The 70,558-nt window shown below is 44.2% G+C and overlaps 4 protein-coding genes across 7 annotated transcripts; 2 read left to right on the top strand and 2 right to left on the bottom strand.

The window, feature by feature from the left end:
* Positions 1-27,171: 27,171 nt before the first annotated feature.
* LOC136701898 (hepatocyte nuclear factor 3-beta-like) lies at positions 27,172-42,473 on the bottom strand. 2 transcript variants are annotated; one of them, XM_066676679.1, is made up of 3 exons: positions 42,292-42,473; positions 31,956-32,963; positions 27,172-28,423 (listed from the first exon to the last, which is right to left on the bottom strand). In XM_066676679.1, the coding sequence occupies exons 2-3, from the start codon at positions 32,028-32,030 to the stop codon at positions 27,278-27,280; spliced, it is 1,221 nt and encodes a 406-aa protein (XP_066532776.1). In that variant the 5' UTR covers positions 32,031-32,963; positions 42,292-42,473; the 3' UTR covers positions 27,172-27,277. The 2 variants fall into 2 exon arrangements, with proteins under 2 accessions (XP_066532776.1, XP_066532777.1); XM_066676680.1 differs by lacking the exon at positions 31,956-32,963.
* Positions 41,799-44,771, top strand: LOC136701899 (protein CEBPZOS-like). 2 transcript variants are annotated; one of them, XM_066676682.1, is made up of 4 exons: positions 41,799-41,830; positions 44,063-44,180; positions 44,267-44,311; positions 44,633-44,771. In XM_066676682.1, the coding sequence occupies exons 2-4, from the start codon at positions 44,063-44,065 to the stop codon at positions 44,710-44,712; spliced, it is 243 nt and encodes an 80-aa protein (XP_066532779.1). In that variant the 5' UTR covers positions 41,799-41,830; the 3' UTR covers positions 44,713-44,771. The 2 variants fall into 2 exon arrangements, with proteins under 2 accessions (XP_066532779.1, XP_066532778.1); XM_066676681.1 differs by lacking the exon at positions 41,799-41,830 and adding an exon at positions 42,672-42,789.
* Positions 44,738-55,732, bottom strand: cebpz (CCAAT enhancer binding protein zeta). The gene is made up of 17 exons (XM_066676678.1): positions 55,572-55,732; positions 53,617-55,115; positions 52,479-52,710; positions 52,060-52,216; positions 51,494-51,582; positions 51,340-51,393; positions 50,132-50,234; positions 49,364-49,432; positions 49,206-49,272; positions 48,811-48,914; positions 48,658-48,718; positions 46,993-47,171; positions 46,856-46,891; positions 46,636-46,743; positions 45,554-45,612; positions 45,392-45,473; positions 44,738-44,889 (listed from the first exon to the last, which is right to left on the bottom strand). The coding sequence occupies exons 1-17, from the start codon at positions 55,713-55,715 to the stop codon at positions 44,738-44,740; spliced, it is 3,195 nt and encodes a 1,064-aa protein (XP_066532775.1). The 5' UTR covers positions 55,716-55,732.
* Positions 55,733-56,242: 510 nt separating this feature from the next.
* ndufaf7 (NADH:ubiquinone oxidoreductase complex assembly factor 7) lies at positions 56,243-65,583 on the top strand. Of its 2 annotated transcripts, XM_066677347.1 has the most exons (11): positions 56,271-56,298; positions 56,417-56,562; positions 58,405-58,559; positions 58,741-58,821; positions 59,461-59,571; positions 60,132-60,345; positions 60,432-60,490; positions 60,675-60,788; positions 63,597-63,740; positions 64,887-65,060; positions 65,175-65,583. In XM_066677347.1, the coding sequence occupies exons 2-11, from the start codon at positions 56,439-56,441 to the stop codon at positions 65,397-65,399; spliced, it is 1,401 nt and encodes a 466-aa protein (XP_066533444.1). In that variant the 5' UTR covers positions 56,271-56,298; positions 56,417-56,438; the 3' UTR covers positions 65,400-65,583. The 2 variants fall into 2 exon arrangements, with proteins under 2 accessions (XP_066533442.1, XP_066533444.1); XM_066677345.1 differs by having other exon boundaries at positions 56,243-56,562.
* Positions 65,584-70,558: the final 4,975 nt, after the last annotated feature.

Below are 70,558 nucleotides of genomic sequence, written 5' to 3'. Positions count from 1 at the left end.
GCACTTAAAATGTACATTATGTGTCAGATAATAAAACATCTATAATGGGCTTTATTCCACCCTCCCTGTTTAACATTTCATGCAATGTCTGAGTTCAGTTGTATTACATTTGTAATCTGTTCTCTCTGTGTCTGCGTGGGTTTCCTCCGGGTGACTGTCTGTGAGGAGTGTGGTGTATTCTCCCTGTGTCTGTGTGGGTTTCCTCCCGGTGACTGTCTGTGAGGGGTGTGGTGTGTTCTCTCTGTGTCTGTGTGGGTTTCCTCCAGGTGACTGTCTGTGAGGAGTGTGGTGTGTTCTCCCTGTGTCTAAATGGGTTTCCTCCGGGTGCTCTGGTTTCCTCCCACAGTCCAAAAAACACATGTTGGTAGGTGGATTGGCGACTCGAAAATGTCCATAGGTGTGAGTGTGTGAGTGAATGTGTGTGTGTGTGTGTGTGTGTGTGTGTGTGTGTGTGTGTGTGTGTGTGTGTGAGAGAGGACTGGCGCCCCCTCCAGGGTGTATTCTCGCCTTGCGCCCAATGATTCGGCTGTGGACCCACTGTGACCCTGAACTGGATAAGCGGTTACAGATCATGAATGAATGAATGTGTTACATGTAACAATTTTGTGCATGTATTTGTTATCTTGTTTTGTTTCCTGGTTCTTTCTTTTTCTCTCTCTCTCCTTTTCATGGGTAGATTGGACTGTCACTTCATGGACCTGGCAACCCTTCCAGCTCCAGCCAATCCCAACCAGCCACATCAGCTTACTGCTCCTAAAAGGGTGGGGCTTAAAGGTTTTAAGCTGCACCAGGAAATCAGAAAGGCAGCCATCTTTGGGCTCACTTGTTCTGTTTGGAAATTGTTTGACTCTGTCTGGTTGTATGGTCTTGTGTGCTGGTGTGTGTCTTAGAAAACTAGTTTAATAATGTCTACCTTATGTTAGTGTTGTTTTGCCTTTGGAGTATTTATATTTTTGTGTTTGAAACCGTGTCCTAGTCCTGTCAGGTTGTCTTTTGTTTGTTTCTGTCTCCCTAGGAGGATGAGAGCAAGTTAGATGTGCGCGCACTTACATGGTGCACACGTAGGCTCTGTATTGTATAGACACACCAGAGTAGAGGGCAGGTACCACCCCTTGTATTTTCTTTATAGAATATAGTTAGAGTATCTTGACATAGCTTAGGTGTTAGTCATGTTTTGTTATTTTCTTTTCTTTGGTACTGTCCATGTTCCTCCCTCCTAAGGTTTGTCCACCTGTCGTGTGTTATTGTGGTATGGTCGTTTATATTAAAGTAAGGTTTATAGTCCTGAACCACGTGGTCTCTAGCTTTTTGGCTGGCTTTTCTTTTCACCTACACATATTGTTACGTTTCCCTTACTATTACCACCCTAGACCCTGGAGCCCAATAGTAGGGGCGTAACAGAATGAATGAATGAATGTATATTAGAGGCCACAGCTGCCACAATGACAGTGGGCCCCAGTACAATTGCCACCCAGTAGTTAAGCCACTATCTGGAATCAGTGTGGTCACTCTCTAAGAAAGTGGTGCTGCCGTTCTTCTAAAGTCCATAAATGAACTCTAATGGCCTTCACAACATTCCCCAACCATTGTCTCAATGACCACGTCCAGCACTGGGCATTTTACAGCTTCAGTTCATTATCTATCATAGAAATCCTTTAATGTTCCCAGTCAATTGCCTTTGTGGGTCAGTGGGAGTCCAACTCTGTCAATCACACACTTCACATGTCTCTCTTATCTGATTCCATAACGTTATCTGCTGGAGTCTGATTCCTCAGCTCTGCACACAGTCTGTGATTTAGCTCAGAAGTGTGCTCATGTGGTCAGTGTGATATTGCTGGTCATTTCTGTTGAAAGACACTTCTGTGGCACTAGACAGAAAACCGCAGGTTTAATGGAACTGAGAAAGTTGGACCAAACGTGTTGGATCCAATTTAACAACGTCAAAACCTAAAGTTACAAAACTGTCGAAGTGCTGGAGCACCAGGAAAATGGCTGATCAATGACCTGCTGTCACTGCAGCATTGGAAAATGTGCTGTTGTTGTTGTTGTTGTTGTAGTAATTGCTTCAATACAAACCCAATCATCTGACCACTGATAGCAAAGTGAACTGAGGTCAGCAGAGATGACACAACCCAGACTTTGTTTACTAACAAGAACAGATCCGACTGAACCCTTTTCACTGATATACATTTAGGACTGGGAGGGGTTTCACAAAGCAGGATTTTCCAAGTTAGCTGAATAACTTAAGCCTCGTTTCAAGCAAATGCAAAAGAGCTGAGGTAAAACATGCTCTGAACCAACCATTCATTCACCTCCTGTAACCACTTATTCTTAGCAATGGTAGCTCATCCTGATACTGAAAGAAAAAATGAATGAGAGGGAAACACAGTAAATTTCACAGTTTTGGACTAGGATTTGGACTGTGACTAGGTTCTACAGGTTATTTCTTGGAGACTTGTTCTCCAGGCCCTGGTGAAAAGGCTCTGAGTTGTGTGCGGAGTTTGCTTCATGCTGATGAAGAAGCTCAGGGATGTGTTTGCCCTTCAGGTGATGTGTGTCAGGCTAAGGCTGGCTCTGTATCCTGAGCTCTGGAGCACGCGTCCAGCTGTGTGTGCTGAGCTCTGCAGCTGCTGAGGAGCTGAAGTGTTGAAGTGTTTACTGAGAGACAGGTGAGAGGGAGAGACAGGTGATCCAGTGCAGCTGCCACCTACACACAGCTCACACACACCTCACGTCGGCTCGCACAACAGCTGGCTTTATCACAGAACATTTAGCTCCAACCGGATCCTGATAATAAACGGTAGTTACAATTTCCATTTAAACCTCTTATTTCCAAAACGCTACCTCTGCGGGAGAAGAAGGCCTAGTCAACTCTGCCGCACCCGTCTATGGATGACGTGCTAACTCATGCGCCTGTGATGCAGAATGCAAAAACAAGATGGTGCCCTAGAGTTCATAGTGCTACATTTTTAACATAATGAAAGTCATGCTAAAGCATAACCAGGGCACATACATTGTGTCCACATTCAAAACAACCAACTGCACTCTAGAAAGTCATTCTGGTGGCCTTTAGCCAATACTTAAATATATGCACTGCTTTAAGATAAAAAATGTAATTGAATGATTTTTGTATTGTTTTTATATTCATGTGGTGTTTTGTTGAGTTTTGATAACATAAATAACACAATTTCAACACAATTTCCTGACTAACAACAACTCAATATATTCCATTAAACCCTAAAAAGCAAAAATCATTTTCTGGCAACTCAAATATTTGTGTTGGACCACGCCATTTTCTCATTCATTTGCTTTCTCCCGCCCACTCGGACAAGATGGGTTTTACCCAAGAAGGCTGCTTCAGTTTGCTCCAGGCACATCTTATTGTGAATAAGGCACAAAAAAAGCTACCAGGGTGAGGGTTATAACCATTTTCATGACCCAAAGTGGTTTATTTTGTTGGTGTGTTTAGGTTTGCCCGTTTTTCTGTTGTGTTGATGGACTGTGTTTGGTGGATATAAGCAGAATTAGCGAGCTAGCCAGCTAGCTTTCCTTAACTCTGTAAGAGGGTGTTACAACCGTCAAGAACACTTTTATGACCCTCCGGTTTTTCTTTTTTTAATTTAATTATTTAATTTGCTTTGAGACTTAAGGCACAACAAGTTAAACAGAGGGAGAGGGAAACAGAGGAGAGAGAAGTTAAGTTTCTATTACTGTTTTTATGAATGTTCTCATGTTCTTGCATCATTTTTTAAATGGTCTCTCACACAATTGACTGAAATCAAGCCTTATAACTGTGACATTTATACAGTAAACATAATACATAGTTTTTACTGTTTCATGTATGTGAAAGATGTGAGATATGATCACAGTACGGAATTAAAGTAATCATACTTTTGAATATCTTTTGATGGTGACATTTATTAAGTTAATGTTATATAAAAGTGCTTTTTACTATCTGTCAAAGTAACTCACTGAACTCAAAACACATTGTTGGATCACTGTAATTTTACCAGAAGTTGACACAACTCAAAAAGACTGTCGCAAAACGTTGCGTTGATTTTTTTTGTTGACCCAATCTTTTATTTTTTAGAGTGAGTCCACAATTCAAAAAACAAATGCGTTATTTGGAGCTACACGGCTAACGATGCTAACAAACAATTGAATCCAATAGTCATCAAAATCTTTTCTGTAAGTAAAACTCAGTCCACTCATATATATTATCTTACATATAGCTGGGTCAATGTAAAAAAAAAAGTAATTTTGGAGCATTTCTATTGGTCCATTCATCATGAAATGTTCACAAGGACAACTGCTGTGATCAAATGATGTAGTAAACAAAAATACAAAAAAAACAGCAATGCTATATTATAATATAACTTAATATTCTGACAGGTTAAGCTTGAAGCAATGAGCCTAATTCACACATTTTAATCCTCCAGCGGATTTTTAATGATGCGTCATGTTTTTATTGAAACACACCCACTGGAACCTCTTGCTTCCAGGAGAGGTTTAACTAATTGCTGTGTGTTGACTGTTGAGGGCAGCTGCTGAGCTGAATGGAGTTAACCCTTTATCTCTCCTCCATCTCCTCCCTGCAGGACCATGGTCTCAGTGAAACACAATGGGGGGCAGCAAGCCTGGATCTAAACGCTGCACTTGAACCATGACCAGGCTCCTGCCCAAGGTTAATGCAGATTCAGATTCCTTACAGGGGACCACACACAGAGGCTAGCGAGAGGAAGTGGCAGAATTTATTTATTTGGAACAGTCATAGAGGTTATATGGGACTGACTGGGTTTGGATCTGTCCATTGAGATATCAGTGTTATTACTGCAGAGTTTTTAAAAGGGATAATCCTAAAGACAACTTTCACGACTGTAAACACAATAAAACATTTTATAAAATTCAGAAGATGTCTCCTCACCATTTGCTGCACTCCAGTCATCGGTTTGTGCTCAAAATGTGTCTAATGTGTTTACAAAGGCCCAAACGAGTAAAAAAAAAAAACAAACTGTCTCGGTCCGGTATGCTAGGCTTTCTCTTCCTCTCTCTGCTCATGGCAGAGGCTCCTGGAGTGTTTTACACAACAGAGAACATCAAAAAGTATGAACCGAGGCAAGATTATTGCTCTGTTCCTGCTCCATAGGCAGATAGCATTGATTTATTTTGCTGTTTCCTATCACTTAAGGTGGACATGTCTCCAAACTCTGAAGATGGCTAACTGCATTAACAAAAGTGCTACGAAACTAAAAAACTCGAGGAACAAATGAGTTTCTGTGGTAATTTAAAACCATACAAACAAGTTAAACTTCAGCCGCGTACAAACCACAGTCGTTTTTTTTTCCAAACACGTCATTCCACCTTAAAAGACATGGCGCTTCTGAATGTAAGCAAACCAGAAAGAACTGCAGTTGCCCACAATCATGGACGTTACTTTTAAACAGTTTCTCCCTTACCATGAGAGCAGTCAGTCTAATGACTGACGTATGGTGTGAAATATATGCTTCCTTAGATTTAACCGAAGACCTTTATGGCTAAAATAACTGGAAGCTTATACTCCCCAGTTTATTTTATGTTGATCTGAAAATAAAACAGGAAATTAACTATGTTTTCCTAGGAACCAATATATAACTGAAAATGTGATCACCTTTGAGAAAATGAACCTTGTACTAATAAAGGGAGAATAATTTGTAATGTTGTGAATACAAATTGTATTTAAACATACATTAAGCGTCATTTTCCTAGTTTGTATTAAATAATGTTTCAGAAACAGTAGCTTTACAGATGTGTGCGATTTTGGGGTAATTTCCTCAAGCACAGAGAAGTGAAATAATGTGGCTTTAGTGGAACATACTCATCCAATTGTTTCTGATTTGTTTCTTACAAAACAAACCTACTGACTCTAATTGACCAGCAGTGCTAAAAATAATTGTGCCTCTGCATTTGATCCCATACGTGGTGGTGAATACACACAGACACACACACACATCAACCATGAATATTGAGGGGTGGCACGGTGGCGCAGCACGTAGTGTCGCAGTCACACAGCTCCAGGTTCGTTTCCCGCTCCGGGTGACTGTCTGTGAGGAGTGTGGTGTGTTCTCCCTGTGTCTGTGTGGGTTTCCTCCAGGTGACTGTCTGTGAGGAGTGTGGTGTGTTCTCCCTGTGTCTGTGTGGGTTTCCTCCGGGTGACTGTCTGTGAGGAGTGTGGTGTGTTCTCCCTGTGTCTGTGTGGGTTTCCTCCAGGTGACTGTCTGTGAGGAGTGTGGTGTGTTCTCCCTGTGTCTGTGTGGGTTTCCTCCGGGTGACTGTCTGTGAGGAGTGTGGTGTGTTCTCCCTGTGTCTGTGTGGGTTTCCTCCAGGTGACTGTCTGTGAGGAGTGTGGTGTGTTCTCCCTGTGTCTGTGTGGGTTTCCTCCGGGTGACTGTCTGTGAGGAGTGTGGTGTGTTCTCCCTGTGTCCGCGTGGGTTTCCTCCAGGTGACTGTCTGTGAGGAGTGTGGTGTGTTCTCCCTGTGTCTGTGTGGGTTTCCTCCAGGTGACTGTCTGTGAGGAGTGTGGTGTGTTCTCCCTGTGTCTGTGTGGGTTTCCTCCGGGTGACTGTCTGTGAGGAGTGTGGTGTGTTCTCCCTGTGTCTGTGTGGGTTTCCTCCAGGTGACTGTCTGTGAGGAGTGTGGTGTGTTCTCCCTGTGTCTGTGTGGGTTTCCTCCGGGTGACTGTCTGTGAGGAGTGTGGTGTGTTCTCCCTGTGTCCGCGTGGGTTTCCTTCAGGTGACTGTCTGTGAGGAGTGTGGTGTGTTCTCCCTGTGTCTGTGTGGGTTTCCTCCGGGTGACTGTCTGTGAGGAGTGTGGTGTGTTCTCCCTGTGTCCGCGTGGGTTTCCTTCGGGTGACTGTCTGTGAGGAGTGTGGTGTGTTCTCCCTGTGTCTGTGTGGGTTTCCTCCGGGTGACTGTCTGTGAGGAGTGTGGTGTGTTCTCTCTGTGTCTGCGTGTGTTTCCTCCGGGTGACTGTCTGTGAGGAGTGTGGTGTGTTCTCCCTGTGTCTGCGTGGGTTTCCTCCGGGTGACTGTCTGTGAGGAGTGTGGTGTGTTCTCCCTGTGTCTGTGTGGGTTTCCTCCGGGTGACTGTCTGTGAGGAGTGTGGTGTGTTCTCCCTGTGTCTGCGTGGGTTTCCTCCAGGTGACTGTCTGTGAGGAGTGTGGTGTGTTCTCCCTGTGTCTGCGTGGGTTTCCTCCGGGTGACTGTCTGTGAGGAGTGTGGTGTGTTCTCCCTGTGTCTGCGTGGGTTTCCTCCGGGTGCTCCGGTTTCCTCCCACAGTCCAAAAACACACGTTGGTAGGTGGATTGGTGACTCAAAAGTGCCGTAGGTGTGAGTGTGTGAGTGAATGTGTGTCGGTGTTGCCCTGTGAAAGACTGGCGCCCCCTCCAGGGTGTATTCCTGCCTTGCGCCCAATGATTCCAGGTAGGCTCTGGACCCACCACGACCCTGAACTGGATACGGGTTACATATAATGAATGAATGAATATTGAGGGAGCAGGAAGTGCTGCTCCTTCACTCTCACCACCTTTTTTGTGCCAGTTCAGGGGATCGCTGCCCTCAAATAACTTTTCATGTCCTGTTTTTGGATAAATACAAATCCATACCATTCATTCATTCATTCATTCATTGTCTGTAACCCTTATCCAGTTCAGGGTCGCGGTGGGTTCAGAGCCTACCTGGAATCATTGGGCGCAAGGCGGGAATTCACCCTGGAGGGTCCAAATCCTTACCATAATTTTTTATAATCTTTTTCAATAAAGCTTATAAATAACATTTAATGTGGCTGTGTATTTTAGTGATTTTATTATTATCATTTTGTCCATTAATGAATAACAACATTATTGTCCATTAATTTGTTTTCTGAGTGCTGTTACCATATCAGCCTTAGCCCTTTTCAAATTGTCAATGGCTTTAAATCCAGGCAAAGAGAGAGAGGCAGAACCCGTGATGGACAGATGACTTAGTGGATACAATAAATTGAAAGTAGCTTTGATCTAAATATAAATGCATGAGTGCTGTATTCTCTACGACTTCAAAGCGTTTGGATGCCGGGTTGTTTTTATAGCAAGGTGATGTCATGTCTTTACCAGGAACCTGGTTTCCTTCGCGCTCTGTGGGCAGCGTCTTCAGCAGGCGACACAGTGGGTTAATAACAAAGCCTTTATCTCCAGAGCATCTGAGTTAAGGGATGTTAAGCCTCAGGTTATTGGAGTCTACAAAGACTTTAGTGCTGATGCACCACAAAGCAGAGAATTGCCCGCCTTCAGCAATTACTCCTATGAAGCCTGGCAGTAAAACACCTGACAGGATCGGACTGCTTAAATGGCCAGGACCTGCAGGTGGGTCCAAACTTTTATTACACACTTCTACAGCTGTGCATACGGCCGGCATTGTCTTCCATGTAGTTACTGAAATATACAGAGGTTCCAAAACTTTTTCAAGGCAGATGACCCCAGATGGACATTATAAATGTTCTGTGACCACATGCTATTTATATATTTAATGCCATATTAATTTTTATAATTTATAATAATCAACACAGATGCTTTAATAAATTTGTTATTTTTTGTGTCTATCAGTGTCATATGTGTTAAGATATGTGTATTAGGTATTAGATGGAGCTCCATCACTCCTGAGACGCCCAATGCTGTGTCTGCGTGGGTTTCCTCCAGGTGACTGTCTGTGAGGAGTGCGGTGTGTTCTCCCTGTGTCTGCGTGGGTTTCCTCCAGGTGACTGTCTGTGAGGAGTGTGGTGTGTTCTCCCTGTGTCTGCGTGGGTTTCCTCCAGGTGACTGTCTGTGAGGAGTGTGGTGTGTTCTCCCTGTTTCTGCGTGGGTTTCCTCCAGGTGACTGTCTGTGAGGAGTGTAGTGTGTTCTCTCTGTGTCTGCGTGGGTTTCCTCCGGGTGACTGTCTGTGAGGAGTGTAGTGTGTTCTCTCTGTGTCTGCGTGGGTTTCCTCCGGGTGATTGTCTCTGAGGAGTGTGGTGTGTTCTCCGTGTCTGTGTGGGTTTCCTCCGGGTGACTGTCTGTGAGGAGTGTGGTGTGTTCTCCCTGTTTCTGCGTGGGTTTCCTCCGGGTGACTGTCTGTGAGGAGTGTAGTGTGTTCTCTCTGTGTCTGCGTGGGTTTCCTCCGGGTGATTGTCTCTGAGGAGTGTGGTGTGTTCTCCCTGTGTCTGCTTGGGTTTCCTCCAGGTGACTGTCTGTGAGGAGTGTGGTGTGTTCTCCGTGTCTGTGTGGGTTTCCTCCGGGTGACTGTCTGTGAGGAGTGTGGTGTGTTCTCCCTGTTTCTGCGTGGGTTTCCTCCGGGTGACTGTCTGTGAGGAGTGTAGTGTGTTCTCTCTGTGTCTGCGTGGGTTTCCTCCGGGTGATTGTCTCTGAGGAGTGTGGTGTGTTCTCCCTGTGTCTGCTTGGGTTTCCTCCAGATGACTGTCTGTGAGGAGTGTGGTGTGTTCTCCCTGTGTCTGCGTGGGTTTTCTCCGGGTGACTGTCTGTGAGGAGTGTGGTGTGTTCTCCCTGTGTCTGCGTGGGTTTCCTCCGGGTGACTGTCTGTGAGGAGTGTGGTGTGTTCTCCCTGTGTCTGCGTGAGTTTCCTCCGGGTGACTGTCTGTGAGGAGTGTGGTGTGTTCTCCCTGTGTCTGCGTGGGTTTCCTCCGGGTGACTGTCTGTGAGGAGTGTGATGTGTTCTTCCTGTGTCTGCGTGGGTTTCCTCCGGGTGACTGTCTGTGAGGAGTGTGGTGTGTTCTCCCTGTGTCTGCGTGGGTTTCCTCCGGGTGACTGTCTGTGAGGAGTGTGGTGTGTTCTCCCTGTGTCTGCGTGGGTTTCCTCCGGGTGACTGTCTGTGAGGAGTGTGGTGTGTTCTCCCTGTGTCTGCGTGGGTTTCCTCCGGGTGACTGTCTGTGAGGAGTGTGGTGTGTTCTCCCTGTGTCTGCGTGGGTTTCCTCCGGGTGACTGTCTGTGAGGAGTGTGGTGTGTTCTCCCTGTGTCTGCGTGGGTTTCCTCCGGGTTCATTTTTTTAAATATTTCTTTATAAACCCATTATTAGCATGTAAACAATGTGATGGCAATAGGCACTGCTACAATTTCCATTTTCTTTATTCTCCACCACTGCAAGAGGACCTATGTGCTTTTAGAGGGTCTTTAGAGAAAGAAAAACAAACATCTGCAACCTTTAAAGGATGTGGAATAGAACAGGACATTTTTGCACATAATTCTGGACCATTTCTTTTGGTCTGTTTTGTTTGTTCTCACTCCTTCTATTGGTCACTCTTGTGGTGGAGCACAAACAAATGCCCACTTCACAGTAAAGTCAGAGGAACTTCAGCCTCGGTGTTGACTTCCCCTGTGACAAGAGGTCGAGGAAATAGCCCCACTTGAGGAAAATAAATTTGTTTTGTCTTGGAAAGTGAGGGTTTGGACACCATTAATTAGTTTGCTTTGCCGCTCACACTTCACCATCTACTGCTACAGCTTGAAAAGAGTTAGCATGCCTGCTCTCTCCCCCCACCCACCCACCCCACCTATACACCCTCTCTCTGTTCTTTCTCTGTGCTGTGAGCTGTGGGCTGTGAATGGCTGCTGTCAGTGAGAGAAAAGCGGCAGGGTTTAAACGGGGAAGGGGTGGTAAACAGAGTCTATCAGTGGGTCAGACATTTCTGGCCGTGTTTGCGGTTGTCCCTGACATCGCTGCTCACTGCAAAACACCTGTGTTTGCTCTCTGGCTTTCCCCAATCTGCAAGAAAAAAGCCCCCAACATGTCACATGGCCGGACAGATAGTGGAGGCTCCATGGGACTACAAAAGACCCTGGCTTTTAGCGCTGTGTTGCACTGTTAATGATTAATACACACCGTTCTGATGCTTTGTTCAGCGATGCTTTAATATTAAACACTATCTACATGCGATACATGGCATTTCTTAATGCATTTCATTAAAACACATCCTTTAAAATGATTCCATCCAGTAAAACAAAGTTGGACTCTGTTCATATCTCAATAGAAAAGCACTGCTAATAGAACAGGAGGCTCTGAGGCGCCTTAGAACACCAACACCAAACATCAACCACAGACCAACACCCCAACACTGGAACTCTATTCTCTTAATGGACAGAGAACCATGTTTTACTTTGGGATAAATTAGTGTGGCATTTATTTTGAAAAAAAGATTCCTCCATTAAAATAGCTCTCGGGGCTCCAAGCAGTAAAACACTCACAGCAATGTTCTGACATGTAAAGAATACATTACATTAAAGCTACAAGTAATGAAAACTTTAAGCTGAAACTGTTAAGCCTCTGTTCTAGTGCAATACATCCATTAATATTCACACTGATTTGCGAACACTGAATGATATATAGGTGTAGTGTGAATATTGATTGATATATCAGTGTTATACATCAGCATATTCCCCTTAGGAACCACAGCCCTGTCCATTCATAACACACTCTGACAGGAGAAGGAAAGAGGGGCTGAGATGTGATGAAACTGCTGTGTAAATACTCTGCACTACACAGCCTTGCAGGTAGGTGTGGCTGGTCAATCATTTACCTGAGCCCCGGTTGTGGACAGGTGTCCTTTTCCACTGACCTGGAGCCAGCGTCTCAAATCACGATAGTGGACGTCAGCCATGAAACCTCCAGTGTGACTGACCACAAATGTGTTTTGCATTACGTATTTAAATCTTAAGTTAAGTATCTCTTGGATCACTGCTCATGTACAAAAAGGCTGTTCAAGGGAAAGGGGCATCATGGCTCCACAGGGCTTCATTGCAGCCACTTGGAAAAGGCTCTTCATTTATAGTCTATTTACAATCAGGTCATATCTAATATCCTCAGAAATACAGAGCCAAAATACAGCACAGTTCCAGTTCTGACCGTTCTTAAAGCACTCATTTCAAGGACTATGTCACCTGCAGTAAACCAGAGCAGTGCTGTGTTGTATTGTGTATTGTGAATAACAATTAATTTTCTCAATTTTCTCCAGTTCAACCAAACCTCTGCAGCTAGAGTTCTTACGTCTACCAAGTGCACTTCACATATTTCACCTGTCCTCCAGCAACTACACTGGCTCCCTGTCATTTCTCTGATAAAATATAAAAATATTTTTCTAACCTTTAAAGCTTTACATCCCAGTAAACGTTTAGCCGTTGATTCGACGTTGAAATAACGTAATGACTGCCGTCTAATCAACGTTCTCTTAAGGTTGAAAATGAAAGTTGAAAAGACGTCCAAACACAGACATTGAAAATACGACTTTTAGACGTATTTTGGACGTCCATTGACGTTTAAAATATTAGATCGACCAACACTGGACGTCTTACTGTCCCTCAACCACGGGCGGCAGATCCTTTAGTGCAGCTGCTCCCAGTCTTTGGAACACTTTTCCTCAATCTCTCCATCTCTGTTCTTCACTGTCTTCCTTTAAATCTCTGCTTATAATTTCCTTTTCTCTTCTCTTTATCCTTGTTAATTTTTTTCTCTCTCTCCCACTAACAGTCTGTAAAGCGTCCTTGGGTTTGTGAAAGGAATATAAATTTAATTTATTATTATTATTATTATTGTTATTATTATTATTATAGAATTCTCAGGATTCAGTGACAGGGCAGAGAACAACGTCCAGTCTAGTGATCATTTTTGTTTACTGCAGGGAAATTATTTAAAACAACAGCATTCATTTTACCGCAGTGAAAAACTGCATCGACCTAGAGTTCTGTTAATAGGCACAACGCTGACTACACTGCAAAATCTCCAAAAACTAGTACAGTAAACTAGCCTTGTTTTACTAAAATAGTGTGACTAGACGTCCTCTTTTACCCGGACATGTCCTCTTTTTTAGACTTAAAAAAAAGTCCGGGCGGAATTTCACAAACGTCCGGGATTTTGTTTTTCTAGAGCTTACATAGAACTTCGAGAAGTTTCGTTCACAAACTAGTCCCGCCCTCCCCTACTCCGATTGGTTCGCTTAAGTGAGAAGGGGGCGTGGTGAAGTAGCCTAAAATTTTCTGATTGGACGGTCTGACTGTAGAGCTACCGTTATTGGTCGATAACCTTCTCTGTAAACATTTAATTGGTCAGTCTGCACGTCAGTAGTCGTCCACTTTGTCAGTTCTTTTACAGTCACTTAGCAAACTCCCATCCTCCTGGTGGAGCTGTTCCATTAAATCTATTCAAATTTGTTGTGTGTACCCAAAGAACAGCTAAAACAGTGTTGTTATCTGTTAGCGATAGCATTACACTAACCCCAAATACAGCCCTTTATAAACTTTTAGAGCTTAAAGATAGATTTACAATTACGTTTAGGGTTAGGGGAAGTTTTAAGGCTGATGGTATCACACTGGGTTTCCAAAAATTCAAGTGATTATACACAGATGTACTCTGTAAACATTTTAGGAGTGCCAGGTTATGTTTAAGAGTGTCCACGTGGATTGGTAACTCAAAAGTGTCCACAGGTGTAGGTGAATGTGTGAGTGTGTGTGTCGCCATGTGAAGGACCCCCTCCAGGGTGTATTCCCGCCTTGCGCCCAATGATTCCAGGTAGCCTCCGGACCCACTGCGACCCTGAATAAGGGTTACAGACAATGAATGAATGAATGAATGCTTCCTTGAATTGGAAAAAAAACCAGACAACTGCTGCTAGCAGTCTTTAGCCTACTAGCGCATAGATCCAATCACACGCGGCCAAGATGAAGGGACACAGAATTTATAAATTGTTAAAATGTATCAATTTAAAAATAAATTTAAATATGAAAACAGTTTGTCATTTATTTATTTATTTTTAATTCATATTTATCTTTGACTAAACCTTAATTTGTCCCAAACTGAAGCGGGAGCCAGTGTTTCTTCGATACCCCAGTGTCTTTTCACCTGTTTTAACACCATGTTGTGAATGGAGTGTGATTCTGTGATGCCAACACCCAGGTTTATAGAAAATACAACTCACTCACTGTTTCTGTTCATTCCCCTGACAAACTTGTCCAATCCGAACAGAGCTATCCTTGTTCAGTTATAAATCAAAAATTAATTTAAGGGAATCTCAACTTGTGGTAATTGAGTCAAACTCATTTCCTTCACACGGTCATTAGTGCAGGTCTCTGGGGTTACTGAGCTTTACTACTATCATCCTGTGTAGTATTTATGAGTATGATTCCAACTTATTCCAGACAACAGTGTTGACACAGACAAGGAGACAGAAGTTTGTCTCCATTTATTGCTCTTTAGATCTTTATGAGAGTCCACTGGTCTCCTCGATTAAACATAAACCTACTGTATATTCTTTCAAGGAAAGCTAGTGTCCCAATAAAAATTTACCAGGCAACGCCTAACATATGCTGTGTATTGGTGGCTGCTGCTGAGACAGCGACTGCTGGACTTAGACACAGGTGGAGCATCTCTATATTTATAGTCAATTAGCAATTATATGCTTTTGCTCCACCATTTTGTTTTGTTTATTTACTGAAAAATAAAACATCATGGGATCGGACAAGCCACGAGTTACAGGCATAAATCTGTAGGAGTCAAAGCCTGAATTTTATCTGTCGTCATTTGGTACCGATAAAGTGGTGCATGAATGTAGTCATCAGACTTTACAATCTGAGGTAAGTTTCACACAGGGTGGGCACTTTAAATGTCTCTGAGTAGGCCTTATCTTATAAGAGTGAAGGATAGGGAGAAGAAGACAGGAGAAAGAATGTAAGTGTTTGTCTGAAACTGAAGACAATGAAGCTTTAGGTTGTGACCCTCCACTGGCTCCACAGAGGCATTCAGACAATGTTTAACCAAGCAGTCATCCATCTCTTACCTGCCTTACCTTACCTCTTACCTTACAGCTGACTCTGTCTCTGGTTTGGTCTGAACTACCGACATTTGTAACCTGAAAACAGCAAAAAAAAAAAAAATTCTTTTGATCTCTCTATTATGAATCACTGTGACATCACCAGGGATCAGAAATGTGATGAGAAGAACAAATAGAATTTTCCCTAGTGCCCAATCGACACAAACATGTTTGAAGTTTGCTTCTTTAGTTCTACATTAAAGCTACAAGTAATAAAAACTTTAAGCTGAAACTGTTAAGTCTCAGTTCTAGAGCAAAATTAAAGGAACTAACACTGCTTTTCTGGTGGAATATCATTTTAAGGCAGTAATTAACCTGAACAGTAACATTAAAGGGCACATATTCTACACTTTTCCACAGTGATGAACATCTGAGACCTGCTTTGATCAAAATACCACAAGGATCAAACCACACAGCAGCACTCTCCCCTTTGTATAAACAGTCCTGTTCAGAGCGGCTGGTTTCAGCCTCTCTTTCTTTATATGAGAATGAGCTTCTGCTTATTCCAAGCACCAAAGAACCAGGAGCAAAATGCAGAGGCTTTGCTTTTTAGCCTTTTTCTCTTAGTTCTCTTTCTTCCCCATTCTCGATTTCTCCATTTTTACACAGTACTCATTTCTCCATTAGCACTGTGTTTGTTTTTCTGCATTTATCATCGTCCCTGCGTTCTCACATAAACCCTGTTGCAGAGCTGAGCAAATGATTTTTTGAAATAATTTGTCCCCTGAAATGCCAGTCTAATCCCAGAGGCGAACAGGTTCAGAGAGGGTGGAGACAAGCCGAGACGTTTCTGACTCATCCTCCAAACACACCCTAAGTAGCCATTGTGTTCAGTACCAGTTCCTACAGCTCAGTTCTCTGAGAGGAAAACTGGGCCAAATTCAGCACAAAGACACTGTAACCAGAAATGACAGGTCGACTGATCGCTTTTCATTCAACATCCTTCGACTGAATGAAGAGGATTAGTGTAATTCTATGCGTGATGTTAAAAGAATTTGGAAGTGATTTAAAGGGTTCATTCGGAGAGAGACAGAGTCAATACTCTTCTGCTTTTCTGCTCCATTACCACTGATACTGTTTATCACTTCTGAATAGAAGAGAGCAGCATTTCACTTTGGTTCTCTGACTGCTAACAAGGTTCCAGATTTAGAGAAGTCTAATGTAATTCAAAGGTAAGTACTGTGTTCTGGTTTTGACGCAGGTTTTATGACAAATTACACTAGAACATGCTTCATAAACTCATTAAAGAGCCTACATCATGGAGTCCATGGAGATTTGATATAGTATTTACACACTGTTAATGTTTACATACTATATCAAACTCCATTTAGTCCATTTACACAAACTAAACTGCGAAAACATCGTTTTTGTGAAGTCCCCCACCTATCCAGCCTATAGCACTTTAACCCCACCCATTCGCATGGAAGTTATATAAAGTGTTGCGCAGAATACACAACCAATCAGAACCAATATTGTTCAACAGAGTCTGGAAAATGGTAATGAGAATATGATTGCAGCTAAAATCAAACAAAGATTCCCCCAGAACAAATGAAAATGCAGGATATGAGTCCTTTAAGTATTTTAATGATGAAAACAAACTCCTGTGAGCACTGAAAGATATACCCAGCTCATCACTCACCTCTGAGGAGACAGAGAGGGAGTGCTGAAAGCTGGAGAGCAGGGGGTCTTTACACACCTGTAGCCCATGCCTGGCATCATGCATCATGTGCTCTAAATCGTCCCGTCCTATAGGTCAACAGATATAAGAAGAAGCTGTGATGCTTTATACAGGAAGCATCTGGGGTTAGGTGCCTTGCTTAAGGGCATTTCAGCTGTGGATGTTGAGGGAGGAGAAAGTGCTGTCCCTTCCCCATTTTCCTGCCAAGCCTACCACCTTCTGGTTCCAACACCTTCTCCCTTAGCTTTAGGCCATGGCTGCCCTAATTTATAATGATTATGTAAACTGTGAGTGCACAATTGAACATCTTTGCATTTTAAGTAGCGGAAATCACCCATTAAAAGACATGTCTACAAGTACTTGGAGGTAAAGTGTACACACCCTGACGCTCAAATCCCTCCACGCACAAAGAACAGACCTGTGAAGTAACTGGAAGGATCTTGCTTGACTGATATAGTAAGATAGTTCAGGATCTGTCATTCTGACCTCGTCAAGGCTATAGATTAGACAGATGACATGTAAATATAGAGACCAATGTAGAAGCTCTGCACTGTAAAAATGCTACAAAATATTTCCCAACACCTCACATAATCATTCATGAGTCTAGGTCTACTTCAGCTATGAAAATCTTAAATGATATATTTTCATTTAAACTCAAATAGGGTGATTTCAAAGCACCTCACATAGTTTTTATATGAATTGTATGAATTATGTGTTAAAAATAATAAAAACTGTCCCCTTATTGTTAATGAAAAGGCACTTGAGGAGGCTAAAGCATCTCTGTTTAAAATGCTGTTGCATGCCTTAGACATGACCATCAAATCTGACAGGAGTGCCCACATTGCTCATTAATGCTATTACTGAGTGAGATCACCAGCTGATGTAAACAAAACAGTGTTTTTTTTAACTATTTTATTTGGAATTGATGGTAATTACTCAGTTAATAAAATTAATAATTATAACAATAATAATTCATTCATTCGTTATCTGTAACCCTTATCCAGTTCAGGGTCACGGTGGGAACAGAGCCTACCTGGAATCATTGGGCGCAAGGTGGGAATACACCCTGGAGGGGGAGCCAGTCCTTCACAGGGCAACACACACACTCACACATTCACTCACACACTCACACCTACGGACACTTTTTTTTGAGTCGCCAATCCACCTACCAAAGTGTTTTAGGACTGTGGGAGGAAACCGGAGCACCCGGAGGAAACCCACGCAGACACAGGGAGAACACACCACACTCGTCACAGACAGTCACCCGGAGGAAACCCACACAGACACAGAGAGAACACACCACACTCCTCACAGACAGTCACCCGGAGGAAACCCATGCAGACACAGGGAGAACACACCACACTCCTCACAGACATTCACACGGAGGAAACCCACGCAGACACAGGGAGAACACACCACACTCCTCACAGACAGTCACCCGGAGGAAACCCACGCGGACACAGAGAGAACACACCACACTCCTCACAGACAGTCACCCGGAGGAAACCCACACAGACACAGGGAGAACACACCACACTCCTCACAGACAGTCACCCGGAAGAAACCCATGCGGACACAGGGAGAACACACCACACTCCTCACAGACAGTCATCCGGAGGAAACCCACGCAGACACAGGGAGAACACACCACACTCCTCACAGACCGTCACCCGGAGGAAACCCACGCAGACACAGGGAGAACACACCACACTCCTCACAGACAGTCACCCGGAGGAAACCCACACAGACACAGGGAGAACACACCACACTCCTCACAGACAGTCACCCGGAAGAAACCCATGCGGACACAGGGAGAACACACCACACTCCTCACAGACAGTCATCCGGAGGAAACCCACGCAGACACAGGGAGAACACACCACACTCCTCACAGACCGTCATCCGGAGGAAACCCACGCAGACACAGGGAGAACACACCACACTCCTCACAGACAGTCACCCGGAGCGGGAATCAAACCCACAACCTCCAGGTCCCTGGAGCTGTGACAGAGACACTACCTGCTGCACCACTGTGCCGCCCATAATAATAATAATAATAATAATAATAATAATAATAATAATAATATATGTTATATGGGGTGCACTTTACATTTGAAACTAATCTCAAAAGTATAAAAACAGCCACAGCATCAGTCTAACCCTTATAACAACTAATATAAAAAATGTCATTAACAACAATAAAAATGTTACTTAAATTATTCAATTTGAATCATTAGAGTGATAAGTTCATGTGTAAAATCTTAAAACTCGACGTACTGATTACTGTGTTAGGTGCCTATAAATTGATCCTGCACAGGTTTAAAGGCTCAAAATGAATCAAGTGAACTATCCCCTTAAATGTAGGCTTATGAACCCCACCCAACATTAAAGTTACAAGTTTTCCGATGAGAAGAATGGTTTATCGACACAATGGGTAAAAGTACACAATATCCAGGCAATAAGACACATGCCCCTTCTGTATTTATCTGCTCTATGTTGTTATCATTTTATGAAATAGTGAGTTAAAGGGGAAGTATGTGTGACCAGGCACTGGGTGTGGATCAGTACCAGAGTCGTCTGCACTGGTGGCTGGAACTTTGTCTTTGGAGAAAAAGAGTGAGTCTGTTTGCCTTTAGCCGCAGTGTGTGGCCACCCTGAGTGTCACCAAGAGCTTTCATCAGGATCAGCCCGAGTGTAAGGAAGAACAAAACCAGATTATTCCCTGCCACGAAATACGATTATTCATTGGCCTAATTTAAATGTTTACATGGTCCTTTTCGGTTGACAGATGGCAGGAGCTGAATCTGGCACAGCTCTTACTGATAACTCTAACGCCTGCAGTGTTCCACCAGGAATCTTGGTGTGTTAAAAAATGAATAAAAATAAACTGTTGTTTTATATATAATGATGTTTATGTTATGAAAATTAAAAAAAAAAAACACCTTACCAAATGACCTGCTGACTTCCCACAGTTGCTCTCTATTATCCATGGGTGCCACAAGCTTTACATAAGCAGAAGTCAGTCTTACTTTCAAATCACATTAATTTAACAAGCAGGTGAAAGGCTATTAAAACTCAACGTATGTTTGGTTGATTCTCCAGTCATTTTCTAATTGGGGGTCGATCTAATACACTGGGCTTTCTGCGCTGTCAGAACAATACAAATCCCTGTACAGACACATTGTTGTTGTTCTCAGTTGTGTACATTGAAGTTACAACGTTAGTTTTCCCAAGAAGCAAGGTCTGAGTACAGTCTGTTTAACAGTCTGGAGTTTAAATGGAAATGAAAGCATGGCACAATCATGATCCTGGATTAAAGGGAAGACCTGCCATTGAGGGTCCCATCACAGGACTCCTGTAGTCCCTACTCCATGGACGTGCTGGCAATTGATACCATGAGGAAAAAAGACTAGAAGACTCCCCATTTTATAATGTGGTAAAATCAGTATCTTCCAACCTGCTTCGCTACATTAGAGCTGACTCCAAGCAAAACTTGTGCACAGGTTTAGAACATTTTCAGGAGATTTTTTTTGCCAACATCCACCTCTCAACCGTATCTACAGAGAAATACAACGGGAAAGAATGCATTAATATACTGTGAATCCCAAAGTCTTAAAGATGCACCATTTTGTTTTGCCACTGATGTCCAAGCTGTTAATCCAGATGTGATCACATGAGTCCAGAGTCTTATAGAAAGCAAGTATTAATGGTTCAGGGAAGCTGTGAGCTCTTCCAGCAGAAAAGGCAGTGTCTACAAAAGAAAGGGTCTAAGACAGCGTTCTTGATTCATGGGAAAGCCATTGGCATGCCTTTGTAGCTGCCCTTCTGCTGAGCAAATAGTCCAAACTGTTCACTCGGCCTCTCCATTCTTCCCGAGGCACATTGTTTGTGTCCCTGCATTTCATTGGGCCCGGGGAAGATTGCGGTGAGCAAACAGTCCGTCGAAGAAGCTCGCCCTTCTCCCGTTCCCAGGAGAGCTAGCATTTAGAGGCAAGGCTCAGGGCTGTCAAAGGCACAGCAGAGTTTATGTCAGGATGCTGAATTAATTGCTTTAAGCTGAGAGGGCTGGCCACTTTAATCACAGCCATTCAAAAAGCTGGTCCTTGCAGATTAAAGCCTATTCACCAGCACCTTAAACTGGACCAGTCCAGTGCTTTATTACATGCAGAGAGAGAGAGAGAGAGAGAGAGAGAGAGAGAGAGAGAGAGAGAGAGAGAGAGAGAGAGAGAGAAAAGAGAGAGCGAGAGAGAGAGAGAGAGAAAAAGAGAGAGCGAGAGAGAGAGAGAGAGACAGAAAGAGAGAGAGAGAAAGACAGAGCGCGAGAGAGAGAGAGAGAGAAAGAAAGAGAGAGAGAGAGAGAGAGAAAGAGAGAGAGAGAGAGAGAGAGAGAGAAAGAGAGAGAGAGAGAGAGAGAGAAAGACAGAGCGCGAGAGAGAGAGAGAGAAAAAGAGAGAGCGAGAGAGAGAGAGAGAGAGAGAGGGAGAGAGAGAGAGAGAGCGAGAGAGAGAGAAAGAGAGAGAGAGAGAAAGAGAGAGAGAGAGAGAGAGAGAAAGAGAGAGAGAGAGAGAGAGAGAAAGACAGAAAGAGAGAGAGAGAGAGAGACTAATTTCAGCAGAAATGCCTTGTTTTTCTGTACATTCTCTGAAGAACAGGCCAACAGCACTGTCTCACTGGGAATAACAAATCTCAGTAAACTGTCTACTATCTCACTACTATGGCCATTCATCACTTTTCTCCTGAGTATTAGTTCAAATATATGACAATGCTAATGCAGCAAAATTGAAGCCTTTAGTTTTAATAAAACGAATAAAATATACATTTGCATTAGTACCATTGTGTAACATATCCATCTTAATATGATCCAATATTATTATATTAATAATAGCAGTGTTTTTCCTTCTATATTATTCCTCTTAACTATGTTTGATCATAAAATATGACTTAAAAATTAAAAACTGAGGAAAATGTATGTTTCAAGAATAAACAATAAATAAAAGATCACAGTAATTAGGATTAATTCAGCTTTGTAAATTGTATTCATTCATTATCTGTAACCCTTATCCATTTCAGGGTCGCGGTGGGTCCAGAGCCTACCTGGAATCATTGGGCGCAAGGCAAGGCAAGGGAATACACCCTGGAGGGGACACCAGTCCTTCACAGGGCAACACACACTCACACATTCACTCAAACACTCACACCTTTGAGTCTATATATATTTATATCTACTGCTTCACTCTTATTCCAACTCACAATATTTCTATTGAATATTTCTTTAGGGGAAAATGTTTTATGTAAAGCATGCTGCAGTGGTGGGTGTTGAGGAGGGTGCGTGGTATGAATTTTACAAGGCCAGTGTGTTAAACATCTCATTGATCACAAGCTTATTATTGTCAGACTGTTTGTTTTTGGGGGTCTACTGGGTGGGGGCAGGGGCACAGATGGGGCCAAGCAAAACTGGGGCACATGAGAACATTTAAAAAGAAACCGCGCCTGCAGAGAGATCATTAGAAAACAATCAACACCCAATAACTGCCTGTTAAAAGCCTTGTTAAGATGTGAGCACTTGATTCCTGCTTTTAGGGCGAATCAATCAAAATCTGTAATAAACATTTCCTACATTTTCCCATAATGGTTCCTGACCTAAACGTATAATTCTAGTTAAACAGTACAAGGCGTTTATAGACAATGTCCTGTACTGACCCTAAGATTGGTAACCATTACAGTGGCCATGGAGAACTAACAAAAACAATTAATGTTGCCGGTCAGCCATCCATCCATCCATTATCTGTAACCCTTATCCAATTCAGGATCGCGTTGGGTCCAGAGCCTACCTGGAATCATTGGGTGCAAGGCGGGAATACACTCTAGAGGGGGCGTCAGTCCTTCACAGGGCAACACACACACACACATTCTCTCACACACACACCTGCGGACACTTTTGAGTCACCAATCCACCTACCAACGTGTGTTTTTGGACTGTGGGAGGAAACCGGAGCACCCAGAGGAAACCCTCGCAGACACAGGGAGAACACACCACACTCCTCACAGACAGTCACCCGGAGGAAACCCACGCAGACACAGGGAGAACACACCACACTCCTCACAGACAGTCACCCGGAGGAAACCCACGCAGACACAGGGAGAACACACCACACTCCTCACAGACAGTCACCCGGAGGAAACCCACGCAGACACAGGGAGAACACACCACACTCCTCACAGACAGTCACCCGGAGGAAACCGACGCAGACACAGGGAGAACACACCACACTCCTCACAGACAGTCACCCGGAGGAAACCCACGCAGACACAGGGAGAACACACCACACTCCTCACAGACAGTCACCCGGAGGAAACCGACGCAGACACAGGGAGAACACACCACACTCCTCACAGACAGTCACCCGGAGGAAAACCATGCAGACACAGGGAGAACACACCACACTCCTCACAGACAGTCACCCGGAGGAAACCCACGCAGACACAGGGAGAACACACCACACTCCTCACAGACAGTCACCCGGAGGAAACCGACGCAGACACAGGGAGAACACACCACACTCCTCACAGACAGTCACCCGGAGGAAAACCATGCAGACACAGGGAGAACACGGCACACTCCTCACAGACAGTCACCCGGAGCGGGAATTGAACCCACAACCTCCAGATCCCTGGAGCTGTGTGACTGCGACACTACCTGCTGCGTCACCGTGCCGGCCTTGCTGGTCAACCATCGGCTGCAAAACAATTTGGACTCAAAAGCATCGCCAGTATTTCATTTACATAATGTGGAGACATAATCAATATTTCATTAACTAGAAGTCATTGAAAAACATTTACACTCAAGGGAAATGTCCTGTGTTTTCAGAAATGGCAAAAAATGGCAGCATTTTTTTTATTGTGAACCTGCCTAATAAAGAAGGGCTTGTCCTAAGAGTCTGAATATCTAGACAGTAGGTTTACAGGGAGAAAATACAGGATAATGTGCATATAACTCATAAAGGGGCTGTATTTGCCATGTGCTGTGTTGAGCTGTGTTGAGCTGTGAGGTTGCAGACAGTTGTTAGAGTAACTTAACTGCCAGCTCTTGTGATTAGAGAATCTCTGCTCTGGTGAGTCAATCAATAAGCAAACTCATGACTCCTTCTCTGCTGTCTCCTAGCCAGATTCCCTCCTGGTCAGGATCAAATGGCAAAAGCCTCTTGTAGGCCTTAGAGAAAATAAGTTCAATGATAAATGTAATGGTTAAATAACATCCAATTCTTCACATATTTCCAAAGCTATATTATCGCCTCTGTTCATTCATTCATTATCTGTTACCTCAGGGTCACGGTGTGTCCGGAGCCTACCCGGAATCACTGGGCGCAAGGTGGGAACACACCCTGGAGGGGGCGCCAGTCCTTCACAGGGCGACACACACTCACACCTATGGACATTTTTGAGTGACCAATCCAGCTACCAACATGTGCTTTTGGATCGTGGGAGGAAACCACGTCACCTCCAAATTATACAGTGCTTCCAACTCTGGGGATGAAGGTTAAGAAGCACCACTCCTTTTTTTTCCAGCTGCTGCTAACATAAAACTATCAGAGCTCAACATGCTCAGAGGAGAACACTAAGAGGCTAGTTCAGTTATAGCAGTTTCTACAGGTCCACATTCACTAGCACCACAGCGTGTAATGAATGGAGAGACAGAGCCATGTTCCACTAGGGATACAGTATAAACATCACTGAAGTGAAATTTATTATCAGTGAATGAGAGCATTATATATGCACTAGGGCCCTTATGATGTAGTTACTCAAATACCTTGTTGGACTGTTACCATATTAAATCTTTATCATAATAACACACTCTTATCTGTCTTCAGTTTCTTCCCATAGATATGTGTAAGAAATCCTGTAACTTCACACCCGCTGCTTAATGATAGACAGCACAGTCAAGTGTTTGTTCTTGCAGTGTGTGTGAGAAAGAGTGCGAGAGAGAGAGAGAGAGAGAGAGAGAGAGAGAGAGAGAGAGAAGATGCTATTGAAGGCTCCTCTCTCATCATACGAAAGGTCAGTTTCGGTTCAGTGTTCAAGATGTTGACACAAACCTCGGTGTGAGACGCCATCCAAAGGCTCAGAAAGTGAGACCGTGAGCAGGAGAGAAGAGGGGGAGAGAGAGAGAGAGAGAGAGAGAGAGAGAGAGGGCGGGGGACTGACCATGAAAGAACAGGAGGAATCTCTCACTGCAGTGACAGAGAGACAGAGCTCACACACTTCATCATCTTTAGTCAGCTCTGAAATCACAGGCTATGTTTAAATTCAGTCTGAAAAACCATTAATAACCCCCCCATTAACCACTCGACTGGAATAACACAACGTTGACACATCAGCAGAAACAGTGTAAACCCACTGTAAATAAGGTCTTAAATAAGATTCCCCAATAAGATTACAGGTGTGATTTTGATATGAATAAAAGAATCAGAATCAGATTTAGGATCTGGATCAGGATGGTGAGAAAACATCACACACTATATCTCCTCCAGACAGGGCACAAAGCATGGACAACTGGACTGTTTAAGAAAAGGGTTATAACTGTGAGGAGACACAGCAAAAATACTACACTCAACTGAACTGATCTGAATTTATCTGAACTGTGGAGAATTAATGTGAATTAATTAAACTGACTGTCTGTGAGGAGTGTGGTGTGTTCTCTCAGTGTCTGCGTGGGTTTCCTCTGGGTTACTGTCTGTGAGGAGTGTGGTGTGTTCTCTCAGTGTCTGCGTGGGTTTCCTCCGGGCGACTGTCTGTGAGGAGTGTGGTGTGTTCTCTCAGTGTCTGCGTGGGTTTCCTCTGGGTTACTGTCTGTGAGGAGTGTGGTGTGTTCTCTCAGTGTCTGCGTGGGTTTCCTCCGGGCGACTGTCTGTGAGGAGTGTGGTGTGTTCTCCCTGTGTCTGCGTGGGTTTCCTCTGGGTTACTGTCTGTGAGGAGTGTGGTGTGTTCTCCCTGTGTCTGCGTGGGTTTCCTCCGGGCGACTGTCTGTGAGGAGTGTGGTGTGTTCTCCCTGTGTCTGCGTGGGTTTCCTCTGGGTTACTGTCTGTGAGGAGTGTGGTGTGTTCTCTCTGTGTCTGTGTGGGTTTCCTCCGGGCGACTGTCTGTGAGGAGTGTGGTGTGTTCTCTCTGTGTCTGCGTGGGTTTCCTCTGGGTTACTGTCTGTGAGGAGTGTGGTGTGTTCTCTCTGTGTCTGTGTGGGTTTCCTCCGGGTGACTGTCTGTGAGGAGTGTGGTGTGTTCTCTCTGTGTCTGCGTGGGTTTCCTCCGGGTGACTGTCTGTGAGGAGTGTGGTGTATTCTCCCCGTGTCCGCGACCCTGAACTGGATAAGCACTAACAGATAATGAATGAATGAATGAATGAATGAATGAATAATTCAATTGAACCATTTAATTTGAATCCAAGCAAATATATTTTGATTTGAATTTACCTAAGCTTATAACTGAATGTAATGTTAATTCATTTAATACTCAGTTGACATATTTGGGGAAATAAATCAGAGTTTTTTGAGTGTATGTGCACATTCTTTTTGGATTCTGGAACCCACCAATCCACACACTGTGGATGAAGACAACACACTCAGTTTTTTATGGGCTGCAAAAACGAGGTTAAACTGAGCTAAGCCAACATCAGGAGTGCAGACAAATAACAGCACTGTGTAGCAATGAAGACAATTCGAATGGAGAAAACAGAGCAAAAATGACTAAAAGCCAGCGTTTCTGATCCTCGCTCCTCACTGCTGGGCTTCCTCTCTTGAAAGTAAACAGGGATTCATCCTAAACAGAGGCTAAAACAGGGCTGTTTTTGCAGTGGGAAAACAGTGCTGTGGTTTTTGATCCTTGTGTTATTATGACCAGGTTGTGGAAAAGGGGTAAAGTTTTTCCCATTTTTAACAACAATAAAGAGTTAATTGAAATTGTATGTCTTAATTTGGTAAACCACTTTTTGTTATTATTATTATTATAATGTTTTATAAGTTCATTCATTATCTGTAACCCTTATCCAGTTCAGGGTCGATTCCTACCTGGAATCATTGGGCACAAGGCAGGATACACCCTCGAGGGGGCGCCAGTCCTTCACAGGGCAACACACACACACACACACACACACATTCACTCACACACTCACACCTACGGACACTTTTGAGTCGCCAATCCACCTACCAACGTGTGTTTTTTTTTTTTTTTTGGACTGTGGGAGGAAACCGGAGCACCCGGAGGAAACCCACGCAGACACAGGTAGAACACACCACACTCCTCACAGACAGTCACCCGGAGGAAACCCACACAGACACAGAGAGAACACACCACACTCCTCATAGACAGTCACCCGGAGGAAACCCACACAGACACAGAGAGAACACACCACACTCCTCACAGACAGCCACCCGGAGCGGGAATCAAACCCACAACATCCAGGCCCCTGGAGCTGTGTGACTGCGACACATACCTGCTGCACCACCATGCCGCCCCTGTTTATAAGTATTTTATTATATAGAGTCAATATTTATTAACTAAAATATATGTTAAATTAACAAATAAACAGGAACTCCTTTAAAAAGTAAGTCAAATTTAATAAACACCAAAACAAACTATGTTCACATTCACAACTGATACGCCATAAATTACAGTCTCAACAGGAGAAAGGATAAAGGAGTGTCCCAAGGGTCCTATACAGAGTTTACAGCCATCCATATGGAGCTGTGGAGAGCTATGAGGAGTTTATGATGGGCCTGGAGTAGAGGGCCTGGTAGTACGAGTGTCCGTCTGAGGGGAAGTTGGGAGTCTCCAGGCTTCCTTTGCTCAGAGACAGTGAAGTAGAAAGCGGGGAGTAGGGGGAGTTTTGCATCGCATGCTCATAGCTCTTCATCTCCATTCTGTGGTGCTGCTGCTCCGAGGACATGAGGTTGGTGATTGAGAATGGGTGGTTGAAGGAGTAGTGGTGCTCTGGCTTCAGAGCAGCTTCCTGGGGGTGGATAGGGTGCTGAGGAAGGTGATGGAGCTGAGGATGAAGATGCTGGGTCTGCGGAAGCTGGAGTTGGTGCTGATGCTGATGCTGATGTTGCTGAGCAATAGGATGCTGGTGCTGAGGCTGACATTGGTGCTGATGCTGAGGAGCAGGACCAGGTGATAATTCTGGTTCTTCTAGGTTCCTCACCTCTGTCTCTGACCTGTGCTCTTTGATGGGCGTGCTAGGTCTAGGAGAACCTTTAGAACTTGCATTCTCCTTCCTGGACACCTCCTTGTCACACTTGAACCTTTTCTGCCTCCTCAGGTAGCAGCCATTCTCAAACATGTTTCCCGAATCCGGATGCAGGGTCCAAAAGGAGCCCTTTCCGGGTTTATCTGGAGATCTGGGCACTTTGAGGAAGCAGTCGTTGAAGGAGAGCGAGTGGCGGATGGAGTTCTGCCAGCGTTGCTGGTTCTGTCTGTAAAAGGGGAACAGGTCCATGATCCACTGGTAGATCTCACTGAGGGTCAGCATCTTGGAGGAGGACTGCTGGATGGCCATGGTGATAAGGGAGATGTAGGAGTATGGAGGCTTGGCATGGGTGTAGCTCCTGCGGTATGTTTTGGGATCTCTCGACCTGGGGGTCTGGCCATAGATGGGGCTCACCACATTCACGGCAGAGTATGAGCCCAGGGGAGAGCCTCCGCTCATGGGGCTCATACTGGTGTTCAGGTTAGAACCTGCAGAACCTGGAGAACCGCCTGGAACTTGGTGACCTACTCCTGTGTTCACGTAAGACATGGAGCTCATGGAACTTGGGGCACAGTTTAGACCCTGGACGCTCATATATGAGCCCATCGAAGGCATCCCCAGACCACTGCCCATCGCTCCCACGGTGGTGTAGCACTGAAAAACAGAAAGAAGAAGATGTTGAGACTGTCTATAATTTATAGATCAGCATAATTCTGTGACAACGAAAGTCACTCAGAGAGAATAAATTGGAGGAGACCCACATGGATACAGCGAGATCACATCTCCTCACAGACATTGAACTGAAGCAAGTCTCAAACCCAGATCTATAGAGATTTGTGGCAGTGAACGACATGCAGCACCACAATGCACCCACTAATACGTTACTACAGAAAAAGTACAGCCATCGGGGGGTGGTCCTCTCAATGGTGCTTCTTCAGATTCTTAGTTATGAAACCTACCTGTAGCATATTATCACTGTTCACAGAAAAACATCTGCATTTTTCATAGATTTGGAGTTTACTACTCTTTAGAGCACAGCAGCTGTGTGTCACATTGTGTGATCATTTCATAATGAATGGACCAATAGAAATGCTCCAAAATTACTTGGAGTAAAACCTTTTTTACATTGACTTCCACTGAAAGTGTGTTCCTTCTGTAAAGGTAATGTGGCACCCTCCTAAAACCCTTCTGTGTGACAGCTTTCTCTGTATCTTTAAATGCTTTTAAATCCACAAGCAATAGTATGTTCTCTATTTTATAAAACATTTTTATGGCGTTCTGTATTCCCATGGACGTTACAGAGTGTCCAAATGTTTTGTTTTTTTTATTAAATAAACTTCACACAATATTTGTGTGTACAACAATGAGCCACAACATTACAACCAGGGACAGGTGAAGTAAATGACATGCCACGCTGGCACCTGTCGAGGGGTGGGGTATATCAGTAAGTGAACAGTCAGGTCTTGTAGCTGATGCTGGAAGCAGGAGAAACGGGCGAATGTCAGGGGGATCGTTGTGTGAGGAATGTGAACATTGTGCAGTGTCTGGTTTTGTTGGTTTAAAATCTAATGAGAGACTATGTAGCTTCTTTTTATTTTATTTTTTAAATAGCAAACAAAGCTATAAATTATAAACATTACTGAGTGAGTGAAAGCCCGCCATAAAATTAAACTGAAAAAACGACGCTTAGAAATGTCTTTGATTCAGACGTAAATATTTCGTAGTTTTTTTTTTTTGAAGATTCCACAGAGAAACGTTTTTTAGTTTTAGATTTAAATCATAATAAAACGGATATAAATAACTAACAAACAGGTCGCATGGAGCACAAATACACACAAATAAACAATAATAATAATTAAACGTTTATTTAAATAATAATAATACACGTATGAAACACGGCTGTGAGAGAGTGCGGAAGCGGAAATGGGGATGATCTCAGGCAGTTATTTGATTTCATGCGGAAAACAATATCTTTTTTTATTTATTTGATCTGAATTAAATTAAGCGAATTAAACTGATCTGAACTGAATTAAAGTGAACTGTTTTTAAGTGGGTTCAGCTATTTAATTTAGTAATTGCCCCAGCTGAATGTAGTCTGAATGGAACTGAACTGTACGCTGAGATTAATTTAATGTTTATTGTATTGAAAAGTATAAGATTTTTATTTAGTTTGAATTAATTAGTATCACCAAAAATAAACGAAGTGGAGTGAATTAAACGGAGTTGAATTGAGGGGAGTATCGTGTTACTTTACCCAGTAGAATTAAAATTTATTACGAATTAATGTTAAATGACCTGAAGTGAGCGGTTAATCGGGGTTTCTTTTAATGAGATGGAGGTAAAACCCCAGCGCAGTCACCGCGAAAAGAGACAGTGCCGGAGGACTCTCTGAACGGATGCAGTACGATCTCTTCACGAGAGGTTGAACCTCACGCGCGTTCACTCTTTCCTCGGCTCACGCGCTCTTTCCTCTCATTTCTGCCAAAAACCGTCTTCACAACAAGGTCACTGGTGTTTTCAGAATGTGACACAGAAACTGTGATTAAAAACTGCTATGTACATCATAGAAACGCATTATATTTAAACATTAGTTCACAGACACTCTCGTGTGAAAGTGTTGTCAGAGGTTTAAACGTATACACCGTCCGAAAAATGTTTTACTTTACAGGTACATTATTGGTCACTAAAGGTATAAACAGTGTAAATGTACCTTTAAAAGGTACAAAAGTGGTGTTAAAGTCCAGTTGTGTTCCCTAAAGTTTCGTTACATTCTCTTCCCCAGAAGGAGAGGGGGATATATTTAAGTTTTAATTACAGAACTGTGTAAAATAAATCAACATAATAAAAGTCCTGGAAATGAAACGGGGCGTAGAACTCAACACAATTTTAAAAATGTTCCGTTAATATCGAATATGGTACAATTAATGTTCTCTAACTAAAAAGGTACTGAATATTTTGAGGGTATGTTTCTAACGCTTACACAAAACCATAGAGATTCAAAAAACGGGTGTCCAGAGGCCTAAACGACCACGGATTTTCAAACCTTATCCTTTATGTTAGATCTCCAATCAACCGACGTTGATTTTCATTGAGAAACCTTTTTTTTTAAGAGAACAACATTTTTTTCGAGATCAATTATTCCGTTTTCTCGAGACAAAAAATCTTTGGTTGAAATAAATCAATGGAGTCCTTGATTAAGCGAAATTAATTCGATGTAACGGACTAAAAAACTCAAACCATGGTCTTAGGGCTTCCGTAGTCTTCCTTTTTGGATTTTTTAAAATGTATTTATTTATTTTAACGTCTCTTTAAGCGCTTCACTCAGATTCCTCCATTTGTTAATTAAATGTTAATTAAATAGAAAAGGAAACCTGTCAAAAAACAAACAAAAATATAAATAAATAAATTGTGACGTACAAAATAAATATTTGATAAATATTTTTTTTCTTCAATTACTTATTTTTACTTTTTGGAATTTATGCATTATTTTATTTAGTTTTTTTATTCGTGTGTGTTTTTCTGTCACTGTTTATTTATTTATTTATTTTGTATATTGTTAGGTAGCGTGCGTACGTTATGTCCTTAATAAAGTTCCCACCAGCTCCAACATGAAAAAAAATAAAGCAGCAGCGGGCTGCTCGTGTGAGACCTGAAGACCCGGAGGAGCCCTGATCGATGTTACCCCGTGTATTAAACGCTAAGAGCTCTAATGTCTGCGAGAGCATTTTACATCGCTATTAAATGCGTCGCTTGACAAACAGGGTTTAGTAGAATGTCTGCGTGACCGTCCGTTTAATACGAGCGAGAGGGGGACGCGGGAAGATATCAAAAACGCAGTCCGTTAGAAAGGATTTATACACCCTTAATGAACTCTTAATTCACTTTGACATGTGTCTGTTTACCAGTGTGAACGGTGACGCGCTCGTAGAAGTGGATTAAACGTCAAAAACCAGCTGATTCTCAGCACATTCGCGGTGATAAAGAGAGCTGTACCGATCAGAGAAGTTTAATTCCTGCAGTATTTTCCCCCTGGCTCTGGCACCAGAGCTCAACTGAGGTGCACGGTTTGTTCGGAGCGGATCTGGAGGCGCCTCAAGTCAATGTTTGATCACAAAGTTAATATTATCTCAAGGCTAATATTGAACTGTAAACAGGAGGGAAATATATACATAAGAAAAGTGCCCACCTCTGGCTCTGCGTAATAGGCGCTCCAGTCCGGGTGTCCAGTCTCGTGTCCTTCCATTTTCACGGCTCCCAGCATGTTTCTCAGGCCACTCCGAGACTCTGGAGAACACAGACTCTGAAGACACCCCTCAGGGTGTGTGTGTTGGGGGGTGGGGGGCAGGGTGTGTGTGGGGGGGACCCAGACAGGACCCTGGCTTGGCTTGGCTTGGCTTTACAGAGCGCGCAGCAACTCGTGTGGGTGTTCACAGTGCGCTGCGCCTCTGCTGACGAGGAGCACGCTCAGTGACGTGGGCTAAAGTTGCTGCTGCTGCTCCTGAGGAGTGATAACACCACTGCACAGTTCACTGATCCAGTTCGGTCCCGAGGACACTACATCCAGTCCAGGTTTTTGGACAACCTCCCAGATCTCACCTGAAGGAAGTCAAGAAGGTGAGGTCCAAAGTTGTAGTGTGTCCCAAACTCACCCGGATCGGGCTAACCATCTGCTTCAGGCCAGGGGGTCTCGATCCGTTCCAGGTTTTCATACATTCCTAGATTCACACTCACACCTGTCAGGTGAGGTCCAGAGCTTTGCTCATCTCTATCAAGCAAATCCACTGCTTCAGGCCTGTCCAGAAGGCACAGAATCCAGTCCAGGTCTTTGTACTCTCTTGGACTCACACTATCACCTGTCAGGTAATCTAGGTGAAGTCGAACGTTTTAACTGTGTCGCAAAAACTCACCCGCATCAGACCAATCAACTGCTTCAGTCCAGTAAAGGGGGGATATAATCTGTTCCAGGTGTTCATACTAATCCAGTCCAGGAAGATCCTCAGCCAGTCCATCCCCCCCCTCAAGATCCAGACACACACCTGAATCAGCTAATTAACGGGACCCCAAACTTTGCTGAATGAGCTGATGGGTAATCCACTGTTGTTGATTGTCATTAATCCAGTTAAGAGGAGCCTCAGCCAGTCCATGTTTTTGCTCTTTCTCAAATCCCAGCTCACACCTGGGTCAGGTACGTAATCTACGTAAATCACACAGAGGGCTACAGCTTAATCATGTGCCTCTTCTAAACTCACCTGAATCAGGGGGTAAAGGTGAGGTGTGCCCATTCCAGTCCATGTTTTTACTCTGTCAGAGCTCGATTCTAATACCTGAGGCAGGTAATCAGGGACAGGGCAGTCCACAGGTATACTTTAAAGCACACCTGGAAAAGATATTGTCCTTGATTGTGTTCCAGCTGCAAACCTTCTGGCCAGTTTCCTGGCTCAATCTGGACCAGAGCAAAACTATGGACTGGATCTGAGGGGAAGGGATCAGTGTACGTCTGCTGAAGGTATGACCACAGGGGGTTCTGTATTGGGCAAAGGGAATTTAAAGCTGGAATAAAAACGTGGACTGGACTATGATTGCCTGCTTGGCATAAATTGTTTACTGAAACTCCGAACGTTCACTGAACTGTTGAAAGAGTTAATGAAAACGCAGCACTGAGTGACACCAGCACAAAGGCAGATTATGAAGATCTGAGCTGTAGTGGAATCAACCAAAGGGAACAAAAAGTCTGAATCGTTTCTGCAGGACTGCATGGCACACCTGCACTGCTCAAAGGATCCGTGAGGGATTCATTCGGTGCCAAAGCTGATCATTTCATTTAAGGATTTAAAATGGCAGGAAGATTTTAAGCCCCAAGAAGATCTTTCACTCAGCACTTTCCCATCCCCATTGAGTTTCCCAGACTGGGGAATGTGGATTGGCACTTCTTGTCAACGAGTGTGGTCTCATTATGCCTTTCCAGCTCATCTGCATTGTTTTGGGGCACTAATAAATAAAGCCATGTTGAAAAATACCCAGCGCAGCATTAGTTTATCACAGTCACTGTGTTTGGATCCAGGGACATGAGGCACCTTTCTTTCTGGAAGCTGGATGTTCAAAGTTCAGTTGATCAGATTTGGAAATCTGTTGACCTGTCTCTTTTTTTTTTTCGAGGACAGTGAGGCAGAGTTTTAAAGACTGAGGGTCAGACGTTTCGAAACATAGCATAGATCAAAAGGGTCACCTCAAAATCAAAACACGCTTATCTTTTAGGGGGGAAAACAAAAAGCTTTTTAGCCCCCACGCTCTGGTCTACCATTTCAAAACATCAGCAGTTCTTAGCCTCATGTGAATAACTAATGAGGTAGGGACCGATAAAAATGATTACAAATCATTCACTCATTCATCTTCTGTAACAACGTCATCCTGATCAAGTTTGCAGAGGGGATGGAGCCCACCCCAGACTCACACTCTGAGCACCAGTTCATCACAGAGCATCACACACTCACCCAATCATTCACACACACACACACACTCAAAAGAACTCACCCATCTTAAGGAGTGTTTCAGATTTAGAGGTTGTAAATGACTTATGGGCGGCACGGCGGCGCAGCAGGTTAGTGTCGCAGTCACACAGCTCCAGGGGCCTGGAGGTTGTGGGTTCGATTCCTGCTCCGGGTGACTGTCTGTGAGGAGTGTGGTGTGTTGTCCCCGTGTCTGCGTGGGTTTCCTCCGGGTGACTGTCTGTGAGGAGTGTGGTGTGTTCTCTCTGTGTCAGCGTAGGTTTCCTCCGGGTGACTGTTTGTGAGGAGTGTGGTGTGTTCTCTCTGTGTCAGCGTGGGTTTTCTCCGGGTGCTCCGGTTTCCTCCCACTGTCCAAAAACACACGTTGGTAGGTGGGTTGGTGACTCAAAAGTGTGGATGTATGTGTGTGTGTTGCCCTGTGAAGGACTGGCGCCCCCTCCAGGGTGTATTCCTGCCTTGCGCCCAATGATTCCAAGTAGGCTCTGGACCCACCGCGACCCTGAACTGGATAAGGGTTACAGATAATGGATGGATGAATGTATCTACACTTCTGATTTTTTATTTTTTTTTATTTTATTTTTTTTGTTACTTGTCAATAATGAATGAATGGTCTGTGGAGATTACACCGGTGTTGTTGTGGTTGTGTATGTAACCATTTGCTTGTATTTATTTTGGACTCAGGTCTGTGTATTAGGCCAGTGCTGGAGGTTTGACCAGCGTGGCACAACTCTGCAGAGAGATATTCCACAGCCCTTCACTGATGATTTTTTTCAGCACTTCGTAGCTGGAGGGGGTTGTGTTCCTGTATTTTAAGAATCAGAAAGTCTTCTGTTGGAGACAGTTGGTAGTTTAAATACTTGGCCAAGTATTCTTCTGTAAAAGAGGTGTTAGGATTATTGTTGTTTTTGTGTAAACCGGTCCTGCCAGGCATTTCGGGTCTTGGACAAGCATCTACAGAATTTTCATTCATCTTTTCAAGTCATCTCCTTTACAGATGCTGAGCACTTACAGCCCCAAAACACTCCGACATGTTTCACAGCTGGCAGCATGCAGTCACGGTCTTAGCAAAGATATTCTTCTGCAAACATCATCCGCCATTTAGCTCCCCATTAAACAAAGATAGCTGAATTCAGAACCTGTGGCTGTATGAGTGACTGGCCCCTACTGTTAATGACTCTATTCAGGTGCAGTAACAGCCTCCATGATTAGCCCCTACTTTAGTTCAGATACAAGAAAGAACCCCATATACAACCTCCCCACTGCTGTAACTGTCCCCTTCCCTCGGTTCCTCACGCGTCCTCTCTTTCACTGTCTGCACTCACATCAGCAGATAAACACCGCAGAGCACTGTCCCAGCTGCTCTGGATCAGAACTGCGATCCCACATATACCTCCCTGTGTTTACTGACAGCAAACCCTTCAGTCCCACTCTAAGACTTGCCACCTCTCAGAGAACAGAGCGGGAGAAGGACACAGTCAACACTGAGTAGAGCTTAATATTTACGTTAAAAACACAGGGCAACACAGACACACACACCTACAGACACTTTTGAGTCACCAATCCACCTACCAACATGTGTTTTGGACTGTGGGAGGAAACCGGAGCACCAGGAGGAAACCCACGCAGACACAGGGAGAACACACCACACTCCTCATAGACAGTCACCCGGAGGAAACCCACGCAGACACAGAGAGAACACACCACACTCCTCACCAAAGGTCAGAACTGAGACTGTGATCTAACTTTTTTAAAAGTGGCTGGGGGTGAGTTTGGGTTTTTCAGGAGCAGTGAAAGCCCTGTAAATGTACAGTTGGTGCTGGATTTACAGCATTACTCTTGACTAAAGGAGCACAATAATCACTATCTTTTTTATTTATATTGTTTTCATAATCATTGAAAGCCAAAATTGTAACTGAAACTAGAATGGGACAGATCACAGTCCTTTAAGGAAATGAACTGAAAAAGCAGGCTGCCCTTTATTGTGTGTGTGTGTGTGTGTGTGTTTGACTGAACCAAGAAAAGTGGCCCAAACCTTGCTCTATATCTTTAAAGTGTAGCCTTTTGGAGATGCAGTGTCCAGTGATGAAGCCAACGTCAGAGACCAGACTTCTCCAACAAAGACGAGGAAACTTCACCTGCCAGTGTAACTTAACCTAACTTCTAACTATCCTAATTGTGGGGCTTTTTAATCAGTCCATTGGTTGTCAAATGTTCACACAATATAAACAATCTCTCGTTTTTTAAACTGTGTTCAAAATGATGACGACACATGGTCTTGATCCAACAGCGGTGAATGTCTGCAGACTCCTCCGTCACTGCTTTAAAAGGCCTCCTGGATGGCAGTTCAGCAGAGCAGCTGATGTGTATTGCAGTGAGCTGATCCCTTTTCTCATGGACTTGTGGCTTAAAGGGAAACAGTGTGAGGTCCAGAGCGGGTCTCTAAAGCCACAGGATCATGTCACCACTGTCCAGTCTGTGTTTGTTTATCCAAGCCCCGACCTACAAGATCCTCATAAATCCGCTCTTTACAAGCTCTGACGGCCAACAGGCCGCAGAGGGTTCTACAGTCTGACTGCCTTTAGATTAAGACTCCATCAGCCCGCCACACACACACACACACACACTACCCCCCACAGAGGAAGCACAATGGCTTACTTTTAGGAAGAAATAGAAGCATAATAAGGGGGGCAGCTCGAAACTTACTTTTATTGCTTTAAAGCCTGCCCTCTGATCCCAAGACACATTTACACACACACACACACAATGGTGCCACATTTGTAAGGAACGTGCATTTGTGGGATGAGCAGTAGAGCTCATTGACTCGTTTGGTGTGTGGTGGACTGGATGATTGAAGTTTGAAGAAACAAGAACATATTGGCAATTTAACAATTTATTCATTTAACAAACAGGAGCATCAGTAGTGTGTGGAAGAACCATACGCAGCCACAACAGCCTGGCCCCTCCTCCTCATGGTGGTCACCAGCCTGGTCACACACTGCAGTGGGATGGCATCCCATTCTTCAACCAGCATTTGTTGTTAGTCAGTCAACGTGGTTGTGTTGGTCACTCTGGCGCCAGCAGCACGCCCAGGCTGATCCCACAACTGTTCAATGTAGTTGAGGTCAGGACACCGGCAGGCCGTTCCATCCTCTCCACTCCCAAATTCTGGAGGTAGTCTCTGATAAAACCTGCTCTGTGGGGGCGAGCGGTGTCATGTTGGAGGATAGAGTTCGGTCCCAGACTGTGGAGATATGGGATCGCCACTAGTTGCAGAATTTCATCTAAATTATCTCTCTGCACTCAGATTGCCTCGAATGATGACATGCCTCGTCTGTCCAGTGAGGGAGATGCCGCCCCACACCATCACACAAAATAAACCGTTCGGCATTGGCAGAGAGGATATGGCTAATTTTTCATGGGCGCAACCCAATACTCAGCTCTACTGCTCATCCCACAAATGCATGTCCCTTACAATCGTGCCACCATTTAAAAGGAAAATTAACAGGATTTCCAATGGTATAAGATTTATTGCCAAGAAGCATTGTTACAACAAAGAAATACTCCACCAAACACAAATTTCCTTACTTTTTGTGCTATGTTTAATAGAAGAAATAGCATTTCTTACAGCTGTTTTCTATCCTTTCCCCCACCACCAACACGTTTTTGAACTCTGGGAGGAACCCGGAGCACCGGGAGGAAACCCACTCTGAGACAGGAAGAACACACACACTTAAAAATAAAGCTGCTACAAAAGGTTCTTTGAGCAATGCATTGAAGAACCACTTTTGGTTCCATTAAGAAATAATGTTTGTTTAAGGGATGTGTGAGTGTGAAGAACCTTTTAAAGTTTTAAAAATCCATCACTCAACCGTAGCACCTTTATTTTTAAGAGTGCACCAAACTCCTGACAAACAGTGACCCAAAATGAACCCAGGACCTTGGAGCTGTGTGGCAGCAACACCACCTGCAGTGCCTCCCAAATAAACATATACATCAGACAACTGCAGTAATACTGTCAAAATATGTTATTTATTTATATGTTTGTATTAGAAACATTACTTTCACAAATCTGGACAAAGCAGCCTAATACCAGAAAGAAACACATTTAGCCAGAAGACTTCAAGCACAGGAGGCTAATTCCACACGGGTTAATCCGGGCAGTGTTTGGGTGTAGAAGCCAGAACTTCAAACCTTCTGGCACTAGATAGGGACCAAGGAGCCATGTAGAATTCGGCTTAAATCTAAAACTGCAAAGATGTTTAAATAAATAATGCAATTACAAGTGTAGAGTATAAATATTTTTATGATATCAATTCAGTATTATTTTGTATTCTATTGCATTCTGTTCTATGATAAAGTAGATCAGTTAGTTTAGTTTGAATTCAGCACTCTGCGACATTCCCTCCGCTTAGCAAAATGAACAATGAATATACATTTCTCCTTCTTTTCTTCTTCTTCTTCTTATTATTATCCGTCCATCCATTATCTGTAACCCTTATCCAGTTCAGGGTCGCAGTGGGTCCAGAGCCTACCTGGAATCATTGGACGCAAGGTGGGAATACACCCTGGAGGGGGCGCCAGTCCTTCACAGAGCAACACACACACACACAGACACTTTTGAGTCGCCAATCCACCTACCAACGTGTGTTTTTGGACTGTGGGAGGAAACCGGAGCACCCGGAGGAGACCCACGCAGACACGGGGAGAACACACCACACTCCTCACAGACAGTCACCCGGAGGAAACCCACGCAGACACGGGGAGAACACACCACACTCCTCACAGACAGTCACCCGGAGGAAACCCACGCAGACACAGGGAGAACACACCACACTCCTCACAGACAGTCACCCGGAGGAAACCCACGCAGACACGGGGAGAACACACCACACTCCTCACAGACAGTCACCCGGAGGAAACCCACGCAGACACAGGGAGAACACACCACACTCCTCACAGACAGTCACCCGGAGGAAACCCACGCAGACACGGGGAGAACACACCACACTCCTCACAGACAGTCACCCGGAGGAAACCCACGCAGACACGGGGAGAACACACCACACTCCTCACAGACAGTCACCCGGAGGAAACCCACGCAGACACGGGGAGAACACACCACACTCCTCACAGACAGTCACCCGGAGGAAACCCACGCAGACACGGGGAGAACACACCACACTCCTCACAGACAGTCACCCGGAGGAAACCCACGCAGACACGGGGAGAACACACCACACTCCTCACAGACAGTCACCCGGAGGAAACCCACGCAGACACGGGGAGAACACACCACACTCCTCACAGACAGTCACCCGGAGGAAACCCACACAGACACGGGGAGAACACACCACACTCCTCACAGACAGTCACCCGGAGGAAACCCACGCAGACACAGGGAGAACACACCACACTCCTCACAGACAGTCACCCGGAGGAAAGCCACGCAGACACAGGGAGAACACACCACACTCCTCACAGACAGTCACCCGGAGGAAACCCACGCAGACACGGGGAGAACACACCACACTCCTCACAGACAGTCACCCGGAGGAAACCCATGCAGACACAGAGAGAACACACCACACTCCTCACAGACAGTGAGGGAATCGAACCCACAACCTCCAGGTCCCTGGAGCTGTGTGACTGCTACACTACCTGCTGCACCACCGTTCCGCCTTATTAATATTATTATATTTCTTTTTAATTTTTTATGTTATTACAAATATTTTAGTGACTGCCAATTCCCCCTGTTAGCTGAGACAACAGCTCATTTTTTTCATCAACAGAAGATTTTTTTTCCCACTACAGATTTACAAAGAATATCGGTACATACTAATAATACAAATAACGTTTCATATCTCGTTTCTTTGCATGGTTTGATTGACACGTGTTATTTAAGAACAGACACCTTTTATATTTATTACTTTTTTAAATAATATTTTTTACATTAAGCTGCCTTCCACAAAATCAGTGCGACCCTGTTACCAGGACATGTTTAATTAAAGAAACATACCTTGCTAATGGAAAAGAAAATCCAGTAAGCAACATGATAAACAAGGTTTCATCACCAAGACTCTAAGAGCATGGCCAGGAGAAAAAGGAGTCCCATCTTTAATTTGAATATTTTGATTCTGTATTTGCCAATTCACTCTGCTAATACACTCTACTGTGTTACCAAGGATACAGCTGCAAATATGTGTTTTTAAGAAAGTACATATTTCGAACACTGATGTCTAAATTATCCTCCAATTGTGAAATGGCCTTAGAGGATAATGCTAACTGCTCAGACATTTCTCAAAGTTAAATCAATGCTGTTAGTATTAAATTGTTCATTTTCAAATGTAACACTAACTGTGGGTGGCACGGTGGTGCAGCAGGTAGTGTCGCAGTTACACAGCTCCAGGGGCCTGAAGGTTGTGGGTTCGATTCCCGCTCTAGGTGACTGCCTGTGAGGAGTGTGGTGTGTTCTCCCTGTGTCTGCGTGGGTTTCCTCCGGGCGACTGTCTGTGAGGAGTGTGGTGTGTTCTCCCTGTGTCTGCGTGGGTTTCCTCCGGGCGACTGTCTGTGAGGAGTGTGGTGTGTTCTCCCTGTGTCTGCGTGGGTTTCTTCCGGGCGACTGTCTGTGAGGAGTGTGGTGTGTTCTCCCTGTGTCTGCGTGGGTTTCCTCCGGGCGACTGTCTGTGAGGAGTGTGGTGTGTTCTCCCTGTGTCTGCGTGGGTTTCCTCCGGGTGCTCCAGTTTCCTCCCACAGTCCAAAAACACACGTTGGTAGGTGGATTGGCGACTCAAAAGTGTCCATAGGTGTGAGTGTGTGAGTGAATCTGTGAGTGTGTGTTGCCCTGTGAAGGACTTCCGGGTGTATTCCTGCCTTGTGCCCAATGATTCCACATAGGCTCTGAACCCACCGTGAACTGGATAAGTGTTACAGACAATGAATGAAATATATGAACACTAACTGTGTTGATCTAACCTGGGTGACTGCTGTGTATTATGCCATTTAACAGATGCCTGCACTGGCTAACATGACACTAAGTGGGAGGGAGAGGGAGAAGGAGGGCTATTCCTATTCTACCCAGGCAGAGAGAGGTCAACAGTGTTCCCTTGAACTCCCAGCTGCACATGGCTGAAGTTTAATGCACACAGACTATAGTCCTGCACCACTCAGTAGCCCCCAGGGCCGTTTAAACGTTAACAATAACCACAGATCACTGCAGTAAATTCAGCAGATTACTTTACATTTTTATACCTAATGTTTCCTGAAAATGATCATTTATTTTTTTTCCCTTACGCACAGCGACACCTGCTGACCAAAAATTTAACTCACAGGCTCCGATATTTATTTATTTAATTATTTATTTAATTATTTATCTGTTTTAAAACATGATGATTACAATCTACTTATTTATAAGTTTATCGATAAAAATAAATAATATATGTTTATTCCTTACGTTTTTTCTTCGGTTTTATTTCTGTTTGGATTGAATGAGAGTATATTGGTCCAGCTGGGTCTCCGTAGCCAGGACTCTTATTGTGTACCAAATGAAATCTTGAAGGTGAGTGTGAACTAGCAGTGTTTTTAATATTTATATCACATCGTTTACAGTTTAAGATATTTTCCCTCCGCATTTTTTGCGTTGTTCTCCTCTAATAAAAATGTTCAGCTCCTTAAAGACTGTATTATAAAAGCGTATATTAAGCTGTTGGTTAAATCCCTGTTGGAAACTTAAATAGAGAAAGTAATTGTTGTCCATTTGAAACGGACAAGAAGATTTAACAAGAAGCTGGTGGCGAATATTTAGTCATATTTTGGGTTCTGTTTAAGCTTCGTGTTCAGTAATGGATCTGAATGAATAAAATGAAATTACCGCATCATTTACAGGTGTAAAACAGACAGCTACTGGGGGGTATTCCTCAAAGCAGAACTAACATTCATGTGAGCTCAAGTTTTCTGGTTCAACAAAGAAGTCCTGCTTTGTGGAACACCCCGTTGTGGGAGTTAAAGGGTCAACGTTACCTTGTACTTGCATTTCTTTTTCCTTCAAAATCCACGTACGTCGTTTTCTTGTTGTTTTGTATGTAGCAGATTTCGCCCGAATGTTTCGTCTTTCTTTTGTGTCTTAGAACGAAAGAGGTTGTCATTCTGTTCGTCAAGACCGCAACATGTAAATGAACTGTTCTGATTGGCTGGCTCGTAATTTGCCTAGTTTACAAAGCAGTGCAGGTGAAACACTCCTTATAACATCAGTGAGAATGGGCGGGGCTAAACCGACCACTGAATGGGAATAAATACTAAATGGTACCCGTTTAGAGCAGAGATAGACCAGTATTGGAATTGTGGGTTTATATTCAATGTTTCATGTTTCGTATATTGAGTTATACTAAAATATAAGATCGCACTGTGGGATAAGTGTTGGAAAGGAAAGTAAAACTTGTAGAGGGTTACAAATGTAGAAAACTCAGAAATTATTAGGGAGGCATGACATGGAACGGGGGCGGCACGGTGGTGCAGCAGGTAGTGTCGCACTCGCACAGCTCCAGGGACCTGGAGTCCCACACCGGGTGACTGTCTGTGGGGAGTGTGGTGTATTCTCCCTGTGTCTGCGTGGGTTTCCTCCGGGTGACTGTCTGTGAGGATTGTGATGTATTCTCCCTGTGTCTGTGTGGGTTTCCTCCGGGTGACTGTCTGTGAGGAGTGTGGTGTGTTCTCCCTGTGTCTGCGTGGGTTTCCTTCGGGTGACTGTCTGTGAGGAGTGTGGGGTGTTCTCCCTGTGTCTGCGTGGGTTTCCTCCGGGTGACTGTCTGTGAGGAGTGTGGTGTGTTCTCCCTGTGTCTGCGTGGGTTTCCTTCGGGTGACTGTCTGTGAGGAGTGTGGGGTGTTCTCCCTGTGTCTGCGTGGGTTTCCTCCGGGTGACTGTCTGTGAGGAGTGTGGTGTGTTCTCCCTGTGTCTGCGTGGGTTTCCTCCGGGTGACTGTCTGTGAGGAGTGTGGGGTGTTCTCCCTGTGTCTGCGTGGGTTTCCTCCGGGTGACTGTCTGTGAGGAGTGTGGTGTGTTCTCCCTGTGTCTGCGTGGGTTTCCTCCGGGTGACTGTCTGTGAGGAGTGTGGTGTGTTCTCCCTGTGTCTGCGTGGGTTTCCTCCGGGTGACTGTCTGTGAGGAGTGTGGTGTGTTCTCCCTGTGTCTGCGTGGGTTTCCTCCGGGTGACTGTCTGTGAGGAGTGTGGGGTGTTCTCCCTGTGTCTGCGTGGGTTTCCTCCGGGTGACTGTCTGTGAGGAGTGTGGGGTGTTCTCCCTGTGTCTGCGTGGGTTTCCTCCGGGTGACTGTCTGTGAGGAGTGTGGGGTGTTCTCCCTGTGTCTGCGTGGGTTTCCTCCGGGTGACTGTCTGTGAGGAGTGTGGTGTGTTCTCCCTGTGTCTGCGTGGGTTTCCTCCGGGTGACTGTCTGTGAGGAGTGTGGTGTGTTCTCTCTGTGTCTGCGTGGGTTTCCTCCGGGTGACTGTCTGTGAGGAGTGTGGGGTGTTCTCCCTGTGTCTGCGTGGGTTTCCTCCGGGTGACTGTCTGTGAGGAGTGTGGGGTGTTCTCCCTGTGTCTGCGTGGGTTTCCTCCGGGTGACTGTCTGTGAGGAGTGTGGTGTGTTCTCCCTGTGTCTGCGTGGGTTTCCTCCGGGTGACTGTCTGTGAGGAGTGTGGTGTGTTCTCTCTGTGTCTGCGTGGGTTTCCTCCCACAGTCCAAAAACACACGTTGGTACTTTACACTGCTTTCAGAAATACTTCTGTGTTCTCCACTCTAGATGGCCCCCAAGCCCATGGAACCCATTGCCCGAAGGATATTTAAAGGAATCATTCTCCTAGAAGTCGCTGGTGTGTTTGCAGCCTATGGGCTGTTTCATAAGATGAACTCCAGCCGAGGTGAACGTTTTTGATTTTAAATGAGAATGATGTATGAATTAATTATTACTGGGAAAACATTCACTGATTATGCTTCATTTTCTTAGATTTCAGAGGCACGATGAACAAATACTTTCCATCAGTTCTTGAAGGTACATTTTCCACTTTAAACTAGATGCAGTGATGTATCAATTTCCCTGAAATCCAGCAAAAGGAATTAAGGCTAATGATGCATACAGCATGAAGGTGACTAATCGATATAACACTACCTCTCCTTATCGGCCGGTCCTAAACTGTGTTCTCATAGTTTGTTTCTGAAAGTGGTCTATTGTAGCTCACGTCATAAAGTGGAAAATAACATTTATTACAAAATGTACTTTGTTTTATATATACCTGTTTTTTTTAAACCAATCTGACATTTAAAAACAACAATTGCTTGATGAATTGAACACTCCTCTTTCTTTTCCTCTCAGTTTTTTACAAGTCCAACGAGTGGTCTGGGGTTTATGGCGTCCGGGAGTCAGACCAGGAGGCGTGGTCTAATCAGGATTAAAACACACAGACACACTGGGACCGACTTATTTCTTTCTGCCAACAGTTCTTTTGCCTGGTTTGACTTTTCCAAATGGTTTCCTCTTCTTGAACATGGCCTTTTTCCTCCGGAGTGTCTTCACGTCCCGGCCTTGGATCCAGTCGTCCCGCTGGGATTCCCACTTCAGCTGTTTAACACCTGGGGAGGAAAAGAGAAGCATGGTTTTCAGTGGTGATACGGACAGTGGAAAGAAAATGAATGGATTAACAAATACAGACGTTATATAAGGAGTCATGGAAAGTTGCTTATTTATGTGAGTGTGAGTAGGGGTCTGTCTCATGAAGCAGAAGCCCCATTCCAGTTGGCCCAGGACCAAATTTCTGACCATTCAGGGACTTCCATTACATTTCTAGTCACCTTTCTTTGGGACATTGATCATGAAGAGTACCTACAGCAGAGTAATCCTGGGAAATGGGTTACCCATGGCAGCACTAGTTATTTGAAACCAATTCTTAGTCAGAAATCCTGGTTTAGCTGAAAGTGCTTTGAGAGTCAACCCCCTGGTGTGTGTCAGTGTTACAGAGCAGTGACTCCACCCTTTAGAAACAATGTAGAGCAGCAAGCCAAAATGATCAAATAAAATGTATAATTCATGACCTGCCCCACCCTCCTTCCTCACACAGTTGTGTTGAATACTCACTGGCTTTGTCTTTGTTTGCCATTGCGTTCATGCCAAGGCTGTCATACTTAGAACCCACGTTTTCATCCAGCAGTTCCCCAAACTGTAACAAAAACGAGGAGACATCAGGCATTACACTGTTACTACAGCAGCTGTCAGTGAAAGTTTCAGTAGAGACTATACCTCTTCTGCTGATGCAAATATAGCTGCGTCGTCCTTCTTTCCTTTCTTCTTCTTGTTTCCTGATTTCAAACCAAAGAAACAGAAAACTATTATAAGTGTTGGTATTAAACCACGAGTCGTTTACCAGGTACGCTACCAATCAACAGCCTGGAATCAATGATTTTGATGATTTAATAGAATTGATAATTATGAAAATGGTACGCTACACATCATCAAGTATCAATACAGTGGAACCTCTACCTACGAACTTGATCCGTTCCGTGACCCGGTTCGTAAGTAGAAAAGTTCATTTCTCGAGTCAATTTTCCCCATTTAAAATAATGGAAAAGCAATTAATGGGTTCCAGCCCCCACCCCGAGAGTCACCCTTTTTGCACTGATATATGTTTACAACACTCTCAAATTAGTAAAAAAATAAGTACATGTAGCGTTACTAAAAGTAAAAAAATACAGTGGTAACAGTAATAAACGACTGGCTGGAGGAGTAACACAGGCACTGGCTGTATGACGGGAGGTGGGGGGTGGGTGTAATAACGAAGAGTAGATACGGCTTAACTTAGCACGAATTTCAGTGTCTGCTATTTACACTAATGCTAAATTGCTAAAGCTACAATGTGCTAATCTTAAACGCTCACTCAAGTCTGAGCGCTGGGAGACTCACCTATTGGGGTCAGTGGCCATTTCCAGCCGCCGGCTCGGGTTCGTTTCTAGAGTCATGGTTCGTTGGTGAAGGCAAAAAATATACAAATGCCCGGTTCGTATCTTGGAAAGTTCGTTAGTAGAGGTTTCACTGTATAGTACAGTGTCTGTCAGTGACTTAGAGACATGGAACCTCATGGGCCCTGCGGTGTGGGCCAGTAACAATCAAACGAACCTGTGCTACGTCTGCTGTAAACATACCCACTCACATCTCAGAGTGTGAGTTAGTCACAGTGGCCAGAGGTCATAATTTATATTTATTTATATATATATGAATGAACAGATAATAAAATGTTGTAAATAAGTATTTTTATACATCTTTCCATATGTTTAAAGGGCAACATACTTAGTTAAATAATAATCTGAAGGGATGGAAAATCTCACCCAGAGCTCTGTGGAAGTGGAGCTGCTCTAATGATTTCCTCTTTTGCCCTTTTTTCAGTTTCGTTTCAGTTACTGGCCCCTCGTCCTCATCCATGTCCTCGTCCATATCTTCACAAACACATGCACAATTAACAGTTAATTAGATCAGTTCAGAGGTGAGGGAACCACACACTTATCAACTATCACTAATCCAATGTTTTTAAAAGTGTACGAAACACACCATCAAAGTCTCCATCACCTTCCTCCAGCTCTGGAACTGCAAAATAACACAATATATTTATTTATAATAGGAGCAGGATTAGTATAAACTAACATTAACTAAAAAAAAACAAAACACAGTTAAAAAGATCACACCACCTTCCTCCTCTTCTCCCTCAGGGTCCATAAACTCCCCTCCTTCCTCCTCCAGCTCATCGCCAAATTCCACTTCGTCCAGGCTTCCCAGAGAGACCTCCTCATCGTCCAGGTCGTCGCTGTCCAGATCAGAGTCCAAGTCCTCAGCCTTCTTATCGTTCTTAGACTTGCTCTTCACATTACTGCAAGAGAGAAACCGAACTCAGGTTTCCTTCATTTCTGCACATTTTTACTGGAATGAAACGTAAATACTGGCCAGTGTTTGGTGCCATCAGGTCATTTTCATTTGATGGATTAAAGCCCCTGAGAAGGTAAATCTCTGTTTCTTTTTGCTGAAGTTAATCTTGTTGCTCTAACCCCACAAAACACGTAAAGTCTTATGAGTTACTTCCCAAAGACTAATAAATGTCTGCTGAATTTCACCTGTATTTTTTTTTTTTCTTGCAACATGGATGGTCCTAATAGAAGGTAATGCTTTCATACACAATCCTTTAAAGGCTAAGCAGCAGCGATATGAAAGTGTCAAACAAATAAATACAGTGGAGTTTGAGTTCCTAACTTGTGTTTATTGATAGTCAGAAAACATGTTATTTCTTAGTAATTCAAGGAATAAGGTTTAAAAGACCGTTGGTCAAGAGCCTCTGTAACATGGAGGTAAACAGGGTAAGGACACTCACTTCGCCTGTTTTAGTTGGTGTTAGCTAACGTTAGCTTGACTCGCTAAACTAGGCTATTGTCATGAATAATGTTGGTTATTTAGCTAGATACTGTCATAACAGTCAGTCATAACGGTGTTTTACCGCGGCGTTGTTCAGCTGTTGTCCACCAGTGACGTCACGATTGCGTTCGAGAGTTTCCGTAGAGAGCTCGGGTTTTTCCGTCAATTTAATAAAATTGTCAGTTTTAAAGCAAATTAAGCTGCTATTTTCATTTTAATTCATACTTATATCTGTCAGTAACTACAATAATGTGGAATATTCATGGAGGTCCATTAAGTGGTGCTTAGCCTTTAACCCATCACATGGCCGCATTGCCCACCCACACAGACTCACACACACACACACACACACACACACACACTAAATAATCAACGATTTGTGATTTGATGCTTAATCCAAATGATCAATTCAAAGAGAAAATCTTATGTTTTTATGGTAAAAATATTGTATAGTGTTCCTTTAACACAAGCCAATTATGTTTAATACAGAAAATGCTATAGTTGTAAATTGTAAAGTGTAACTTTTATCCAAGACACTGTTGTCAGACATGTTTTTGTTAAAATAAATAAATAAATAAATAAACAAACAATGTTTGTTATCAAGGATGGAGCTAAAAATGGTAAAAAAATAAAAATAACTCTGAATAAGATGTGCCTAAAGGTTTACTATTGGTCCGAATTTGTTTCATTATTCTGACATCATACACAGTTTATTCATAACTGCATTGCTTTTCCTCTCAAAAACACACCTACAATATTTAATATCACGAGTAGAACCATTGGTTCATTTAGAAAAATCATGTTCATAAACGACCATTAATAGTGTGTTTATAGGCCACTTTCACTCTCAACAATTCATAGCAATAATAATAATAAAAATAATTCATATCAATACCGATGTGTCCATATTCACTGCAGCATTGGTACGAACACAACCACTGATCACTTACCCAGCAAAGTCCAGGTCAGTGTCCTTAAAATCCGTGAAGTAGCTGTCCCCTTCAAAAGTGTCTGAAAAAGCCCGTTATAACAACGTTACAGAAGACTGAGAGAACAGTGTTGTTTCTGATCATTAATGCTCTACTTATTGCCTCTGTTCTCACCAAGCAACCGGTCGAACTCGTCATCGTCCACATCTTCCACACTCTCGTCATCTCCTCCACGAGATTTCTGCCACCGTTTCTCTCCCGCACGCTTCTTAAAGAATCTGAACACAGGAAAGAGAGAAGATCACTGCTGTGAACCTCACAAACCCCAGCAGTTAATCTGCTCATATCTGGCCCAATCAAGCTGGAAAAAGTGTTAATGTTGACCTATTCTTTAACATTTAACGGTGTGTAGCGTCACCTGTTGTTTGTTTTGGGTAAAGCTTGTGCACGGCACTGAACAACTGACATCCGTCAATTTCACAGGCCCCATGAACAGTTTACACACGACTGTATGTTTCTGTATTGGGAAATAATGCATAAATACCACATTAAAGGCTAGTTAAACTCACCTGTAAAAGAACAGTTCATCCACAGGGATCTGACTCTCTTCTTTGGCCAGATACTCCTCACAGTTCACTGGGACGTAAACAAAAAAATATCAAGGTGATTTATAAATTTACTTCCTGTATTTATTACTTACTTTATTTCTAATCAAATATAAACTTACCAGGTAATGACCGCACGTTATTCATGGTCTTTTTGTGCTTTGGCTGCATCACAGTGGCTTCTGTGTTTTCTGGAGAGAGAGAATGAGAGAGAGAGAGAGAGATACAGTGTGAGTGATAGAGAGAGAGCGAGAGAGAGATAGAGACATTGTGAGAGAAAGTGTGAGAGAGAATGAGAGAGACAGTGTGAGAGAGAGAGAGAGAGAGACAGTGTGAGTGATAGTGATAGAGAGAGAGTGTGAGAGAGAGAGTATAAGGGAGAGAGAGAGAATGAGAGAATGAGAGAGAGAGAGAGAATGAGAGTGAGAATGAGAGAGTGAGAGAATGAGAGAGAGAGAGAGTGAAAATGAGAGAGAATGAGAGAGAGAGAGAGAATGAGAGAGAGAATGAGAACAAGAGAGAGTGAGAATGAGAACGAGAGTGAGAGAATGACAGAGAGAGTGAGAATGAGTGAGAGTGAGAATGAGAGAGAATGAGTGAGAGAGAGAGAGAATGAGTGAGAGAGAGAGAATGAGTGAGAGAGAGAGAATGAGTGAGAGAGAGAGAATGAGTGAGAGAGAGAGAATGAGTGAGAGAGTGAGAATGAGTGAGAGAGAGAGAATGAGTGAGAGAGAGAGAATGAGTGAGAGAGAGAGAGAGAGAGAGAGAGAGAGAGAGAATGAGTGAGAGAGAGAGAATGAGTGAGAGAGAGAGAAAGAATGAATATGAGGGACTTAATGCTGATAATAAGAGATGGTGTATTTTTATGAGACTGGGGTTATTTTACTCACGTTTGCCCTTCACTTGTTTGGGGTTTCTGAACACAAATCTATCCAGAAACCTGATGAGTGTGAAGTCCTGCAGAGGGTCGCCTGTGTACTGGATAAACTCACCCTGAGGACACAGAAAATAATAGAAATTCAAAATAATAATTCTGGAAACACGAAAGAGAAGTGACAGAAGTGTAAACATAATCTCTCTGTAAAAATAAAAAAAGGACACGTTTGTAAAACAGCCCCCTCCAGGGTGTATTCCTGCCTTGTGCCCAATGATTCCAGGTAGGCTCTGGACCCACCGTGACCCTGAACTGGATAAGGGTTACAGATAATGAATGAATGAATGTTTATAGAACACTGGAGCATATGGATACTAAAGAAAACAAACATGGACACACAAATATTCTATAATAATTAAATCTTCAGTGTTTTTTCTTGCAAAAGTGAATTGTAATGTGTAGTATGATGGTAGTGCTGGTCGATATGAGCACAGATCAATATCACGATTAATTGTACGTTTTACCACGATTACGATTAATGAACGATTATTTTGTTTGAGTATTTTTGACCCTCATAGTTCAGTGACGAGGTTTGTGCTGTAAATATGCTCCAGTTTAAAGCTGGGATGTGTTTTCTAATGTCGCTGGGAGCTTGTTCCTCTGTTTTCTGTTTATATTTGATGTGTCACTGTGCTTTGGCTGAAACTGTATTTTCTCAGTGTTTACAATTGACTTATTTTTGTTCGGTGTCAAAACATAACACGTCCAAACCACAGACGCTGTGTTTTTCTTTGGTACGAGGTGCTGTAGTTGCTCGGTTGGCCTCTGTGTTTAGGTTCTCCACCATGTGGCAGATAGCGGCAGAATCACGTGACTAAAGCATGGTAATGTGGTGTTAAAGGGACAGTACATGAACACACAGTGGGGACATAGATTGATATAATCGATATAGACAAGATTATATTGATTAGAAGTTCTGACTGTCGATTTCGATTAATTTTAGCCCTATTATGATGTAAACAACTGTTTTTATTGTTTTGTTGTTATTGTTCTACTTTATTTTAATGCAGTCAGACCCCTTTATACGTATAAAAGTTAATAAACATAAAAAACAGACAAAAGCTTTGTTTAAAGATACAAAGAATGCCAAAAAAATAGAGAAAATATGAAATAAAAAGAAAGAAATGTTTATAGACAACGTGGTCACATCTTCAAATCACTCACCTGCATAATGGTCCTCGCAAAGAGAGCCACGGAGGGGTGGAAATGAAGAGCGAGCTGCGAAAGGCAAAGTACCCAAATTAGACACCAACAAAAACAGCTCCATTGCCATCGTTTAAAATAAAAAAAAAAAGTACCAAAACAGACTCTCTCATACCTTCTGCAGCTCCCACAGCGTGGTGTAGTTTGCTCCACAGTATAAAGGGTTTCTGTGGGTGGGGTCATACAGCTGCTTCTTCTTGCCACCTGCACCAGAAAGATTTCAGACAAATACAGTTTCACACTGAGCACAAATCCCACAGAAATCAGAAACATCATTCCTTTTACTTTTATAGCTCTGTTATTATCCAGATGTGTGTGAGGAACATCTGGCCCCTCTGCTGCAGTAGCAGTTTCACCTTCTATGAGAAGGTGAGGTCAGGTGCAGATGTTGGATGATTACTGCTTTATTACAAACACCACTCCAACGCATCCCAACACAGCTCAACGTACTGGGTTTATACCCCTCTACTGATGCTTGGCATTGGGCATGGAGACTTCAGGTTCATGAGCAGCTGCTCCAGAGCATGGCATTCCATCTAATGCTTTTCTATGGAGAACATACAAGCTGAGCGCAACTTAAAAGTCCACGGTGACTGTACCTTAGAGCAGTATCTGGGAACAATAAAAGGATGTCTACAGACTTTTGGGCGTCTAGTGTTTACTAGGGTTGTTCCACCTTACCCTCCAGATTTTGGTGATGTACCCAGGATGCAGTTGGTTTGGGCTGCTCGGTTTTTTCACTCTGTCCCTGTTCAACTTTATCAGCATCCACAAATCTCTCCTCTTCATCATCATCATCTTCGGCTTTCAGGTCCTGAAATCTTTCCTCCTCGTCTTCCTGGTGTAGTGGATATTTGTGAATATATAAGACACACAGAGATGCTGGTATCAAACAGGACACAATAGCAGCCAGTAGAAATGGTGACATAAAATGGTGGACATAAGTAATATACTGTAAATTATTCCCATACAACATCTACAGTGCTGCACCACAATGTTGATCCATTATTGCTGACCACACTACAGACACACTCACACTCTCACACACACACACACTCACACACACACTCACACACACAAAAAAACAAACCCCTACACACCCCTTCTTCTTGTAAGAGGAGCTTGAGGCCAGGCTTGCTCTTCATCACCTCCGACACCAGGAAGAGTGCTCCACAGGCGAATGTCGGACTCTGCTCACAGCTGACCTGCAGGAGCCTCTTCACAAAGGCTTTAATCCTTCGCAGAACTATGTCTGCTTTCAAAGATTTATACAAAAGATTGAGGAACATGCTCTGCCTCAAACTCACGGACAAACCTGGATCCAACAGCTTCCTGTAAAACACACACACATTACATCTGTACTGTGAAAAACTACATAGCTACAGAGTGGATTCTTTAGTGATGTCCTCAGTAACTAACACCACTCCAACTCCCACCACCATTCCAATAAACACAGCTCCCCTGCTCCCAATGCTTTAAAGCCTCTAGACGACTGTGTATTGAACATGGTGACCTGCAGCTCATTGGAGCAGATCCAGAACATCCCAGTTCGTATCGTGTTAAACTTCACAGCTAAGAAAAACATGGTCACAATGTTGGTGACTTTACAAAGCAAAAGGGGTGTCAACAAACCCTTGAACATGAACCTGTAAACAATCGCCTACCACCTACAGCCGCAGAGTGAAATTCACTTTTACATCACTGTCCTGGAATAGAGCGGGAGGTGGAGGGGTGGTTCTGACCCTCCTCCAAATGTTACATAGTGCAGTTTCTGCAGTGTTAACCCTCTGGAGTCGGCGCTCCAAGTAACAGGAGGCACGTCTCTCTCTGAGACTCAGACCGCGACCCTTGGTGGACCACCCGTTCATGTTCATATGATAATAGCATGCTAACCCCGCTGCTCTTTTTGGAGGATTACAGTGTGAGAAAACACTCATTACTCACATAATGCATATGGCTGTGTTTTTGAACTGAATGCAGAGCTCTGAGACGGCGCAGTCACACCTTTCAGCTGCCTGAGGAAGAACGGCTTCATTTTGCGACAAGTAAGTGCCTCGTTTGGCACTGGTTAGCTTCGATGCTATGCTAATTCAGTAATTCTCGCAAAGGAATTTGTGAAGCGGAGGGTAAATGTTTTAAGTTCAGTATCACAATGTTTTTGAAGCTGTAATTTTAAGCTAGAAATGCTACCTAGTGTTACTTTAAGGCTTTTGTTAGAACCTTCATATTGGTGTTTACCTGTAAAGAGCTACATAGTAGCGGTCTGACACGGTCTGCTGCGAGTCCATGACTTGAAACAGCAGCATTAGGGCTTGTAAAGCAGTGCTGAACTTCACAATGTGCACCACTTTAAACAGTGTGTCCAGCTGCTCCCTCACTTTCTCGTCTCCTACTTTCGTGTAGGGATACGCCCGGTTCACTCCGGTCAGCAGAGCACTGAGCATCTTGGACTCCACGTCCTTCTTCTGGACACACACTCTGAAGAAGGTGAAGTACACGGTGATGAGCTTGGTGGCCAGGTCAGCCTCCTCGTGGCTCAGCATAACCTGGTTGAGGAAGCAGGCGGCGTAGTACTGGGCCTTGGTGCTGATGTTGGGTCTGAACATCAGGTGTTCCACCTCTGTGCACACCACCACTTTCATGTTGGGGTGTCTGTGGAGCAGCGTCTCCAGGAGATAAGAGGCTTTGGAGGCGACCTTGTACTCTGGATCTCCGAGTTTGTTGACCACTTGGGCCAGTAGGGCTTTCTCCTGTTCCGGACGATTGCACAGCAGCTCGTGGGCAGTGGTCAGAGCCTTGATTTTGGTGGCCAGCACAGGATCATGGGCCAAAGAGTCCAGAGCCACCACAAACTCTACCATCAGCAGCTTCAGTTGGTGCTCAAAGTACCAGAGGGTCAACCTCCGGTCACGGACATCTCTGTTACCGCTGGCTCGCTCCTCCAGCTCGTCGAAGGGTCGCTGTGAAAAGGCACGAAGTTTACGGTTCTCTGGCAAAAGGTCAGATAGCAGGAGCTCCTTAAGGGTCTCCACTGCCATCACGCCTTCTCGGCGACTGCCCTTTTTCTTGACCAAAGTGACCAAGCTTTCGATATGCTCCAGACAATGCACAGGAGCGTCCTGAATCAACACAGTCATCGCAGCCATCCTGTCAGCGAGAGTGCCCGTGGAAACTACACTCTTCATCCAGGTCGTGTTGGCTCCCTTCTGAAAGTTCTTCTTGGTTTTGTAAAGCTCAACTTCAGATTCAAAGAGCTTCTGAGCCAAAGCCTTGTACTGAGCCACCAGCGCCTCGTCCTGAACCGAAGAGTTGGTCTCTGACGTGTACTCCACATCGTACCATTTTCCTCCGGGTTTCACCAGCAGCGTCTGTCTGGGGTAAAATTCAAACACACTGGCGCTCTGCTTGGCCTTCTTTCCAGCAGCAGCAACCTTTTTCGCTTCTTTATCCTTCTTCTTCTTCTTCTTTTTGAGCTCGGTTTCTTGCTTCTCTTCGGTTGATCTTACAGGTTCTTCCTCCTTGTCGTCGTCCTTCTCAGCAGGTCCTTGGGCTTTCTCCTCTTGGTCCTCGTCTTCTCCGTCCTCTTTAATAATCTGCTCGTCCGCGTATTTTCGGATGCCCAGCTTAGTGATGAACTCTTCTAATTCGCCCTCCTCCAAATCGTCAATAGCACCTTTCTTACCACCGTTTATCAGCTCATTGTTTTCATCCAGACCAACAAGCATGGCAAAGTCAGCCTGTACAAACAAGCATATGCAGAAAGCATAGATTAATATATATTTGTGTGTGTGTGTGGGTGTGTGGGTGTATGACATAGAACAATAACAACAACAAATAGGCAAATAGTTTCATATCTGTATATTGACAAAGGGGGTTAGCAAGTAATATTACATTTTCTCAAGTGAAATATCATTGAAACATATGGAAAATATTACATTTTGGCATTTTAACACATTAAATACATACACTTTTCCACATGGGGAACTACTCTGTCCCATACTGAGCTCTGCTGGGGGTCACTCATTGATAATAACACAATAATAATAAGTAGAAACGACATAAATAGGTATTCAACACCCCGTTCTCACTCATTATTTTATTATGAGTGAATATCACTCGCTGGGCTCTGTAACTTTAGTCCCCCCCCTCTCAGCATGAGACACAGAGCCTCTTTGAATCAGTAAAAACCTCACCTTGGTTCCTCCGAGCCGCTTGACAGTCTCCATGGTGAACTCGCCCTTGTCATCCCCGCCTTCGTCGTTCGCGTTTTCGCCCATTTCTTCTTCATTTTCCTCCAATTCCTCCGCTTTCTCTCGCCGTTTGCTCTTCGCAGCCATTCTGCTTCCACACTACACACGTGTTTCACAGGGGCGCAGGTCCTGGACGCGGAGTCGACTTTTAAAAACTGCCCTCGACTTTGTTCCTGCGTTTATATAAATGCCTTTCTTTAAAATTAAATTATATTAATTAATATAATGTTCTTAAACTCTCTCTTAAACTCAGTGTGATTCACATCCGTTCTCCTATGTTAGAATAAATATTTTAAATCATGTATTTATTTTTGTTGTATAACAGGACCTTTCCTCTTACCGTTCGGGGTTCAGAGTTTACGTTCATGGAGTCTTGTCTCAAATAACACCTAGATCCCTATGTAGTGCACTACGTTAAAATTGAAATACTAGAGACATATAGATTGTATGTCTTTTGTAAAGCCATGTTTACAGTGATGTGTTCCTCACGCCTCAGAATATAATATACAGTGCATGATTTATGTTTAAAAATCCGGTATTTATTACCCTACGTTGTGAACTAAGTAGGGAACTGGGAGCCGTTTGGGCTGCAGCCAGTCTGTCTTTACAACAGCTACAAACTGAGGGGTCGAACGTGTGTTTAAATTGTTTCAAATGTCTACATTTTATGGTCTGTCGGTTTCATACGAGAGTGCTATTTATCTAAGGATTGTACTTAAACATTAATACATCATATTTTAGTTATTTCTTATTTGAAAATGTCTTTAAATTCTGTCAAACTATTATAGTTTACTAACGTTTGAACCCAGAATGAGGACATTACTGAAGTTGGTCGGTATAAGGAGGACCTGTGTCCGTTCTTTAACCGCGTCATGGGGTAATAAGGGTCTTTTTACACCGGGCAGCCCACTAGGACACACACAGAAAGCAGGGGGTGAGTGGAGCTTATTGCTTATGATATGCTTTTGTGTTGTGCAGTACGTAGTGTCTCAGTCACACAGCTCCAGGGACCTGGAGGGTGTGGGTTCGAGTCCCGCTCCGGGTGACTGTCTGTGAGGAGTGTGGTGTGTTCTCTCTGTGTCTGCGTGGGTTTCTTTCGGGTGACTGTCTGTGAGGAGTGTGGTGTGTTCTCTCTGTGTCTGTGTGGGTTTCCTCCGGGTGACTGTCTGTGAGGAGTGTGGTGTGTTCTCTCTGTGTCTGCGTGGGTTTCCTCCGGCTGACTGTCTGTGAGGAGTGTGGTGTGTTCTCTCTGTGTCTGTGTGGGTTTCCTCCGGGTGACTGTCTGTGAGGAGTGTGGTGTGTTCTCTCTGTGTCTGCGTGGGTTTCCTCCGGGTGACTGTCTGTGAGGAGTGTGGTGTGTTCTCCCTGTGTCTGTGTGGGTTTCCTCCGGGGGAATGTCTGTGAGGAGTGTGGTGTGTTCTCCCTGTGTCTGTGTGGGTTTCCTCCGGGTGACTGTCTGTGAGGAGTGTGGTGTGTTCTCTCTGTGTCTGTGTGGGTTTCCTCCGGGTGAATGTCTGTGAGGAGTGTGGTGTGTTCTCCCTGTGTCTGTGTGGGTTTCCTCCGGGTGAATGTCTGTGAGGAGTGTGGTGTGTTCTCCCTGTGTCTGTGTGGGTTTCCTCCGGGTGACTGTCTGTGAGGAGTGTGGTGTGTTCTCTCTGTGTCTGCGTGGGTTTCCTCCGGGTGACTGTCTGTGAGGAGTGTGATGTGTTCTCTCTGTGAGGAGTGTGGTGTGTTCTCTCTGTGTCTGCGTGGGTTTCCTCCGGCTGACTGTCTGTGAGGAGTGTGGTGTGTTCTCTCTGTGTCTGTGTGGGTTTCCTCCGGGTGACTGTCTGTGAGGAGTGTGGTGTGTTCTCTCTGTGTCTGCGTGGGTTTCCTCCGGGTGACTGTCTGTGAGGAGTGTGGTGTGTTCTCCCTGTGTCTGTGTGGGTTTCCTCCGGGGGAATGTCTGTGAGGAGTGTGGTGTGTTCTCCCTGTGTCTGTGTGGGTTTCCTCCGGGTGACTGTCTGTGAGGAGTGTGGTGTGTTCTCTCTGTGTCTGTGTGGGTTTCCTCCGGGTGAATGTCTGTGAGGAGTGTGGTGTGTTCTCCCTGTGTCTGTGTGGGTTTCCTCCGGGTGAATGTCTGTGAGGAGTGTGGTGTGTTCTCCCTGTGTCTGTGTGGGTTTCCTCTGGGTGACTGTCTGTGAGGAGTGTGGTGTGTTCTCTCTGTGTCTGTGTGGGTTTCCTCCGGGTGACTGTCTGTGAGGAGTGTGGTGTGTTCTCTCTGTGTCTGTGTGGGTTTCCTCCGGGTGACTGTCTGTGAGGAGTGTGGTGTGTTCTCCCTGTGTCTGTGTGGGTTTCCTCCGGGTGACTGTCTGTGAGGAGTGTGGTGTGTTCTCTCTGTGTCTGTGTGGGTTTCCTCCGGGTGAATGTCTGTGAGGGGTGTGGTGTGTTCTCTCTGTGTCTGCGTGGGTTTCCTCTGGGTGACTGTCTGTGAGGAGTGTGGTGTGTTCTCCCCGTGTTCGCGTGAGCAAATTTTAGGGGGTCATTCACTATATGATTAATAAACAACAGAGTGTGAACTAAATAATTACTTACCTTTTTGTATCCTGAAATACTAGTGTATTGTAAGTAAGATGTGGTATTGTTTAGACGTGAGATAGGTCAGGTACTGATGCTGGATGATTAATTTTGGACCACAAACCCGAACGGTACAGGACTGAGCTCCAACACTCCAGAGAACACAGCTACTCAGTACTGTGAGGCTTTATAATTTATTCAAGTGTTTAATGTGTTTCAGGGGAGTGCAGGGGGAGCCAGGGGAGATGTTGCACGACGTCGGCAGAGAGCCGCACAGACCCGTCCATGCTGAGACATCTGACCTCCAAGATCACAGCCACGGGACCCATCACAGTGGCCGAGTACATGAGAGAGGTTCTCACCAACCCTGTTTCAGTACGTAACACCTGACCTTCTCAAAATATCAGTCTCCTGGCTGAGTGCAGTCGAATCCTCACAGCAGTGTTCTCAGAATCTAGAAGGAAACTTGCTGGAAGAGTAGAGACTGCACCGAGGTACAGAAAAGCAGGTGCCGCTAATCGTACGTGAACAGGTTTTGTTTGTGGCTCATTGACAGGGATATTATGTGAAGAATGATATGCTGGGAGCCGATGGAGATTTCATCACGTCACCAGAAATAAGTCAGATCTTTGGGGAGGTAGGTCACTGCCAGCATCAATGGTTTGTAGGTGGTGTATCACCACACATTGTTCAGTGTTATCAGTGATAAAGGAACCATTTCCACATGTAAACATAGTTCTGGGGTTTTAATGAAAGGTCATGACCTGCTTTAATCAAAATACCACAAGGATCCACCCCCACAGCGGCATTCTCCCTCTGTCTAAACAACACTGTTCTTTAAACGATAATGAGCAACAGAACAGTTCAATAAGAGGCCTTGAGTGAGGAGCGAGGGGCAGAAGCTCTGGTTTTTAGTGGTTTTCGCTCATTTCTCTTCCTTCTCTGTTCTCATTTCCCCTGTTTTTTTATTCAGTGCTCGTCATTCTTTGCGCTATTTGTTTTTGTTTTGCTCCATTTAACCTCGTCTTGGCTCTCAGAGGCTCATTCTAAATTCTCTGCACTCTACGGAAGGTGCAACACAAAAATCAGAGCTAGTCACTTTATCACGTTTCCTGCAGACCACAAAACTCACAGGGTGGTCTTATGTCACAGTGGGTGGGTTGGTGGGCCCCACATCCCGGTATTTCACAAGATGTCCTCTTTAAATATGAGATATGGCTGTAACATGGCTGTTGTGTTGAGGTCTGACTGTGTGTGTTTGTTTCTCCTGCTCCAGCTGGTTGGCATCTGGTGTGTGAGTGAGTGGATGGCAGCAGGGAAACCCAGAGCTTTTCAGCTTGTGGAACTGGGTCCAGGAAGAGGATCCCTGACCAGCGATATCCTCAGGGTAAAGACCTCACGGGGCTTTAGTTTTGTAATAAATACACCTCTGTTGGAGGAAGTTGGGTTTGTCACATTGTAGACAGTCATTACACACGATATCCTTAAAGAGAATGACCCTGGAGGGGCTGTTTGTTAACTTTAGTTCCAGGCATGTACACTTTGTCCAGAAGTTGCGTTTCTGTTGAGCTTTTATTATTGAACACTAGAGGGCACTGTTTAGCTCTGTTGCCGATTACCAAAAGAGACGGTGTCCCAATGGATCCATTGCTGACAGAGATGTTCAATTTGGCACTTGCAGATCATATGACTAATAGATTTGGATGCTTTGGAGCAGCTATACATGAGCGTAAGGTCACCATATTCAATGCCAAGTGTTGGCTAGAGGGGTATAAATCCTCAGCTTTAGTGTAGCGTAGTGTATCTTTCACTGGAGTGATGTGACTCAATGTGACAACTTTAAGAGGAGCTGGAGTGGAATTTATGGTCCAGAACCATCCAACATCCGTACCCCGACCTCACTAATGCAAGTGTGTGTGTGTGTGTGTGTGTGTGTGCATATTGCAGGCATTCCATCAGCTGCAGTCTGTTCTGAATGAGGCAGAGGTGTCCGTCCACCTGGTGGAGGTCAGTCCAAAGCTAAGCCAGGTCCAGGCTGAGTGTCTGAGTGGAGAACACACCCGAGTATCTTCGAGTGAGGATGAAGCAGTGTACCGCAGCGGCACCACAAACACCGGGCTGACCATCTCCTGGTACCGCACGGTGGAGGACGTCCCCAGAGGTCTCTCCAGCAGCAGGACTTCATGCCTTCAGCGCAAACAGCTTTAAATAGACACTGATTATAATTATGTCTTATCTGGTCAACAGGGTTCAGCATATTCCTGGCTCATGAGTTCTTTGATGCTCTGCCCATCCACAAGTTTCAGGTAAAATCAACATGGAGTTGTTGGAATGCGGTGGAGCAGTTTAGTTTTCGTGGTGGTCCTGTGGGGGTCCAGGGCATTGAAGAACAGGGTAAAAGAGGCTAACAAAGTGTGGTCAGTGGAGCTGATGAAATGGATGTTAAATAAGAAGTAATTAATTAATACTTCTTTGTCTCGTGCTGATTAGAGAACGGACAAGGGCTGGAGGGAGGTGATGGTGGATATTGACCCTGAGGATCCAGAGAAGCTGAGGTTTGTGGTGTTTCCTGCTCCAACTCTGGCCTCCACCGCTCTCGTACACGTGAGTGCTCAGACTCTGCATTTCCACAGGACATTTCCAGGTGAAATCCTTGACATAATTTATGTTGTATCCCTTAGCAAGCAACCTTAAAACTGTTTACTCTCTGATCATTTAAACACATCAAATTACTACAAGAGAAAAATGGAGTTTAAAGGAACACTATGTCATTTTTCTACCTTAAAATTATGGCTTCCAAATCATTGTGATCTTTCACTGAAACTAACCTTAGGAGGAGGGAAGTACCCACCACCCCCTCCATCCTCCTCTCCATTGATTTCAGTGCAGTGCTTTAATAATGAATAATACTGGGGGAGCCCCAGGAGCAAAAATCCAAATCTTACCGAGTGTTATTAATCCTATCATTCATTTTCTGCAACCCTTTAAAATTGGTTGGGTCTGGTGGATCTGGAGCCTGTCTGGAATCGAGCCCAAGGCAGGAACGCACCCTGGATGTGGCACCAGACCATAACAGTACATAACTGTCACAAATGAAATAATTATTCATTCATTCATTTTCTGTAACCCTTATCCTGTTCAGGGTCGCGGTGGGTCCAGAGCCTACCCGGAATCACTGGGCGCAAGGCGGGAATACACCCTGGAGGAGGTGCCAGTCCTTCACAGGGCAACACACACATTCACTCACACCTACGACACTTTTGAGTCGCCAATCCACCTACCAACATGTGTTTTTGGACTGTTGGAGGAAACCGGAGCACCCGGAGGAAACCCACGCAGACACAGGGAGAACACACCACACTCCTCACAGACAGTCACCCGGAGGAAACCCACACAGACACAGAAAGACATACCACACTCCTCACAGACAGTCACCCGGAGGAAACCCACGCAGACACAGGGAGAACACACCACACTCCTCACAGACAGTCACCCGGAGGAAACCCACGCAGACACAGGGAGAACACACCACACTCCTCACAGACAGTCACCCGGAGGAAACCCACGCAGACACAGGGAGAACACACCACACTCCTCACAGACAGTCACCCGAAGCGGGACTCGGACCCTCAACTTCCAGGTCCCTGGAGCTGTGTGACTGCGACACCTACCTGCTGTACCACCGTGCCGCCCTCATGAAATAACTAAATGAAGATAAACTGAATTAAAACACAGCTTTTTTGCTTATTACCTGAAATATTGAACATTAGATTCAGTGATTAAATTGATTGGAAGCCATTCAAAACCTTATCCCAAGACTTCTGACTGTGACTGTACGTAAACCTGTCACAGTGTGTGTGAGTAATCCGTGAGAGTGTATAAGCAAAAGAGCGTGCAGTGTGTCAGTCTGCCAAGAAATAAAAGTAAAGTTTAAAAAGCTAGGGAGATTTCCTCTGAAATCAGAGCCAGGCAGCAGCTGGCTTCCATTAGCCTGGTTTATAGAGTTCCTCCAGTGTAGAAGACAGGGTTGTGTTGGATCCGAGCGACTGGGGGAGAATGTCAGCGCCTGAATCGCTGCCAGAGGCTGACGACATGTGCAGTGACGGGAGAAACCTCCGCTTTAAAGCCCTGCCTCCTGGTTTAGAGCAGGAGGGTGTGTGTTACTGTGAGATTTCTGTCCAAAATCTCTTCTGAAATGAAGGGTATCTTTAGGGAGTTTGTCCCTCCAACCACCTTTGCTTTGCATTAAACGTCAGGACATTACTGAGCATTCATGAAGTCAGATACTGATTTTGGATGATTATTTCTGGTTTACAATTACCACTCCAATTCATCTCGGAAATAGTGAACGGGGCTTCCTCACTCAACAGAACACAGTTTGACTGCTCCACAGCCCAATTCTGAGAGACTTTATACCCCTCCAGCCAACAGTCAGTGCTTTTCTGTGGAGATGGTAGAAACTGAATTTGCACAGTTGAACATGTGTTTACAAAGGGTTGATCTTAAAGGAACAGTAGGTAGTATTTTTACCTTAAAACTACAGCTTCAAAATCATTGCGATCCTTCACTGCTTTGTAATAGAGAGAATAGAGCCTCTGCTGTTGCTGCTCCAGGCTCAGCACGGCAGAAAATCCACTATGTAACATTTGGAGGAGGGTAGGAGCTGTGCTGTTAAAGTAAATTACACTCGGCAACTGTAGGGGGAGGGGCGGCATGGTGGTGCAGCATGTAGTGTCGCAGTCACACAGCTCCAGGGTCCTGGAAGTTGTTGGTTTGATTCCCGCTCCGGGTGACTGTCCGTGAGGAGTGTGGTGTGTTCTCTCTGTGTCTGCGTGGGTTTCCTCCGGGTGACTGTCTGTGAGGAGTGTGGTGTGTTCTCTCTGTGTCTGCGTTGGTTTCCTCCGGGTGACTGTCTGTGAGGAGTGTGGTGTGTTGTCCCTGTGTCTGCGTGGGTTTCCTCCGGATGACTGTCTGTGAGGAGTGTGGTGTGTTCTGTCTCTGTCTGTTTCCTCCCACAGTCCAAAAACACACGTTGGTAGGTGGATTGGCGACTCAAAAGTGTCCGTAGGTGTGAGTGTGTGTGTGTGTGTGTGTGTGTGTGTGTGTGTGTGTGTGTGTGTGTGTTGCCCTGTGAAGGACTGGCGCCCCCTCCAGGGTGTATTCCTGCCTTGCGCCCAATGATTCCAGGTAGGCTCTGGACCCACTGTGACCCTGAACTGGATAAGGGTTACAGATAATGAATGAATGAACTGTAGGGGGAGCCCTGAGGCAAAAAAATAAATAAAATAAAATAAAAAACAAATCTTACCTAGTGTAACTTTAAAGAAACCACACTCACCTACAAACCTTTGGACATAGTGTTTTAATAACAGCTTCTACAGGTGTTTTAGTTTGCTTTGTCCTGTTCCACAGGCGGATGAGAAGCGAGAGCACGTGGAGGTTTGTCCTGAGGGTGGAGTCATCATTCAGAAGCTGGCCAATCGGGTGGCGAAGGACGGAGGCGCAGCACTGATCGCAGATTATGGACACGACGGGACGAAGACGGACACATTCAGAGTGAGCTTGTTTGAATAAAAGATGTAATTATGAGCTTTCCCCATCTTCTGCGGACGTTTGGGCAGTGGTTTGTTTATCAGTGACTGCTCTGCCCTCTTTGACCTCTTTAATCTGTTTGTCGTTGACCTGAGGAACTCTGGGTCACATGTCCTTGGGTGTAAACACTCAGGCTCAGATTACAGATCTACTGTTTCAGAACACACCATTCAGCTATTCGCTGGGCTACGGTTGTTAAATAAGAACAGCTTTTACACTGCAGCTGACCTGGACTAACCCTCTTCTGGACCTGGTGTAGCAGTGATTTAATGCCACTGTGCGCAAGGCCAGAGGAGCTGTGTTACGTACAGAGATGGGATTTTGTTTAGTACAGTGTTTAAATAGTATTTGCTTAACTGTTTTTCTGTAGTACCCAACCTGTTTTACTGTGGAAAATCATTCTCACTGTGATGAGTCGCTCCACATGCCTTCAGCTTATACCTTTGACCAAATCCTGCCATGTTCTTATTCACAATATCACACACACTCACACACACTCCACACACACCCTCGTGGTTTATTTAAAGAAATGTGTTCTCCCTCTTTTTCACAAGTGGACACAGTGCTCTTAATGAAACATCTGTGACCCTCTTTAGTCAAAAATACCACAAGGATCAAACACCACAGCTGTGTAAACAGTCCTTTTCAGAAATTCCAGTTTCAGAGACTGTTCCTTTAATGTAACACTAGGTATGATTAAGGGTTATTGCTGCTGGGGCTCCCCCAGTATAATTCTTTTTTTACAGCCATGTACTGAAATCAGTGGGGAGGAGGAGGGAGTGGCTGGTGATTACCTACCCTCCCCCTGAATTTACATAGTGCAGTTTCCGCAGTGCTGAACCTGAAGTAGCAATGACAGAGGCACTATTCTCACTGTTACATCTCAGTGAAGGATCACAATGATTTTGAAGCTGTGGTTTTAAAGTAAAAATATTACACAGTGTTCCTTTAAAATGAGAATGAGCCTCAGAAGGAGTTGGGAGCGAGGAGCAGAAGCTCATATTAAATGTGGCTTGTTATGAATGTGTCAGTAAAGTTAGTGTTTAGCAACAGTTCCTGAGTGTTTCTACATTTTCTAGATGAAACTAAACTGATATTTTTCCTCTGAAGGGCTTCAGGGGTCATAAACTACACGATGTTCTGCTGGCCCCCGGCACTGCGGATCTGACCGCTGACGTGGACTTCAGCTACCTAAAGAGAACGGCTGGAGAGGAGGTGGTCTGTCTGGGTCCAATCCCACAGAGAGAGTTTCTCAAGAACATGGGCATCGACACACGCTTGCAGGTCCCTATTGATAATAACCAACATTAATAATCACCTGCTCATAGATCAGCAGTGTCCGTACTGTAGTGGGCTAACGGTGAGTGTCCTAGTACCTTTTCTGCTGGTCTCTTTCAGGTCCTGCTGAGGAACTGTCAGGACGCCTCTGTGAGAGCACAGCTGATTCAGAGCTATGACATGCTGACCAATCCAGAGAGGATGGGTCACAGGTTCCAGTTCTTCTCTCTGCTGTCCCCGAGCCGTCTGGCCGAACCTCAGGACGATGGCGAGGGGCTGAGGAAGAGGAAGAAAGGCAGAGCTCCACTTCCTGTTGCTGGATTTACTCCACTGAGATATCCCTGAGAAACACTGCTTTTGTTGTAATTTAAACTGGACACTCGCTGAACTGTAGTCTCTTTTAACTGCTGCTGTTTTGTTTAAGACTGCGATCTCCTGGAGTGTAAACACACTGGTTGAATTGTGTTGTCCCATGACTTTCTGGAAAACAAACCACATCTGATGAAGTATTAATTTCTTAAATTAAACACAGTTTTGTAAAGACGTTCAGGTGTTTTCCTCATCTCACAGCACTTCTATAATGTACTGTAGTCTTTAAGTCTTTATAGTCATTAAGTTTGAAGATCTCTAATACAAATTTAAATTGATTTTCTAAAGAAAGACGTGAACACATCCTCTGATCTTTAATTTGGCGTTTTCATGCACATTTTAAGCTGTTTAACATTTTACACAAATTAAAATGTGCCCTAAATTGATTGTGAAAGATGTGTTTACTCATTCTCATTTATAAAATCAATAAAACACCATTTGACCAGGGGCACCAAAACATTTGCACACAGATATAATTCACTTCATCTGATTATACGAGCAGCATTAGAAGCTGAGTCAGCAGCAGATATAAGAAAAACAGCATTGGTCCTATAACAGAGCCCTGTGGGACACCATTTTTTTAACAGCTCCTATGCTGTGTTTACATAAACGATTTGTATGTGCCTTTAGTCTTAATATGCGTAGTTTATGTAGCATCTAAAAGGTGAATCTTGTGCTAAACAAAGAACATTTTCATCTTCTGTGACGAGCGGTAGGGAGCTGGTCTTGCCCCTGGCTCTTTCTGCTGCGGGTGGAAACCATTACTGACCCATGTGGACTCGCCACATCTGTTAGTCATTTAGCTGGAGTAGTCAAGCTCACACACACACACTCATTCATTCACTGCGGGTTTATGTTCTAACAGCGCTCGTATATATACCCCTCACTCCTTCAGTAGCAGTTAAATGACACAATAGAGCTTTCAATCAATCGGGAGCCTCCAGGAACCTAGAGTGTCTGGGGGCTCTGGGATTATGAATATCATAATCTAGTAAAGACGTCTCTTGGTTACACACTGTATGTCTTTGTGTTGGTAGACGTAATCAGTGAATTCAGCTATCCTGTGGACACTGGATTTAAACTCTGCAGGCACTGTATGTAATATCCATAGAAAATCCTGGAAACAAATGAGACCCTCTAAAATCCAAAAGCCAAGCACAGGAGGGGAAGCTGTAGAGTGAAACTTCTCAGGACCAAAGCTCTATCCAATAACTAGGGGATGTGTTTGAGTGTTATTCATGATCTAGAACTCGTCATCCATTCTAGAACCTGATCTTATTTAAGCTCTCATGGCTGAATGCCCTTAAATCCTCACAGAAATGTTACAACATCTAATACATAGCCTTCCAAGACGAACTGAAGCTGTCTCTCTCTAAGCGGGGGGAACTGAACCCTTGATAAATGCCCTTGAATTCAGAAGTAATGAACCTGCCGCTGTTCATACACCACATTCAAAGGGAAAGGGACATTTGATATATTTGATATTTTGCCAAACCCTCGCTGCAATAGTAGATGAATGATTGAAAGATGTGGTGCTTTAAATCAGCTTTAAGACCATGTAAATAACTTGAAGCTCTACTCTGTCACACAGACTCAGCTTCAAAGTCAGTCTTGCATCATAAACATGGAAAACTGGTAGCAGCCACGGTTTCATTACCCAGCAGCGCTGCTTTCTTACCCTCAAGCCCCTCTGTTCCTTTAGCATGAGGCCCACTCGGAGCAGTCTGGGGAAACCACAGAGTGGAGCTCTCTGTTATAGACGCTGTGATCAAGAGAGCCAGCTTCGGTTTTTAGGAGACCTCAGCCGCAGTCGTACTGGAACATTTAGACCCTTTTAGCCTTTATTTTCTCTCCATTGCTTTAAGGTTACAGCAGTTTTCTAAACACAGTGAGGAACAAGAGAATCTGATTCTAATTTGAAGTTATCTTCTTGAAATCACGTGTTGTATACATTTTCTTTACAGCTATATTAATGTTCCCAAGAAATGGGCACTGGAAATGTGTTCCAATTAGAGCTGTTGATCGACGAAAAAACATTAATGGCCCAATTTGCTGAAGCTCGGGTTAATGGATATTCATTCATTCATTCATTCATTTTCTGTAACCCTTATCCAGTTCAGGGTCGCGGTGGGTCCAGAGCCTACCTGGAATCATTGGGCGCAAGGTGGGAATACACCCTGAAGGGGGCGCCAGTCCTTTACATGGCAACGCATCCTCACACATATGGACACCTTTGAGTCACCAATCCACCTACTAAAGTGTTTTTTTTGACCGTGGGAGGAAACCAGAGCACCCGGAGGAAACCCATGCGGACACAGGGAGAACACACCACACTCCTCACAGACAGTCACCCGGAGGAAACCCACGCGGACACAGGGAGAACACACCACACTCCTCACAGACAGTCACCCGGAGGAAACCCACGCGGACACAGGGAGAACACACCACACTCCTCACAGACAGTCACCCGGAGGAAACCCACGCGGACACAGGGAGAACACACCACACTCCTCACAGACAGTCACCCGGAGGAAACCCACGCGGACACGGGGAAAACACACCACACTTCTCACAGACAATCACCCGGAGGAAACCCAAAATCATTAACTAACCACCTGAATTCAGTTCCCTATCCACCATATTTTGAAACACAGAAGTAAGTGGCTCTTATTTGTTTTTCTGTGTGAGACTTCCTGTTTGCTGAGTTAGTTGTTGGCCAGGGTTAAAAAGCAGTGAGAAAGTTCTCAATAACCCACACAGACAGAAACACTGAGCCTCATCCCCATCCTCAGGTCCAGAGGAAGGAGGACATGAAGAAATGGACGGACATGACACACACAGAGCGGTTTAACTCTTTAAATTTGTCTTCTGTAGTGAGCCTCTCCACTAATGTTCCCTCTGATTAATACAAGTATAATTATACATATAAAATAATACACACATAAATATAAATACACATTAAATGAAAACTGATATATAGAATGATATTTGTTATTTATTGTGAAACATTTGTGTTAATATGCATTATTAAATGTAAAATCATATCGAATCGATATGTAGTTATACATAGTGTTTAAGCTTGTTTTAAATAATATCATTAACACACTGGTAAAAGTATTATAAACATATTAATAGACATACAGAGCGGCTCGTCACGTCTGCGTTTTATTTTTTTTTTTATCTTTTTCCAAAGCTAAAGAGCTTCTTCACTGTTCGAGGTCTTGTATGTGCCAGTGATTTTCCAGTTGTTATTATTATTATTATTATTATTATTATTATTATTATATATTACAAAATTTATCAGATGAGCGCTGAGTGTAGTGAAAAACAGCAGATATTTCAGGCTGTGATCTCCTCAGAGGAGTGACAACGACACTGACGAAGACAAACACTTAAAATAACTGGAAATGGCAAACACTTCCACAGAAGATTCTTCACAAAAAAAGGTGGATAATTTTGCACTGTATACTGAGTAATGCAGGGAATAATGAGTAGAGGCCATTTCTATTGTGGCACTGTCTGTGAGGAGTGTGGTGTGTTCTCCCTGTGTCTGTGTGGGTTTCCTCCGGGTGACTGTTCGTGAGGAGTGTGGTGTGTTCTCTCTGTGTCTGCGTGGGTTTCCTCCGGGTGACCGTCTGTGAGGAGTGTGGTGTGTTCTCCCTGCGTCTGCGTGGGTTTCCTCCGGGTGACTGTCTGTGAGGAGTGTGGTGTGTTCTCCCTGTGTCTACATGGGTTTCCTCTGGGTGACTGTCTGTGAGGAGTGTGGTGTGTTCTTCCTGTGTCTGTGTGGGTTTCCTCCGGGTGACTGTCTGTGAGGAGTGTGGTGTGTTCTCCCTGTGTCTGCATGGGTTTCCTCTGGGTGACTGTCTGTTAGGAGTGTGGTGTGTTCTCCCTGTGTCTGCGTGGGTTTCCTCCGCGTGTCTGTCCGTGAGGAGTGTGGTGTGTTCTCCCTGTGTCTGCGTGGGTTTCCTCCGGGTGACTGTGAGGAGTGTGATGTGTTCTCCCTGTGTCTGCGTGGGTTTCTTCCGGCTGACTGTCTGAAAAATGGTTGAATGGTGAAACATGAGGTAAATCTGTTATTGTATTGTAATAAATACAGAATCAGTGTTTATGTTTTTGTTTTCTGAGGTAAGACTGTCCTACGCATCATTCTGCATCATTCTGATGATTCCTGCAATGTGTTGTTTAAACTGCACTATAATGTTATTGTATTGCAATAAAAATACTATGTTGCAATATCTTTCACTCCAAATTCAGACACGTTCAAAGCAGTAAATACCACAAAGCCGTAAAGAGGAAGGTTTTTATTAGATATGTAAATACTAAAATATACAAAACAGTGATTGCTGCCAGTCCAGTGGCAATCCAGACTAACAGTGATTCTCAGGATCATATCATCATCACATTTACATGCTGCAAAAAATGTGTCTGCCTTCACCCCACCAGCTTATCTCACCACATCAACACAAGGTCGCGTGCAAAAGTTTGGGGGACATTCTATAAAACGTGGCTTGTGCAAAAATCTATCAAAATTTATGGCACATTTTATATTTTTAAATATTCTCTCTAATACATTAAACTCAGCAATTAATTTCCATTTAATTAGTAGCACTCCTTTCACACGGAAAACCAATCACATCGCACACTGTTAGTGAAGGTGTACCCAAACTTTTGCACACATTTTTTTAGGATTCTAGCAGACAGTCGCCCCGCCCCCACACATCACCCTCCACCCTCATGTACTGAATTATGAAGACGCTTATCTGGGACATTTGCCTTGAGCTAACACCGTCTAAACAACCTGTTAAATTAGGATCATATTGTACACACCGCGGTTCTAATATCATCCGATGAAAATCAGTTCAGACACGGAATCCCATTGAAAAGGACAGAAAATGGCGGGAAATGTTTTCACACAGAAAATAAACTACATAAGCTACAAAAATATGCACGCTACACGAACATGTAACTCACGAGGACAGACGTTCTCCCAGGTTTACAGAGTTCTTTATGATTCCTTCATAATTTATTATTGCAGGACAAATCCAAAAGAAATGTCCTCAGTCTCACCCCTAATGTTAAAAACAACACAGGCCATTCATCCTGAGGGGAAAGGGAATGACAGAAGTACAAGC

The sequence above is a fragment of the Hoplias malabaricus genome, chromosome 7, assembly GCF_029633855.1.
Source record: "Hoplias malabaricus isolate fHopMal1 chromosome 7, fHopMal1.hap1, whole genome shotgun sequence".
NCBI classification, from domain to species: Eukaryota; Metazoa; Chordata; class Actinopteri; order Characiformes; family Erythrinidae; genus Hoplias; species Hoplias malabaricus.
This window is presented reverse-complemented; position numbering and strand designations above follow the sequence as displayed.

Excerpts from the sequence above, each read along its gene's own strand:
- LOC136701898 (XM_066676679.1), bottom strand. The coding sequence starts at position 32,030 with ATGCTGGGAGCCGTGAAAATGGAAGGACACGAGACTGGACACCCGGAC. Across the intron at positions 28,424-31,955 it reads CCTATTACGCAGAGCCAGAG|TGCTACACCACCGTGGGAGC; the intron begins GTGGGCACTTTT and ends TCTGTTTTTCAG.
- LOC136701899 (XM_066676681.1), top strand. The coding sequence starts at position 42,754 with ATGACATGGAACGGGGGCGGCACGGTGGTGCAGCAG. Across the intron at positions 44,181-44,266 it reads TAAGATGAACTCCAGCCGAG|ATTTCAGAGGCACGATGAAC; the intron begins GTGAACGTTTTT and ends TCATTTTCTTAG. Across the intron at positions 44,312-44,632 it reads CTTTCCATCAGTTCTTGAAG|TTTTTTACAAGTCCAACGAG; the intron begins GTACATTTTCCA and ends TTTTCCTCTCAG.
- cebpz (XM_066676678.1), bottom strand. The coding sequence starts at position 55,715 with ATGGCTGCGAAGAGCAAACGGCGAGAGAAAGCGGAGGAATTGGAGGAA. Across the intron at positions 49,273-49,363 it reads TAACGTGCGGTCATTACCTG|TGAACTGTGAGGAGTATCTG; the intron begins GTAAGTTTATAT and ends TTTACGTCCCAG. Across the intron at positions 44,890-45,391 it reads GGCAAACAAAGACAAAGCCA|GTGTTAAACAGCTGAAGTGG; the intron begins GTGAGTATTCAA and ends TTTCCTCCCCAG.
- ndufaf7 (XM_066677345.1), top strand. The coding sequence starts at position 56,439 with ATGAGGACATTACTGAAGTTGGTCGGTATAAGGAGGACCTGTGTCCGT. Across the intron at positions 56,563-58,404 it reads ACACACACAGAAAGCAGGGG|GGGAGTGCAGGGGGAGCCAG; the intron begins GTGAGTGGAGCT and ends AATGTGTTTCAG. Across the intron at positions 60,789-63,596 it reads CCTCCACCGCTCTCGTACAC|GCGGATGAGAAGCGAGAGCA; the intron begins GTGAGTGCTCAG and ends CCTGTTCCACAG.